Here is a 72,089-nt window from a genome sequence, read left to right as displayed (position 1 = left end):
ATAGTTCAATAAACAAGTAGAACTCCTCAGAGTAGTTGACAGTTCCAACAGTAGCACTCAGCAATGATCAACAGGTGCAAATAGCAGTCTCATAACATTTCATCAGCGGTATTTAAACAGCTTTAACAGTGGCACCCAAAAATGGCAAGCAGGCGCAGACACCAACAAGTGACATTATCTCAGTAGAAGCAGTCCATTAGTGGCACCCAGTAATGTTGAACAGGTGCAGACACCAACTAGTGACATCATTTCAGCAGAAGCTGTCCATCAGTGGCACCCAGTAATGTTGAGCAGGTGCAGACACCAACAGGTGATATCATTTCAGTAAAAGCAGTCCATCAGTGGCACCCAGTAATGTTGAACAGGTGCAGACACCAACAAGTGACATTATCTCAGTAGAAGCAGTCCATCAGTGGCACCCAGTAATGTTGAACAGGTGCAGACACCAACAAGTGACATCATTTCAGCAGAAGCAGTCCATCAGTGGCACCCAGTAATGTTGAGCAGGTGCAGACACCAACAAGTGACATTATTTCAGTAGAAGCAGTCCATCAGTGGCACCCAGCAAAGTCGAAGAGGTGCAAGCACGAACAACAGTTTGAATGCACACACAATTGCTTTTACAAAATTATCATCAATGCTCTTATACTAAACATACAAATTATAATAAACACACAAATGATATCAGATAATTGTCATATTAAATATTACAAATACACAAATATCAGTAAACCTATAATATTTATGGGTGTCAGTGCAAGCCACAACAAACAAGTAAATTAATATTTAGGAGATAGGTCGGTACCAATTATTTAGGATCAGGAAAGGAAAACACCCAAGACACACTCACTCATCTTTCATCCACATTAAGTGCTACTGTGTAATTGAATAGTGTTAACTGTGTAACTGCAATTCTGTCAAAGATTTGGTGTTCGGCATGTGTATCAAGTAGTAGTGGCAGCAATGTATAACAGTCGATAATAGTTAGTCAACGTCATAGTCATCATGTCAAGACCAATGTTTGCCAAGCCAAATCAAATGTACGGTTGCTGAACAACTGTCAGTGTGCCAAGATATGCAAATACTTCCTCTCTCCAAAAAAAAAAGTATATACTGCTTAGTGATTTAACAAAGTGTGTGTGTAGACAATCTTCCTTCTACCTGAGTGTTCTAGTCTGCCATCTTCATCCTCCTTGTTCCATATAAACCAACAAAAAAAATATGCTCCCCACTTACTTTACCTCTTATCCACCAAACTCCAATAATCATCAGCATCACACAATCTTAATACTTCAATAATACCTCTTACGTCGATACATAGAGGGTGTTTCAAAAATGACCGGTATATTTGAAACGGCAATACAAACTAAACGAGCAGCGATAGAAATACACCGTTTGTTGCAATATGCTTGGGACAACAGTACATTTTCAGGCAGACAAACTTTCGAAATTACAGTAGTTACAATTGTCAACAACAGATGGCGCTGCGGTCTGGGAAACTCTATAGTACAATATTTTCCACATATCCACCATGCGTAGCAATAATATGGCGTAGTCTCTGAATCAAATTACCCGAAACCTTTGACAACGTGTCTGGCGGAATGGCTTCACATGCAGATGAGATGTACTGCTTCAGCTGTTCAATTGTTTCTGGATTCTGGCGGTACACCTGGTCTTTCACGTGTCCCCACAGAAAGAAGTCACAGGGCTTCATGTCTGGCGAATAGGGAGGCCAATCCACGCCGCCTCCTGTATGTTTCGGATAGCCCAAAGCAATCACACGATCATCGAAATATTCATTCAGGAAATTAAAGACGTCGGCCGTGCGATGTGGCCGGGCACCATCTTGCATAAACCACGAGGTGTTCGCAGTGTCGTCTAAGGCAGTTTGTACCGCCACAAATTCACGAAGAATGTCCAGATAGCGAGATGCAGTAATCGTTTCGGGTCTGAAAAATGGGCCAATGATTCGTTTGGAAGAAATGGCGGCCCAGACCAGTACTTTTTGAGGATGCAGGGACGATGGGACTGCAACATGGGGCTTTTCGGTTCCCCATATGCGCCAGTTCTGTTTATTGACGAAGCCGTCCAGGTAAAAATAAGCTTCGTCAGTAAACCAAATGCTGCCCACATGCATATCGCCGTCATCAATCCTGTGCACTATATCGTTTGCGAATGTCTCTCGTGCAGCAATGGTAGTGGCGCTGAAGGGTTGCCGCGTTTGAATTTTGTATGGATAGAGGTGTAAACTCTGGCGCATGAGATGATACGTGGACGTTGGCGTCATTTGGACCGCAGCTGCAATACGGCGAACGGAAACCGGAGGCCGCTGTTGGATCACCTGCTGCACTAGCTGCGCGTTGCCCTCTGTGGTTGCCGTACGCAGTCGCCCTACCTTTCCAGCACGTTCATCCGTCACGTTCCAGTCCGTTGAAATGTTTCAAACAGATCCTTTATTGTATCGCTTCTCGGTCCTTTGGTTACATTAAACCTCCGTTGAAAACTTCGTCTTGTTGCAACAACACTGTGTTCTAGGCGGTGGAATTCCAACACCAGAAAAATCCTCTGTTCTAAGGAATAAACCATGTTGTCCACAGCACACTTGCACATTGTGAACAGCACACGCTTACAGCAGAAAGACGACGTACAGAATGGCGCACCCACAGACTGCGTTGTCGTCTATATCTTTCACATCACTTGCAGCGCCATCTGCTGTTCAAAATTGTAACTACTGTAATTTCGAAAGTTTGTCCGCCTGAAAATGTACTGTTGTCCCAAGCATATTGCAACAAACGGTGTATTTCTATCGCTGCTCGTTTAGTTTTTATTGCCGTTTCAAATATACCGGTCATTTTTGAAACACCCTGTATAAACCTTATCATCAATATCAGTTACCTTACCTCTTGTCCACCAAAACTCCAATAATCATCAACTTCACACATTCTCAATACCTCAATAATACCTCTTCAATACGTCGACACATATAAACCTTATCGCCAATATCATTTCACTTCCATAACAACTCTTTCCTCTAGTCAGTCTCCTCGAACAAGTACAGATAAAATCCTAGTGCAAACTTCAGTTCATCATCCCATACAATCCGAAGACACAATGTCCACACACAACCTCTGTGTAATCCATCTGACCCAAATCTTCTACTCATTATAAATCATAAAATAAATTTTGGTTGCCTTGTCCATCATTAAATAAAAGAAATACCTACATGACCTCTAACAGCCTTTAGTTTGAATAACTTTCTGTAAGTAAGTACGAGTACGTAGTATGAAAGATCACATAAGACTTTGAATGAATAAATCGTAATATTTCACAGTGTGTACACCACTTCAAGAATCATGGCAAAACAGAAGCAAACATGTGGAGTATTTCCTGTGTCAAGTGTCACTTACTATTTCAGTTGCTCACGAAGAATGCAGTGTAATAACTGTCAATGGTCTAAACCTAGTGTTGGTGTGTCATGTCGTTAGCTTCCTTCCTAGTAACATAAATTTATACAGCTTCCATAAAACCTCCAGCTCATGTGACTTCGATGAAGTTTCTTGTACCAATGTCGTTCGTAGCATTATAGTAGTTCATTTTCTGATCTTAAAATATAAGGCACTGAGCGTAAGCAAAACATGCAATAGCGAGTAAATATACCAGTAGAGAACAGTGTCAACAAGTGGATGCAGCACAATTCTTACAACGAGGCTCTGCCAAGCGAACAGTCTATAATTAATACCATAGTGTGACCTAGACTCCATGTTCGCATACATTATCAGCATTTCTATATACCAAATTAAAGAGTAGTTATGACAACAAACAGAAATGTGTAAATATGCAATCCATACGCAAGCAGCAATTATGTATCTTACATAATAAACAGGTCATTAGCATCATATCAGAATAAGCAAATAAATGTTCATATGTAATCTTAATAAGCAAACATGAAGGCGCAAGCAGAGAAATCACAAAGTATAACTTACATACATAACCGTATCGGCACAACTAATCAGGTTACAATTATAATTTAAATAAATAAGCACAACAGGCACATGATAAAAAAAATGTGACATCAGTGAAAAAGCATAGCAGCCAAGCGATGCATAATATACACAAGTAACAACCCTGTTCATTAATCAATCATTGTTAATATCAGTTAACACGAAGTAAGAATCACGTAATCGCGAGCAGCAAATTACGTCTAAAGTACGTACCAAGTGGAAATATGTTACCTGAAAAATAAACTCAATTAATAGTTACCTTTTTAGTTTATTAGTTTCTTCTTCGAAATTACATTCTTCCTGAAAATTTCTCGATAGCAAGTCCTCTTAACGTCGGACACACACAGAATTTACCTGAAGTTCTTAAATATTTTATACAACCGTATCCTGAAAAATACTGAACGTTAATAACATAATTTATCAAGTCAATATAGCTTTATACTGAATTTAATCGGAGAAATTAGACTGTGTATTTGTTTACGGCTGTCAGTGCATTCGCACTGAGCGCTCGATCAGCTGTAGGTACGCGTGACGTAGGAAGTAATTGTTTGCGGTCAACGACTGCCTTGTGTGGCGCGCAGACTTGACTGTTGCTTTGAGTATGTGCCGCCGCCGGAACACGGCGCGGTATCCTTGTACTCTCCGTGTATTTACGTATAACTGTTAGTTTCTCAAAAGTATGTCATTCCACAAAAATTTTAACGTTCGATATATGATGTATTCCTTTGGAGCGCCGAGATTTAAGAGTTTCTACTTCGACAGTGTTATCATGAATAATTTTGCGAACCCTATATGGACCGTTATAAAACAGAAAAAATTTGCGACACAAGCCTTTTCCTTTGTGAGACAAACGATGAGACTTAATTAACACCTTTTGACCAACTGACAAGGTTTTTAAACGACCAGGACGATTAGCTGATTTCTCTCTTCTAGCAGCCGCAGATGCAGTATTTTGCAGAGCCAGGTTCACAACTTCAGAATGCCGCAGTTTCCGTGTAGGTGGAAAAGGAATGATTTCAGAAATGCGATTTGTCGGTGCTTTATTTTTTAATATCAATATAGGCGGTAAAGAAGTTGAATCATTAGAGAGTTCATTCAGAATGTTTTGAAAAATCTGAAGATACTGATCCCACGTTCTGGGATTCTGATGACAATAAAGTCGACACAATTTATTGATTTCCTTCATCCATCTCTCTGAAGCGTTAGATTGAGGGTGAAAAAGTGAAACGAAAATTGGTTTAATTTTACGACGCCGTAGAGTACAAAGCCAAATTTTGGAACGAAACTGTGATCCATTATCTGATATAACCTTATCAACATGACCCACTTCTTTAAGAAAATGTTAGATGAAAGCATTAGATACTGAACAAGCTGTTGCTTTGCGTAAAGGTGTAAAACACACATATTTTGATGACAATTCCACTGCTACCAAAATGTACGTAAAACCATTAGTAGATCGAACCACTGGACCGAACAAATCGATTGCAGCCATATCCTTTAATTTCGCTGGAATGATAGGAAACAACGGTGCTCTGTGAGAAATAGTTGGCGGCTTAGCCTTTTGACATAATTTGCATTTGGCAAGAACAGATCGAACACGTTTTTCCATATTACTGAACTAGCAATTTTCTCGTAATTTATGAAAGCATTTTCTGGGACCAAAGTGTGCATAACTGAAATGTGTGTACCAAATCAATTTATTGACCCACTCATCAGGAATACAAACTAACCAGAGTTGTCGACCGATTTTCGTTTAAAAAGAATATCATTTCGAACTAAATAATACTGTCTAATCGCTACGCTTTCCTTTCTCCTCCACTTCTCCTTAACGTCCTTCCAGATTGGATCCTTATTTTGCTCCTTAGCGATGTCCTGGAGCGAAGACGAAATAAAATTCTCAAACGCAACACCTTGAATATACATCAAACAATAATTGTTTTCTTTGCAGTCCTCCTCAGCACTTTGTTTCAAACCTATAGGTGCACGTGATAAAGCATCAGCAATAATATTTGAAGAACCCTGTATGTAAACAATACTAAAATCAAATTCCTGTAGATACAGCGCCCATCGTGACAATCTTCCATGTGTTAATTTTGCTGACATAAGAAATTCCAGAGCTCGATGATCGGTGTAAACCTTAGTATGTCTGCCATACAAAAAGATGCGAAATTTTGTGAAAGCCCATACAACAGCCCAAGCCTCAAGTTCCGTAATTGAATAATTCTTTTCTGATGTAGAGAGAACACGACTTCCAAATGCAATAGTTTTCTGTACTACAACGCCGTTTTCTTCTATCTCTTGAAATAAGTGTGCACCTAGGCCCTTGTATGACGAGTCCGTCGCCAAACAAAAATCTTTAGATAATTCCGGGTGTGAAAGAAGTGGAGCAGCAACTAAAGCATCACGAAGTTGTTCAAATTCTGGTTGAGCTTCCTCATCCCAACACCAATTAGATTTCTTTCCAGATAGTTCACATAAACGAGGTGTGGTCAAATCTTCCAATTTAACAAAGCGTCTAAGAAAATTACAGACACCAAGGAAACTACGAACATCACGTTTTGTAGTAGGAACAGCATAATTACGAATAGCGTCTAGTTTTTCTGGATCAGGAAGAATACCTTCTGTAGAAATAATATGACCAAGAAATTTCACCTGAGAACGACCAAATTCAAATTTTTCCAAGTTCACTGTAATGCCAACTCTTGCAAAAAACATAATAATGAATCCAAAATTTTGTTGTGCTCACTCCAAGAACGTTTAACCATAAGAATATCGTCAACATATGAAGTAATATTGTCACAAAGATAAACAGGTAAAATTTCGTTTAAACTACGAATGAATGCTGCTGAAGATACAGTAAGTCCAAATGGTAATTTCCGAAATCACTTTTGGGTAACATAGTCATATCTGGTTATTCTTTACCGACTCTCTAGATAGATTGATAGTTGACGAGTTGTTTTGATAGATACAAAGAATAGTAGAAGAGTAGGCAGCGGTGCAGAAAACTAAAAGGGAAATAGCACCACTACAGCTCGGGGCCCCGTGCACGCTATGGCACATATTCACTTAGTGTAGTGAATCCCCTGAGGACTTTAATAGCCGCACATAAATCCCAGTTTGTGACTTAATGGCCAATTTGGTGGAAGTGCGTACATAAATTGATCTAACCATGAACATGGATGTATGTCATTCATACAATTGCGAACGATCTTAAATTTCCGAACAGTTAAAAAGTGTTTATAATCAAAGTTTTCGCCTCGTGGCGACAAAGACCTACCGCGTCTGTCCCAGTCCCAATGTCGATTATTGTCAAGTTCGCGCGCCTGGCGCTCTCTTGTTGCATCTCGTAAATGAAACAAATTACTTTCTTCAAACCCCTCTGCTATCTGTGATTCTAAATTTCTTCTGCTGTCTTTTCCTACGATTTCGCCTTCAATTTGTTTGACTTGCTTCCGTAACGCCTCAAATTCCCTTTTAACGCGTTCATTAAATTTTCCCTGATTTTCAACATGTTTATTAATACTCTGGTACTCTTCGGTTTCTGCAAATGGCAATGGAGCTGTATCATCTGAATCTCTGTCCCCATTTAAACTACAACTTGTCAGTTTATCTGAAATCTCCTAAACTCTTTCCGATAAGTCACCTATTTTTTCTTTCTGTTTATTTACGTCTTCCGTAAGTGTCGCGACTCGGGTTTCGGTATTGACACATTTAGTAGTTAATTGTTCATACTGTTGTGTTAGGTTATTTATTCTGTCATTTGGTACAGATTCCTCGATTCTTTCAAATATTTCTTCCTTATCGTGTGCACGTTGTAAATTTAACTCTGAAAATTTTTGTGCTATCACGCGATCTCTATCTTCCTGTTCTCTATCCTGTTCCTTTTGTCTGATTTCTATTGAAATTAATCTATTATTGTGAGCGTTCAAAATCGGTTGCACTTCTTCTCTAATTTCTTTCTTTAATTCATCTTTCATGTTTTTGAAACGTGTCCCTATTCGTGAGTCTAACCGTGTTTCCATTGTTCCCATATCAGTTTCTAACCGTGTTGCCAAATTTCCCATCTCTGTTTTTAATTCAGATCGTAGCTGTGATCCCACTGTTTTTAATTCAGATCTTAACTATGTTTCCATTGTTCCCATATCAGTTTTAATTGTTCCTATTTGTGATCCCAAATTTAATATTGCACTCATTAACTGCTCCATATTAACTGGTTCGAAATTTTTCGCACCTAACATTTCCCGTAAAACTAACTTCCTTCGACATAGCCGTAAAGCTATCTGTGTTCGATACTATTCCAGAATCTTCTGTCGTCAATCTCGAATTCTGAAAATTTTTTGATTGTGAAAAATTTTGAACTGGTTCCGGACTATTTTCCCGACTTATTAAATTGTTTTCTACTTCATTATTCATCATACTATTCTCATGTGTTGGCGAGTTCGCCATGTTAACAATTCCGTCATTCTCACTATCCATCATTTTTGCCTTTTTCATCGATCGCGTAATCATTTACAAAACATACAAAACTCGGCACTATACGAAAATTACCCACAATGACGCTTTATCTCCAACAATACCATTCACACGAAATGTTTCCCAACAAACACGTCTAACGAACAATTAAACCCTTCACAATTGCACAAAATTGTCAGACCTATATACAAGACATCAAAAATTAAATTCTGTCAAAATATCATTAAAAGAATGACAAGACAACTACAAATGTTCAGTTACCAAATCTACACATGCAATATAGACTACAATTACTAAACTACAAATTACTTCAACAATACTACTGTCCGCTATTTTTACTATCAGAAGATTCCAAGGGACGATCCGAAGCAGCGGTCGCCACGTGCATGGGGGCTTAATTAAATAAAATGCAAATATTTTTAATTTTAGTCGCTGAATGTCCGGCTACGAAGTCTCGTAACCGGTTGGCCCTGATTAGTATTAGTACGCAATCTGACTGCATAGAATAACAACAAAGAATGAAAGAAAACTTCCGTTAACACAATTAATTAATTAAGTCCCCAGCAACTATAAAACCTACGAAACAACAAAACACAAGTGTAACTGTTCTGTGTGTGGAAGTGTGATTCAATGTACACATCTGGCACGGTTCTTCCTCAATAAAACAAGGTAATTTAAGCACCATTTACACTGAAGTAATTAAAAAAAACAGAAATACTATAATTGCACATAGAAACCAGAATTACACTCTAATACATGAACACAAGCCAGATGCTTAGTTGACTGAACCTGTGACCAAGAGGCATTATTGTTTAAGACATTTGAAATAAAAATAAAAAAAATTATTACCTTCATATATATTGACGAAACATACACTCTGATTATTACAACATCCGCAATCGAACAGCATCGGCTGTCTAGCCCATCAGAACAAGTGCATACAACATGCTCACAACTAGTCACGGCTACATCGGAACTCCTACTGCCCACTTCTCAATATGCACTCTCCACGACGACTTCTCGACAAGCACTCTCCACCACCACATCTCAACAAGCACTGCCAGTGGAGGCGGCTGAATAATACTCTTTGGCGCAATCTCTGGCGCTGTGACTCAGTGTAGCCACCTTTCAACAGGCTTCTTCATTCGAGGTCTGTGCGTCATGGAGAGATGTTCAGTTATGTTATAAGCAAATTAACGATAAATCTGTAATTGAAAGGCTTGCAAATGGTAAGAATGACATTGAAAATTACCTAACGATTTATTATTATTAACAATTTCTATCTGCCCATTTTTTTTTACATACGATGTAAGGGAAATGGAGACTATCAGCAGCAGAAGAACATAAACCATACACACAAATAGATGCGGTAGTTACATGCACTCGTAGTGTGCACACAATTTCTATACGCACACGTAGTCTGCAGTCTTGCATTCATAATTACACACGCACAACTATGACAAGTAGCTCATCCAAGTATTCTACACATACATCCAGTATTCAGAAATAAGTCAATAAGCCACACACTTAATCACTCAGTGAGTAGTGTGAGCATGGGAAGGTCCTAATCCTGTGCCCACAGATGAACTCTTTGTTACCATGATCCGACAGCCCCACTTTCAGCTGCAATGCACTATGTACTTCAAGGCTTCTCGACAGAACGTTTACTTGGCGGACCATATGAGAAGCAGTGCCAACTATTGAAATACTCTATGAGGCAGCACGATAGACACCCTCAGCCCACCGCTGGCTGACACCCGTATCTATGCAGTATGCCTGTATTTTCGACCAGAGCCCCTACAAACTCCACAATTTGTGAACTGTTCACCTCGTCATTCATCAGGCATATACCTTTCTTGTTTTGTGGTATTATGCCAAAAGCATTATCGGCCACTTATACAGTAGTGTCGAATCCTTCGTGATTTTACCTAATTACTTCATACTGATCGCTGCCTTTCCCCCATTAGACGAAACACTCTATATCCTTATAAAGTAACTTGGGATTGGTCAATTTTGGATTCTCTATCTGTAGTAGAATCGGTACATGTGGGGTTTGGGGAGGTCTGGAAAACACATACCGATATAGACAGGCTTCCTGAAGTGCTCTAAAACCTTGGCGATTTCCACAGCGAGTAGTCATTTATTGAAGATTGTGGCTCGCTTGAAATTTTGCCTCGCAATGTGATCTCTTACACTATAACGCTCACCACAGCAGTAAACTGACTAAATTTCGCAATATTATCTGATATTTCCATTCTTTTAGCCAAAATTGATTTATTCATTGACTTATAAAAATTTTTTTCATAGCCATACTTCGCGAAAGCTCTCTGTTGTGTGTTTACATCAGTGCACTCCTTCAGTCAGCAGTGCCGCTTGCAGGAAATACTGCAGGTGATCCTAGCAAGTTCCACCCTCAACCTGAGAGTTGATGGAGGTTTCTGTAGTGCAGAAAATATCGCAGCTTGTCCTCCACTGCCGTCAACAGCTTTAGGATAGAAGCATTTCAAGGGACCAGATGTGTTTAGGGTCACCCAGGTTATACCAGAAGCCCTTATCAGTGACCCTGAGACAAGATCATTATCTCGCCTAGAATCCTCCTTGATTGCCAACTTCTTTTCACTGGAAGTGTGTCCCTTTAAACCACAAATAAGGGGGTACGGATTTTGTATCCTTGGCTGAGGACCTTCGTTGATATTTGTCAGGACTGTGCAGACATTGGGTGCGCGAGGTACAGAAATACGTGTGCCGCGCGGGATTAGCCGAGCGGACTGGGGCACTGCAGTCATGGACTGTGCGGCTGGTCCCGGCGGAGGTTCGAGTCCTCCCTCGGGCATGGGTGTGTGTGTTTGTCCTTAGGATAATTTAGGTTAAGTAGTGTGTAAGCTTAGGGACTGATGACCTTAGCAGTTAAGTCCCACAAGATTTCACACACACAGAAATACGTTGATCTTCACCACCGTATTTCTAAAAGAACATTTATCATAACTCGTTCGCTATGCCAATCGTCAAACTATATCTGGCGTCCTAGCTCTAGATATAATGGATTTGTCAATACTCCATTTGAGCTGGAAAAAAGTTTGTTCCGCGTCGAAATTACGTGAGCTGGAACAGCTATTCTCCGCGCACGCAGCGAGCGACGCTACTGCCACAGCTACGACTGTGGAGGCGCTGTGCCAGAAGCGTGTAGTGACACCGTAATAGTCAGCATTCCGAGATAACGCCAGCTCGCTCGTGTACTCGCATGAGACGCCTGCATTAAGGCCTGTAAAATTACGTCACGTTCCCCAAGGAAGATGAGCTACCAAACGTGGCTCAAAACGACCACCTGAGTGTCATGAATTTGGCCAGTTATGGCATCAGAAGACATTGCAATGTTTATCTCATTTGCGGGCACAGAGGAATTGTGGAGAATAAATTTCGCCAAAGAAAAAGAAGAGCAACTGATGAATGAAATGAAACTAACATTTTAGCAGCAGTAACACACAATGTAAACGTCACTAAGAAGCATCTGAAGTACGAGAGACATCAACTAAACGAGGGTTCTGCGAACACTACATTCCATAGCAATTCATTCTTTTCACATATCGCTGCATCCACAGCTTCATGACAGTGGCTGCCAAAATTGGTTATGGATCTTCGCATGTTATCTACGAAACGTGCAAAGTGATGCGACATATGTATGCAAAATTTTGTTTAAGGAAGATACATCGTTTAAAAACCATAGGCAAGTCAATCTTCGCAATACGCATTAATCATCAGTTGAAAATCTGCAGTGATTCAAAGACGTAATTAAGGACATCTCTTTGGACATATGGCAATCAGTGCGCTACCAGCATGACGAATGTCCCTCCTATTCCGCAAATGCAGTGACAGACCCTCGTAAGAGAGGATTTGGGGAGCACTGGAACTGACGTTCAGGAAACGCAAAACAATCTGCATACTTACTAAACTTAACACTTATATACTTTTATCTATCTATTGCTTGTGCCTGTGTCCCGCATTGTGCGTGGGGTCGGTGTGGTTAAAACGGATTTGGCATGTTAATTTGAAGGGGTGGCGGGATGCCCTTCCTGCCGCCACCCTGTACTCTCCGGGACGGAATCAGGGTACCCCATCTGTCTGCGTCTAGCGTAAATCATGGAAAAGTGCGGATGTGTTTCAGATGTCTGTGAGTCGTGTAACTGAGGCGGGACGTGGGGACCAGCACGGTATTCACCTAGAGGGATGTGGAAAACCGCCTAAAAAACCACATCCAGGCTGGCCGGCACACCGGCCCTCGTTAATCGTCGTTAATCCGGTGGGCGGATTCGATCCGGGACCGGCGCGCCTACCCGAGTCCAGGAAGCAGCGAATTAGCGCTCTCGGCTAACCTGGCGGGTACTTCTGTACTTATCTGTGGTGAAAATTAGAGCAAAAGGTCTATCAGGAAACACCCAGGATTCCAGAAGACATGAAATGCCTTATAACACGGGCCTGTGGTGCCTTTAACTCCAGATGAAATTCAACGTGTAGTATTGTTTCTCAGAATAACTTTATTAGCGTGTAGCATTACTCAGGGTAAACGCTTTGAACACTTGATATGACAGTCGTGATAATAAACACGCGAATCGTACCTGCGTTACATACTTGCTTGTATTTGGTATGAAAGGGCAGACGTTTGTAGAACCTTTTATCCTGACTGCAGGAAAGTGGTTAGCGGCTTTGTTATCTTGATACTGTTTGATCATCTTCCATATTTGTTATGTCGTTGAAGTTCTCTTAGAAGCTTCTTTCGAATGCCAAAGAAAAAAGTGTCAAATTATGTTAGAAAACACAAAGTCGATGTAGTAATGCGGCGACTATAAACGATAAAAATGATTTTGGAACGTCAGGAAGTTTGCCATACTCTCCGCTATAACTTGGCGAAAACCTCGATAATTTATTCATTCTGGATGTGTTTGGGGTGGCCTGTCTTAGCTGCCTCACCCTGAATACCGGGTGGTTAAATTAAACTTTCCCTATTTAACACATTATAACACAGAAACTAGTTACCGTACGAGTACCAAACTTGGTATCATTAATGTCAAGGACATGGGGAACAGAAATAATGCAGAATCAATTCAATTGAAACACTTTTAATGTGCTGCTACGGTACATCATACCATTACAAACCGGTGCCATTAATGCTACAAAAGAGGCTCAATATAGTGCCCATCAGTGTCCAGATGAGTCTGAAAGCGCAGGATTGCATTTTGCACATCAGAACGAAGCATGTCCGTAGGTATGGTGGCTACCTCTCTTGATATGCTGCGCTTCAGATAACACATGTATGAATGTTCCCCTGGTAACCCCTGTCCTTCAGGTAGCCCCACAACCAGAAATCACAGGGAGAGAGATCAGGTGATCGTGGCGGCCAAGCATTTGGAAACGATCAGCTGATAATTCGTTCGTTTTCAAATGTGTTTCGAAAAAGCAGGTGAACTTCACGAGCGATATGCGGTGGAGCCCTATCTCGCATGAAAACTGTTGAGTTCAATGCCCCTCTGTCCATGAGGGCGGGTACGACACGCTGGCGAGCATATCGCAGTAACGCTGGCCAATCACATTGCACATCTTTGGTCTTTCAGCGCCAACCTGTTCAAAAAAGAATGTGCCAATGACGAACGTAGCTGTGAAGCCATACCACACGATGACACGTTCACCATACAGAGGACCTTCCTGCACTGTGAGTGGAGGTGAACATCCCCACACTCGGCAATTCTGTATGTTCACCTCGCTCGTCAAAGAAAAATCAGCTTCGTCTGTCCATAGGATGGTCCGGAGCCAGCCCTCGTCAACTTCAATCCTTGCGAAAAAGTGGAGAGAGAAGCCAACATGTCGTCGTGCGTCCTGTGGTATACGATTCCTAATACGGATACCATTTGAGAATGGTTCGAAGCACCTTCCGTGCACTAGGCCACAGTATGTTCAAGTGTCGTGACACAACACGTGCACTACTTGATGATTGGGAATTGTTCGCAGCGTTGTCTGCCATAGCAACCGCTATTTCGTCAACCACCTGTGGTGCACGCGGCGTCGGCCTCTTTCCGGAGCGACCCCCAGTTCTCCAGCTGATTCCAACTTCTTCGTCATGGTATGCACAGCAGGTGGAGAAAGAGGATCCTTCGGTGATCCTTTCAGCCGGCGATATTCTCGAAGTGCAGCTGCAGCATTACTGTTGTTCTGATAACAGAGCTTCACCAATAATGCCCTGCTCCTTTTGTCCAAGCTCGTGTTGACATGTCAACAAGTGCACTGCGAATGGTCAGGTGTGTGAGACTATGAATCACGATGACTAATCACGGCACCTGGTAGCCATAGTTGGAACTGGACGGTGGAGCTGTGACGCATGGAAATCATGCACCCCATGTGCTGGACATTAATGCTACGGTAATTAGTTTCCGTGTTATAACATGTTAAATAGGGAAAGTTTAATTATAACCATCCGGTACTTCCCTTAGCCCATCACCTCCCGGCAACGCCTCAGGCGGCATACATTCTTGAGGTATTATTGTTTTGACTAATAAGTGTATAATCTAAGTAATTGCAGATCGACGCCCAAAAAGTCTGTCATTTGTTTAACTTTGACCCTAACAATGCTCAACACCCGGATATTGCGGAAGAAGGAAGTTCAGATGCACTTGTCAGTTTTGGATTGCAACAGACAGTGCCGGCGTTATTCGTCACTACGCATGCGAGACAGTGCCTACAAAGACGCTCTTCGCTGACGTCTGAGCGGCTTTGCCAGAAGGGGAAAGCGATCATCGTTTCCCGGGAATGCGTGCACGCGTCACAACGCCACGTGGCCACAGATATCAAAGCGTGCGGCTACTGATCAAAGGGGGCCAGAACCCTGCTGCAGCAGCCCATCTTTAGACAACGCTCGTCAAAGATAACAAACCGCTCTCATCCTTATTGAATTCTCGTGTTATCCACGTACACAGCATCCATTCTCAATTCTGTTTCTTCAGCATCGGGCACTTGGTATCGTTTCGTGTAGTAGGTGACGAAGAACTTCGCTCTGCCACTGCGAATTGTGCATTTAGAGCACGAGGAATAAGTTTTACTTTTCTCATCCAATCTGGGAGCTAAGCACTTCCACTGTGGTTAAACGGCAATTTTTTTTGTGTAGTAATTACAACCGATATCTTTCTAATATTTCGAAGCCAGCCGTTGTGGCCGAGCGGTTCTAGGCGCTTCAGTCCGGAACCGCGCTGCTGCTGCGGTCGCAGGTTCGAATCCTCCCTCGGGCATGGATGTGTGTGATGTCCTTAGGTTAGTTGGGTTTACGTAGTTCTAAGTCTAGGGGACTGATGACCTACGATGTTAAGTCCCATAGTGCTTAGAGCCATTGCAACCATTAATATTTCGAAACTCCTTAATGTCCCATTATGCAGATGAAGAACGACTGTAGGCTCATCGTGAGATGGTGGATGTTTACAGGAACTTTACATTGTGTACCATGTCCAGCTTGCCACAAGGGTTGTGATGCCGGTGAGAATAGCTGGATTTATATTCTACCAAATTATACATGACAATAAAAGGTAGGATTGTTGTTTGGTTACTTACATGTTATATAAATCGCAAGGTTGTCAGAACAGCACTTTAAAAGGATACGTTATACACAAGCATGGAAATACTGTTTTTAGATTCACAGCGAACAAAAAATTCAAGAGTAGCAACGTATGAGATATTATTCTTTCTCACCTCGCGAGCTTCGACATTCGGTGAGGTCTGCGGAGAGTTACTGCATACAGGGTGTTAAAAAAAGAGGTCATATATTCCTACAAGAGGCAGTATTGATCAAAGCTAGAAGAAAAGTTCGTATAATGATACGTCCGGAAACCAATACCTGTTGAAATTACAATTAAATCAATACCATTAGCTGCTGACGGGCGTTGATATACATCAACGGGGACAGTTGAAAATGTGTGCCCCGACCGAGACTCGAACCCGGTAGGTATCTCCTACTTACATGGCAGACGCTCTATCCTTCTGAGCCACCGAGGGCACAGAGGATAGTGCGATTGCAGGGATTTATCGCCGGCACGCTCCCCGTGAGACCTAAATTCTCAACTTACAGTCCACACACTATATTCGTAGTGCCTCTGCCATTATACCCATTAATCGCGGCAGACAATCCACCGAGTACCGTAAGAGTTCACGCAAATCGTGTGCATCCGCACTGAAGAAGGTCATCAGCCGGTTAGCCTTAAACGATATGAAGATGGCATCTGTTCTTTCGGACATGTCAGAGAGAGCAGATGCCATCTTCATATCAATACCTGTTGAGGTATGGGCCAGCTTGTCCTCTCATTTCCATCCCTCTGTTATGTAGAAGGAGACATCAGAAGTAATGCTGCATGTGGTTAGCACGCATCTTGACACGTCCCTCAGCCCTTCTTCGCAGTGAATAACGCGATGTTTCAATTACACCTGGTTGCACTGTAATTGCGTCACGTGCATTGGTCACACGCTCCTATAACGTCTGCATATTGTCGATGGGTTGGGCATACACTAATGCCTTTAACGTCCCCTCAGCCAGAAACCCAAAGCATTAAGGTCTGGTGATGGGGAGGCCATGGCACCAAATCTTTTCGACCATTCCATCGCCCAAGAAACGTCACGGCGAGGTACTGTCGCACGATCAGTAGAAAATGGGCAGCTGTCTCGTTGTTCGTAAACCACAGTAGTTGTTTTTCTATAAGGCTAACGTTCTCCATTCGCGTTGGTGATTCATCGCGTAGAAATCTGAGATTCGCAACACCATCTATCTGCTTCGTTGTGTGGTCCTATGAGTCTGTCACGGCCAATTCCTGCCCGTATCTTGATAATATAATAATCCTGATGCCTCACCTCAATCATTGCTCGACGATTTGCATCTGACCACAGGTGCGTATTGTGGTAATTTACTGTGCCATCTCCTGTGAATCCTGTCTAATCTATAAACGAAATGCAGGCTGCCCATCTTCAATGACCCATATCTCAACACGAATTGGTTTCCGGACATATCATGATAGAAAATTACCTTCTTGTCTTTACGAGTATTATGAATACGTGACACTTTTTTGGAAACATTTCGTATAGCTGCACCATCAGCTCATACGCGCAAAGATGAAACTGGCAATTGACCCTCGGCATAAGTAAATAGTTTCTGGACATACTATACGAACTTCTAACTTTGACCAATACTACCTCCTGTAGGAATTCTTTTCTAAACACCCTGTATGTAATAACTCTCGGCAGACCTCACCGAGTGTCGAAGCTCGCGAGTTGAGGAAAAATAATATCTCATATGTTGCAACTTTGGAATTTTTTGTTCGCTATACGTCGAACCGCATATTGTACATGAACAGGCAGAGCAGCATTACTGTTCCGTTACTCTATTTAAAATCAATCGCTGGGAAAGTGACAGCCATAAAATATCTGGAGTGACATACTGTGGAATGACGGCTTGAAAAAGTTGTAGGAAAAGCAGATATCACACTGAGGTCCGCAGGTAAAATCTACGGATATGTGGTCCATCCGAGGAAGAAGTGATCTCCAAAATACCGGTTCGAACAGACAAGCGGCGCGTTTCCTCACGGGTTCGCTGAGCGTTACAGAGCGCTGCAAAAATGTTCATCATATTTCAGTAGCAGACAGCACAGCAGATGCGTTGAGCATCACGGAGAATATTGCTGTTAAAATTCCGTGAGCGTAGGTTTTAAACACAGATGGGCAACATATTACTTCTTTCCGTATACATCTCGCGAAATGAGAAAATCAGAGAAATTAAAGCGCATACGGTGGCTTCCTGGTCGCTGTTCCGAAATGGGATAGGAAAAGTGTGTGTGTGTGTGGGGGGGGGGGGGAGGGGGTATACCATATTACCCTCTTACACACGTAGAAGTGACAAGCGGAGTGGAGATGTAGAGGTGCGAATAATAGCGAAAGGTCTGGTATTTAGGAAGAGTACTGCGTGTCCTCACGTGACCAGCCGAATTCTAGCAAGTAAAAAGTCTTCCACATTCTAAATTAGAACTCCCTCCAACTTAGCTGCTAGCTATTGCACTACCGCGATGTAAATTCCGAGAGTCTGAAGGCGGAAGGTCCACTATCACTCCAAGTACATCTACTTTACTGCAACTGGAACAACAGCACGCCCTCTATTCGCGTTCAGTTCATTGCGAATTATGCCCTACCGCCCTCCTATTCGCGTTCAGTTCATTGCGAATTATGTCCTAACGCCTTCGTAACCTATCGTGTGCAAATCACACATACAGAATATCGTGTCTTTGTTCACATTCGATTTAGTTCATAACACATGGTGACATGTTTCGGAAAGTGCGTTACCTGTTTTGATTTGCTGTTTATCCATCGCCAATCTGGTAAAAGCTACATGGTCTCTCTGTTGGAAAAGTATATTATTGATCTCTTGCACTAACATCTCGTGGATTCATTAATTTACACATCTTCACAGTATTATAAATTTCAATCGCGTGAATTCGCATCTATATTGGAATTTCAAGCACTTTCATTGCGTGGTATGCTTCTCACTTATACTTCACTTTGTGTGCATAGTTACATTGCACTTGCGTTCCCTGTTACACTTTTATTTGATGAACATTTTTCAGCAAACAAATTAAGTCGTCACCATGTACGCCTGGGCCTATAAGGTGTGGTTCCCACATTTGTAAGTAGTGTCGTAGGTTGTTAATAATTTCATGCACGTGTCCAATGTTCGGTTGTGTTGATTTAGAGTAACCTCCACCTCCTTTTAGTTGTGCTTTGCTTCAGTTCACTTCCATCACAAATAAAAAGGTGATCCTGTTATCCACGGGTAAAACTCACTTTCTGGGAATAGATATCAGGGAATAAAATGTCTACAACACCTGGCACGAATACTTCTAATTTCATTAGATAGATGGACAGCTTATTTGATAATTACTCTTCCGAAATGTCTGTTCACTCAAAAGAAGCAAAGGGACGTGCACGGCTTGCCGAAAAAGCGATAGTGTGTCGTTCTATCTGGTGGCCCCTTAGCTTTCTGCAAATTACTTCATACATTTACACTGAATGTGAGAACAGTTCCTCCAATTAGATCATATGCGTCACCCAGTGTACGAGACTACGGCGGAAGGCTGCTTTGTCCGCGTCTTCCTCTACATACACTGCCGGCAAAAAAGCCACACCCTCAAGGGATGCGTTCAGTAGCCTCAGGGTATAATATATGCATACGGAGGCACTGCAGTGTTAGCGATTTATTTTTCACGGCCATCAACGATCTGATGGCTTTCTGGAGACCGTCTGTGCGTCCTCTGTTTTGACTCTGACTGTGCTGAATTTAGAAAAAAATGGTTCAAATGGATCTTAGCACTATGGGACTTAACGTCTGAGGCCATCAGTCCGCTAGACTTAGAACTTCTTAAACCTAACTAACATAAGGACATCACACACATCCATGCCCGAGGCAGGATTCTAACCTACGACCGCAGCAGCAGCGCGGTTCCGGACTAAAGCGCCTAGAACCGCTCGGCTACAGTAGTCGGCTGCTGAATTTAGAGGTGAATGAGATGTGCAGCATTTTTTCTTAGGTATAACCATGCCCCGACGACGAATAAGCACTCCCGCTCTACAGCTTCAGCCATTTGAACGGGGTCGCATTTTGGGCCTTCAGGAAGCTGGATGGACGTATCGATGGTTGCTGCACATGTTGGGCACAATGTATCGGCGCTGTTTTCAGTAGTCTTCTATGGAACATTCTCAGACTCCTACAGCAAATTCTGGATTTCCACATAGTACAGACGCGAGAACGACGCATTGTGAGAGCTGCAGTGGCCGACCGAAGGAATTTGGGCATATGTTGTACCTGACGTATCACCAAGGACCGTTGAGAACCGTCTGCTTGCAGCAGGACTAAGTCAGCGTGTGTCTCTGGCTAGGTTACCACTGACACCACGACACCGCCAAGCATGGCTACTCTGGTGTCGTGGGAAGGTAGACTGGAGAGCGGTCTGGCACTCTGTTGTCCTTAATGAATCAATAACGATCTAATGATAGGTCTTTACTGGTATCTACAGTACTTCCTACCATTTCTTAGGGTGCATGTTTTGGATTGAGACCGCGAGCGGTCAAGGAATTCCTGCATATGTTGAAACGTGTTAAGATATAGGAAATGGAGGGTCACGGTCGGGGATCTATTTTGGAGTGTTGATTGCGCTCTGCAGACATTTTCAGCCTCTTGCTTCTCCCATGGCGCTCTTAGGCGAAATGCTTGCAGCCATACACGGTGATAGATGATACTGCCTTATGGCTGCCTATCGTAATTGGGCGTGTGTAGAATACCGATTACCCCCACCCCCCATTGACCTGTGCATAAAAACTTCCTTTTTGAAATTAGTAGCCGGCCGGAGTGGCCGAGCGGTTCTAGGCGCTTCAGTCTGGAACCGCGCGACCGCTACGGTCGCAAGTTCGAATCCTGCCTCGGGCATGGATGTGTTTGATGTCCTTGGGTTAGTTAGGTTTAAGTAGTTCTAAGTTCTAGGGGACTGATGACCTCAGCTGTTAAGTCCCATAGTGCTCAGAGCCATTTCAACCGTTTTTTGAAATTAGTAGCCGGCCGCGATGGCCGAGCGGTTCTAGGCGCTTCAGTCCGGAGGCGCGCGACTGGTACGGTCACAGGTTCGAATCCTGCCTCGGGCATGGATGTGTGTCATGTCTTTTAGTTAGGTTTAAGTAGTTCTAAGTTATAGGGGTCTGATGACCTTAGATGTTAAGTCCCATAGTGCTCAGAGCCATTTTATTGAAATTAGTAGAAACAATAAACATAACAGGTCGGATATAACAAATAATTATAAAATTGGACAAAAGGCTTTTACTTTTTGTACTAAAATTGCATCCTCTTGGCAAGACCATTATTTTGTTGAAAGGTTGTATCCATTACCAAGAAAACAATCATCACCCAAGAGCTAACGTGTTGCCCAAGTATGGATTCATAATCAAATCAGCGAAGACTGCCTTCCACGTGCATCAGTTTGCGCGGAGGACAACGCAAAACTCCTCCTGACATTAACACCGTCTCCATCAGTTTTTGATCATACAGGATTGATTGCATAATGTTTATTTCTCAGCGGACAAACAGAAGATCATGCGTCGTATGAACCAAAGGACACGAATCATCATAGAATACTATCTGATGTCAATCAGTGGCCCAAATAATACTTGGAACAGAGCGAATATCTACAAAGTTCTAAAATTTGTATATTATTTACACCAGTGGAACAATTCTAAACACATGAGAGGACAGAAAATGAAAAATCTAAGAGCTTGTCATTTTCCCCTTTTTCCGGCCGGTGTGGCCGAGCGGTTCTAGGCGCTTCAGTCTGGAACCGAGCGACCGCTACGGTCGCAGGTTCGAATCCTGCCTCGGGCATGGATGTGTGTGATGTCCTTAGGTTAGTTAGGCTTAAGTAGTTCTAAGTTCTACGGGACTCATGATCTCAGATGTTAAGTCCCATAGTGCTCAGAGCCATTTGAACCATTTTTTTCATTTCCCCCTTTTCCTGTTACATTCGTGAATGGTGTGCGGGAAGGATGAATTCGTTTAGAAAGACATACATTTTTGGAACTGATATGTTTCTTGATTCTTTTTGAGATGCATATTATATGCATTATAACAGTAAATCTATCCATCTCGATCGTCTCTCTTAAACCTTGATATGTGTCCTTTTGGTGCGAAACACTGTCCATGTTACGTATTTACGAGTGCTACTATAATCACTTCTCAGCCTCAGTGACCCAGAGCTAGCTGTCTTTGTGCTAGTGCTGTACATCTCTTGGTGAAAATTGCAAGGTATAACTTCATGGGACGTTCAAGCTTCGATTACAGCTGGTCAATATGAACGCTAGGCGGAAGAATTGGTTTTGGGAGGCCTCGTCGCCAGCCGACAAAGATACTCTGCTTCCTTCCCTCCTGCTGCTACGAATGGACGTGGCGAGTTTCCTCGTTGTATAAATGCTTTGTCTTGCAATAAAGGGAAGGGCAAACTGGAGCGACTTCTTCAGGGACTGTGATGAGACTGTTGGTGGTTTGCACATCTGTTCTGCGTTTATGTGATTACGAATTAAGTGACCATCGGATCAAGGAGAATTAGATTTCTGTCCGCGATACTTTTTGCAGTCTTATTTAACGTAGGGACTGTCAGGTCTTTGTTGGCACTTTTAACTTCCTTATAGCAAGAGGGAATCAATATCCATTTTTACAGGGTGACCCAAAATTCCATTAACGTCTGAAAACTCAATTCTCACGGTAAATGACTCGGGGTTTTATTGAAAACAAATAAAAGTGCACAAAATGACCGACAGATGGCGCTATATAAGACTCAAAAGTAGTAATTAGCACAAAGACTGACTTTTAGCAAAGACGATGTTCCTTATAACAAATGTTTAACATGGCGGCCGTCATTCATCAACATTACCCGTAGTCGAGGGACAATGTTGTGAGCAGCACCTTACAGCATATCAGTAGGTATGGTGAGAACTTTCCGTCAGGTGTTGTCGTTTTGCATCCCTAGTTATGATTGACGATTGCTGTAGACTTGCGACTTCGGGTAACCTCACAACCAACAATCACACGGATTGAAGTCTGGGGATCTGGGAAACCATGCATGACGGAAGTGGCAACTTAGCATACGATTCTCATCAAACTATGTGCGCAAGAGATAGTTCACATCTGTAGCAATATGGGGTGGAGCGACATGCAGCGTAAAAGTCGTACTTTCCAGCAGGTGTTTATCGGCCAGGCTAAGGCTGATGCTATTATGTAATGTATCGGCGTACCTCGCACTCGTTACGTTGACGGTCAGAAAATCAGTTCTCCCCCCCCCCCCCCCCCCTCCCCGCATTTCCTCGAAGCAAAAGGGTCCAATAACGATTGATGTTGTAAATCCACACAGCACTGTGACTTCCTCGTCATGCAATGGGGTTTCCATGACAGCTCTAGGCCGGCCGAGCGGTTCTAGGCGCTACAGTCTGGAACCGCGCGACCGCTACGATCGCAGGATCGAATCCTGCCTCGGGCATGGATGTGTGTGATGTCCTTAGGTTAGTTAGGTTTAAGTAGTTCTAAGTTCTAGGGGACTGATAACCTCAGTAGTTAAGTCCCATAGTGCTCAGAGCCATTTTTTTGACAGCTCTAGGACTTTCGGCAGCCCAGATTCTGCAGTTTGGGTGTTAGCAGGCCCTGCAGTGTGAAACGGGCTTCAGCGGTCCACAACACGTTAGACAACTTATCGTCATCTTCCCCAATTTTAAGTGTTCCCACCGCATATGCTAACCGCGTCACGAAATCTGTGGCTAACATTTCCTGATGACGGTGGATTTTGTACAGCTAACATTGGAGTGCTCTCCAAACACTACTGCGGGGAATGCCAGTGCGACGTTCGACTTCACGAGTGCTGACTTCACCACGCGGAAATGAACACGCTGAAGTCTCCATTTCTCCATTATCTGTCCGAGCAGCAGTAGCACTTCTGCTTGGTCGCCCACGACGGGGTTGTTCGTGTAAACAACCCGTGGCTACGAACTTCATAATCATTTTGTTCACAGCGGCGCTTGCCCCCGTACCTTTGCCCGTCCGAATATCGTTCTTATGACGGTAGCATCGTAAAGTTGCAGTAGCGGTTTCTCCGTTCTGATAGTAAAGCTTCGCTTACAGCGCCTGCTCTGGTAAACTCAACATGCCGCGATTTCCGGCTCCCCCCCCCCCCCCCCCTCTCTCTCTCTCTCTCTCTTTTTATTTGTGTAAGTTTGTGTGTGGTGGTGCTGAAGGCTGATCAGCTTTGTTGATTTATACTTCTATAGGTAATGGGAAGGGTCAAAATTTGCGCTTTATGTACTTATTCTTCTATCAGCTTTAGTTTGGGCACACAGAGGGGTCCTTTAACTTGCTGCTTTTGGTGTGTGTTTGAAAACAGAGAGTAGAAGTGCCAAAAGACTTTATGTCCGTAAATTATGTAGAATTACGTAGGGATAACATTTACGGGGGCTCAAATACTATCGCCTTCGGTACTTTATATTTGTGGTTGCTTGAGGGTTCTACCGTACCTACTATGGTGAGTTGTGGTGTACTGTCGCGTATAATGTCCAACTTCCGAAATAAGGTTCGTGCCTTCTCCTTGACCTTGTCTGAGAGGTAAGATTCGCTTAAGGCTCGATGAATATCATGATTCCGGATTCACCATTGGCCTCCAGTGATCCATCGTAGGCAGGCGTCTTCTTCTCCATAATGTGATTACTATACAGCAGTTTGGCGTCCAGATGCTCTTCAAGGTATTTCACAGTTGTTGCCCAGGGGAGTGGCTGGTCTGATATCCGTAGGCGCTCATTGACAATGGGACTCCGACGTGGGAAGACAATAACTTTGGTTTCCTCTGCATTGAGCGTTATTTTGTTCCTGTGGGTCCAGTGGTCCACTAAATCTAATTGGCGCTGCATCCGTGTGACGAGGTGGTCCATTCTGGTTCCTGCAGTCAGGAGCGCTGTGTCGTCGGCATAGAAACTGGCAGTAACATGTGGCACCGTCGGGAGGTCGTTAATATATAAATTAAACAGCAGTGGAGATATGACCGATCCTTGTGGAAGTCCTTCAACGACAGGCCGTGTTGAATTATTGTCATCAATGTGGACATGTAATCTGCGATCCTGGAGGAAATTGTCGAGAAGTTTTAAATAGCAGTCCGGCAGGGGAGTGGTACGTCGGAGCTTGACGATCAAGTTGCGTCGCCATACTTTATCGTAAGCCTTCTCTACACCGAGAAAGACTGCAATGGTATGTTTTTTCTTGTTGAAATTGTCTTGGATAGATTCAGTGATGCGTAGTAGTTGTAACTCAGCCGATAGCTTCGCCTGGAAGCCAAACTGCTCCGGTCGGATGATGATGTGTGCCACAATGATGTCCATCATGCGTTTCAGTAGGACACGTTCCAGTACCTTTCCCAGCGTCGGCAGTAAGCTTATGGGTCTGTAGCCGTCAGGGTGTGAGAGATATTTGCCCAGTTTTGGTATTGGCACTATTCTGGCAGGCCCCCTCTCTCACTACAGCTCATTGCATACACGATTCTCATACGGCGTCTCTGATGTCTTGCTGTCCAGCGCAATCTGTTGCCCAGTTTTTCACTCGTTTTTGGTTTCAATAAGGAACCATGTCATTTCAGGCAGGTGTGTCACGTTTTACCGCTTTATTATATTATTCGGTGAATTAGCGCACTTGCAAATGTTGATGGATTTTTGGTTCGACCTGTACTTAACACATCCAAGGTTTCCAGTAATTTAGCTCAATGTTCTTCCACTAGTAAGAAAATATTTCAGGAATTAATAATAACATAATGTGATTTTCTTTTATCCGTTGTATCTGATGGAAACGTTAAGGCATATGGTCCGTTGAACTGTATTTACACATGAAGTATGTTGTCCTGCACATGCACATTGCTCATTATATTACATTCAGATGTAGTTGGCATATTGTGAATTCATTATCTTCGTCCATGGTATTTGTTTAGTGAATCTTTCCATGGGCTCCATACCCTCACATGTGTTCCCTCAAGAACAACATTCTCGAAATGTAGCCCCTTCATATTAACTCTATTCAAAGCTGGGGTGAAGTAATCTGGCAATAAGCAGTATTTACAAATACATTTAATGAGAATTTCAGCTATACAGGTAAGTCTGTGTCTCTGTGAAACTCCGAGAGACGTGTCAGAGGAGACGGAGTCATTGAGACAATTTCTGCTGCCACGCAATCTCAGGGTTTTTCACATTATTAGGTAGCGAAGGCGCAGGTGGCAAAAATATTTGAATTTCGGAAATTGTATCTATACATACAGTATACTTCCATGTACAGTTAATAGAAAGGTTTGCAATTTCAGTTTTGTTTTTAACTGTGCTTAACCCCCTTTTTTATTTCGTTGCGCTTCGCGAAGGTCCTTGACACTCTGGGAAAAAAAAGGCTCTAAACACTATGGGACTTAACATCTGAGGTCATCATTCCCCTAGACTTAGAACTACTTCAACATAACTAACCTAAGGTCCACACACACATCCATGCCCGAGGCAGGATTCGAACCTGCGACCGTAGAGGTCACGCGGTTCCAGACTGTAGCGCCTAGAACCGCTCGGCCACCCCGGCCGGCTACTGTCGAATGTTTGACTTTGTCGACAGAGTCATAACCTCACCTCTGCTTGTACCGCCTCATCACTATCAATGTGAAGTCCTCGAAGCTATTCTCCATGTTTTGGGAAAAGACGAAAATCAGATGGGGCCAGATCGAGACTGTATAGGATAATCTATGACAGTGAACCCATCACGTCGAATTGTGGCAGATATAGCAGCGCTCGTGTGTTGTCTGACTTTGTCTGCTGAAGGAGAGGGTATTTCATGGGTGGACGAAAACTTCGAATTCGAAACTCGATTACAGCACGTTGTTTCTCAAGCACCGACATGGTTACGTTACACAGCAGCACGTTACACGCTACAATTCGGAACCCTCTAGCGGCAAAGGGCTGAAAATATGCAGACATGAAGAATAAAGACGTAGAATGTTAATAACGTTTGTTTTATTTAAAAAGCTTTAAGAGCTTTCTCATGAAAATTTCGGTGGCATTAATTTTCAGTACGCCCTCGTAGAAAACACTCGTTCGTGGATTCCATTTCAGTTCTGCAAGTGAATTTCAGTCTACTATCCGGTTTACCAACAACTAGTTTTATGTGAGCCTTTCACATTATGCGCCCCAGACGCGAACCTCTATATATTTAACAGTTATGACTCTCTACAGTGATAGAATGTTAATCGTGAAATCGACCAGTAATGAGTCCTTCTGCCAAGTAATTCGCAGCACATTCAGGTTTGTTTATGTTAAGAATGAATTGCCAGTTACTAAAATAAGCATCGATCCTCTACACGTCTTGCTGCATTTCACTACAATTTTCTCACTTTCCCGATTTCTTGTATACAACAGCATAATCCGTGAACACGTTCGCGGAGATCCCGACGTTATTCACAAACTATTTATACATGGAAAAGCCAAAGAAGTAGGTACAACAGCCTAATACGATGCAGGGGCCCCGCGAGCACGCAGAAGTGCCGCAACACGACGTGGCATGGACTCGAATAATGTCAGGGAACTGACGCCATGAATCCTGCAGGGCTATTCATAAATCCGTAAGACTATGAGGGGGTGGATTTCTCTTTTGAACAGCACGTTGCAAGGCATTCCAAATATGCTCAATAACGTTCATGTCTGGGAGTTTGGTGGCCAGCGGAAGTGTTTAAATTCAGAAGAGTGGTCCTGGAGTCACTCTGTAGCAATTCAGGACGTGTGGGGTGTAGCATTGTCCTGCTGGAATTCCCCAAGTCCTTCGGAATGTCCAATTGACATGAAAGGATGCAGGTGATCAGACACGATGATCATGTACGTGTCACCTGACAGAGTCGTATCTAGACGTATCAGAGGTCCCATATCACTCCAACTGCACACGCCCCACACCATTACACCTCCACCAGCTTGAACAGTCCCCAGCTGACATGCAGAGTCCATCGATTCATGCTGTTGTCTCCAGACCCGTACACGTCCATCCGCACGCCACAATTTGAAACGTGACTCGTCCGACCAGGCAACATGTTTACGCCCAGGCGAGGCGTAAAGCTTTTTGTCGTGCAGTCATCAAGGGTACACGAATGGGCTGTCGGCTCCGAAAGCCCATATCGATGATGTATGGTTCGCACGCTGACATTTCTTGATGGCCCAGCACTGAAATAACAAGCAGTTTGCGGAGGGGTTGAACTGCTGTCACGATGAACGATTCTCTTCAGTCGTCGTTGATCCCGTGCTTGCAGCATCTTTTTCCGGACGCAGCGATGTCGGAGAGTTGATGTTTAACAGTATTCCTGATATTCTCGGTACACTCGTACGGGAAGATCCCTACTTCATCGCTACCTCGGAGATGCTGTGTCCCATCGCTCGTGCGATAACTATAACACCACGTTCAAACTCACTTAAATCTTGATAACCTGTCATTGTAGCAGCAGTAACCGATCTAATAACTGCGCCAGACACCTGTCTTATATAGGCGTTGCCGACCGCAGCGCCGTATTCTGCCTGTTTACAAATCTCTGTATTTGAATACACATGCCTATACCAGTTTCTTTGGCGCTTCAGTGTGTAAGGAGCAGTGGCGCACTGTGGATTTCTGTCACCCGGTTAGTGTGTATATATACACACGAAGATCAACTTTAACGAATCCAGTGGGCCGGGATGAAAAAAATATTTCTTTATGTTGTAGCTATGAAATCCCGTAGATCCACGCACTCGAATTTAAACACTTCTCTGTCAATATCTTGACGAGCTTGGTCGGAGTTGCATTCCTCATCGTCGACGCCCAATATTATTTCTGGCAAGGCATCTGGAACTGCTGAAGCCTTTCTCGAATTTCTGCAATTACTCTATCTACTGGAGAGAACATTTTTCGTTTTAAATCGTCTTCATGCGATAAGTTGGGCTCTCTACTTCCGTGGCCAGAAATGTGCATAGTAATCCGTCTTGGAGGTTCAATAGAAATGCCCAAGTTTTCAGCATCTAAAAATTCCTCTCGTTCGTCTTGGAATACTGCCTCTAAGGCCTACGTTCTGAACACACTGGTGTACGTTAAGTCCCTCCGCGTGTACATACACTACTGGCCGTTAAAATTGCTACACCACGAAGATGACGTGCTACAAACGCGAAATTTGACCGACAGGAAGAAGGTGCTATGATATGCAAATGATTAGCTTTTCACAGCATTCACACAAAGTTGGCGCCGGTGGTGACACATTCAACGTGCTGACATCAGGAAAGTTTCCAACCGATTTCTCATACACAAACAGCAGTTGATCGGTGTTGGCTGATGAAATGTTCTTGTGAAGCCTCGTGTAAGGAGGAGAAATGAGTGCTATCACGTTTCCGATAAAGGTCGGATTGTAGGCTATTACGATAGCGGTTTATCGTATCGCGACATTGCTGCTCGCATTGGTCGAGATCCAATGACTGTTAGCAGAATATGGAATCGGTGGCTTCAGGAGGGTAATACGGAACGCCGTGCTGGATCCCAACGGTCTCGTATCACTAGCAGTCGAGATGACAGGCATCTTATCCGCATGGCTGTAACGGATCGTGCAGCCACGTCTCGATCCCTGAGTCAACAGATGGGGACATTTGCAAGACAACAACAAGCTGCACGAACAGTTCGACGACGTTTGCAGCAGCAGGGACTATTAGCTCGGAGACCATCGCTGCGGTTACCTTTGACGCTGCATCACAGACAGGAGCGCCTGCGATGGTGTACTGAACGACGAACCTGGGTGCACGAATGGCAAAACGTCATTTTTTCGGATGAATCCAGGTTCTGTTTGCAGCATCATGATGGTCACATCCGTGTTTGGTGACATCGCGGTGAACGCACATTGGAAGTGTGTATTCGTCATCGCCATAGTGTATCACCCGGCGTGATGGTATGGGGTGCCATTGGTTACACGTCTCGGTCACCTCTTGTTGGCATTGACGACACTTTGAACAGTGGACGTTACATTTTAGATGTGTTACGACCCGTGGCTCCACCCTTCATTCGATCCCTGCGAAACCCTACATTTCAGCAGGATAATGCACGACCGCATGTTGCAGGTCCTGTACGGGTCTTTCTGGATACAGAAAACGTTCGACTCATGCCCTGGCCAGCACATTCTCCAGATCTCTCATCAGATGAAAACGTCTGGTCAATGGTGGCCGAGCAACTGGCTCGTCACAATACGCCAGTCACTACTCTTGATGAACTGTGGTATCGTGTTGAAGTTGCGTGGACAGCTGTACCTGTACACGCCATCCAAGCTATGTTTGACTCAATGCGCAGGCGTATCAAGGCCGTTTTAACGGCCAGAGGTGGTTGTTCTGGGTTCTGATTTTTCGGGATCTATGCTCCCAAATTGCGAGAAAACGTAATCACATGTCAGTTCCAGTATAATATATTTGTCCAATGAATATCCGTTTACCATCTGCATTTCTTCTCGGTGTAGCAATTTTAATGGCCAGTAGTGTAATATCAGGAATCTTTCATTTTATTTAATACGAATTTATTCAGCAACAGATATTACAAAACTTTTACATTGTCTTCAAACACAACATGTAATTAACATGTATAAATGGTAAGAACTTTCCTCTTTTCTGTTTATTGTTGAGGACTTCTTGTTTTCCGTACTTCATATGTTGTTTCAAGTCATACATAGACTGTCCTCCTTCGCTGATATCCCGGCCCGGTGAGTTTGAAAGCCCGCCGGAAGGCGTGGGCGTTGATGGCAGGTGCTATACGACAGTGTTGCAATCTCCGGCTGCCGTCCCCTCTGCCAGCGCCGCCTCGGGGACACGCCTGCTGTGCCGGCTTATCAGCGCTCGCGGCGGCCCTTTAAAGCGCAGAGTAACATATATCTTTGCCTGTGTTTAAAGCCGGCGACCCAGCACCTCGGCAGTCAGTCGTCATTTCTCTGCGCTGCTGTACAGGAACCGCTACTCGTCGTAGGCTTGGTTCCGAACTCGCTGTGTCTCAGATTTCGATCTTGGTTTACTTGCTGGACCTGTTATTCTGTCGTGCCGTCTCCGTTAATTGTCATTCTCTAGTTGTTGTTGTCAACCTGTTTACTCTCAGGCAACTCTCTGTGACGCCCTCGACCAATCGGCCTCTTGCACGGGCTCTCGATTTATTCCCAGTTTTATCGGATTCTGGTCACAGTAGATGTCGTTTGTAAAACAACACGTGGACCACTTGAGTGTTCTTGTCTCGGTTGCTGGAAATGCTTTGACGTCCATATACGCTATTTTCTTGCTGTTTATCTCGTTAACAGTTCACTCCATGCAGCGCCGGTTGCCGGAGTCGCAGGAGACACAGAAAAGAAAATGACTGCATCGCGAGGAACGAAGTTCCTGTTCCTGTTCGTATATTGAAACTTTCGTTTATTTCTGTTAGCTTCTCTAGCAATGTCAAAATTTCACTGTAATGATTTTGTGCCGCGTGGGGTAACCGCGGGGTCTAAGGTGTCCTGTCACGGTTCGCTCTGCTCCTCCCGTCGGAGGTTCGAGTCCTCCCTCTGGCATAGGTGTGGTTCAAATGGCTCTGAACACTATGGGACTTAACTTCTGAGGCCATCAGTCCCCTAGAACTTAGAACTACTTAAACCTAACTAACCTAAGGACATCACAAACATCCATGCCCGAGGCAGGATTCGAACCTGCGACCGTAGCGGTCGCGCAGTTGCAGACTAGCACCTAGAACCGCTCGGCCACCCCGGCCGGCATAGGTGTGTGTGTTGTCCTTAGTGTAAGTTAGATTAAGTAATGCGTAAGCCTAGGGGCCGATGACCTCAGCAGTTTGGGCCCATAATCCATACCACAAAATGATTTTGTGTCATGTTTACTGCATCGCCTCTTGCGCTCCAGCGAGTGTCCTGAACCCTCCTCAAACTCTTGCCTGAAGTAGCAATCACAACTTCCAGTCCGTATGTGGACATAGAGAAGAAAGCATAACAACATTCCAATGTGCCGAAGAAAGTCACTGTATTCACCTCCACGGAAGCAGCATGGAAACAAATTAGACTCAATGAGTGGTTTGAGCAGGACACAAATTAGGCATTAGGATTGATACGTTTTATTCCTTGCTGCAAACTCGTTGCTACTCGTACTTCCCAGCTCTCAATTATCGCGTATCGTAATGTTTGGCTTGTTTGATCTGTGTGGGAAATATCTGAGGTATTGTCAAATATTGTGGAATAATATTTGGCCTCTTCAACCTGACCTATAACTTTTTGGCGAACCTTATTCTCAAAAATTTCAACAAAATTGTTTCTGGTGTCCTAACTTCCATCTATCTCTTTTAGCTTCTCTGACACTGTCAAAATTTCTTTGTAATATTTGTTGTCATCTTTACTGAGCAAGTGAAATTTTATGGCCCATTTTTATTCTTGCAAAATGTCTAGGAGAAAGGGATCGTTGCTTTGCTAGTAGATGCACCGCTTGCAAAACGTTGCCTCTACTGGCATTCCTGTCATTTGCCCCCTGGCCTCCTAATGACAGTTTTTGTTTTGTCAAGTATCTTATTATACACTGATGTGCTAAACTTAAAAGCAAAAGTAACTGACGAGTCACTGCCAAGTGACATAGGTCGACGAACCTTGGATCATACGAGGGGCGTTTGAAAAGTCCGTGCAAAGACCGAGAGATGCCACCACCGGAGCGTATCGAGGTCATGTTTAGTTAGTAGCATCTTTGGAAAGAACGCACACCAAGTCTCAGCCATATTGGTCTATTTCTTTGTGTTTGGCATTCGTGTGAATCAAGGAAGTCGAGTGATTGTCAAAAAATGAAGGAAAAAGAATATCTGCATCTACATCCATACTCCGCAAGCCACCTGACGGTGTGTGGCGGAGGGTACCTTGAGTACCTCTATCGGTTATCCCTTCTATTCCAGCCTCGTATTGTTCGTGGAAAGAAGGATTGTCGGTATGCTTCTGTGTGGACTCTAATCTCTCTGATTTTATCCTCATGGTCTCTTCGCGAGATATACGTAGGAGGGAGCAATATACTGCTTGACTCTTCGGTGAAGGTATGTTCTCGACACTTCAACAAAAGCCCGTACCGGGCTACTGATCGTCTCTCCTGCAGAGTCTTCCACTGGAGTTTATCTATCATCTCCGTAACGCTTTCGCGATTGTTAAGTGATCCTGTAACGAAACGCGCTGCTATCCGTTGGATCTTCTCTATCTCTTCTGTCAACCCTATCTGGTAAGGATCCCACACTGGTGAGCAGTATTCAAGCAGTGGGCGAACAAGCGTACTGTAACCTACTTCCTTTGTTTTCGGATTGCATTTCCTTAGGATTCTTCCAATGAATCTCAGTCTGGCATCTGCTTTACCAACGATCAACTTTATACGATCATTCCATTTTCAATCACTCCTAATGCGTACTCCTAGATAATTTATGGAATTAACTGCTTCCAGTTGCTGACCTGCTATTTTGTAGCTAAATGATAAGGGATCTATCTTTCTATGTTTTCGCAGCACATTACACTTGTCTACACTGAGATTCAATTGCCATTCCCTGCACCATGCGTCAATTCGCTGCAGATCCTCCTGCATTTCAGTACAATTTTCCATTGTTACAACCTCTCGATACACCACAGCATCATCCACAAAAAGCCTCAGTGAACTTCCGATGTCATCCACCAGGTCATTTATGTATATTGTGAATAGCAACGGTCCTACGACACTCCCCTGCGGCACACCTGAAATCACTCTTACTTCGGAAGACTTCTCTCCATTGAGAATGACATGCTGCATTCTGTTATCTAGGAATTCTTCAATCCAATCACACAATTGGTCTGATAGTCCACATGCTCTTACTTTGTTCATTAAACGACTGTGGGGAACTGTATCGAACGCCTTGCGGAAGTTAAGAAACACGGCATCTACCTGTGAACCCGTGTCTATGGCCCTCTGAGTCTCGTGGACGAATAGCTCGAGCTGGGTTTCACACGACCGTCTTTTTCGAAACCCATGCTGATTCCTACAGAGTAGATTTCTAGTCTCCAGAAAAGTCATTATACTCGAACATAATACGTGTTCCAAAATTCTACAACTGATCGACGTTAGAGATATAGGTCTATAGTTCTGCACGTCTGTTCGACGTGCCTTCTTGAAAGCGGGGATGACCTGTGGCCTTTTCCAATCCTTTGGAACGCTACGCTCTTCTAGAGACCTACGGTACACCGCTGCAAGAAGGGGGCAAGTTCCTTCGCGTACTCTGTGTAATTACGGTCCAATAACGATGAATAATATGCACCTGTAATACTTTTACGCATTGAGATGAACAGAAATGACACATTCATTCAAAGATAACAATTACGCTAAAGTCATCGTGATTCCTGGTAGTCGCCTGCACATTAAAAAAAAAGCGGTATATAGTTTTTATTAGGGTGTATGATCACCACGGTTGGCAGTGCGTGCTGTGCAACGTACTGCCATGCTGGCTACGAGGTTGGTAAGGAGTTGGGCGTTCCATTCCTGCATCTGCTCGGTTTCCAACTGGTGGACAGTCGTTCGTGCATGCGGGCGTGGTGTAACACGTATCCCCAACGCACTTCACACTTGCTACGTGGGATTTAAATCAGGGGACCAGGAAGTTCGGTCCATTCACTGAATACCCTCTCGTTCTATCAAATTGTCATAAACAAAAGTGAAGTCTGGACGAGTGCACCGCTGAAAGGACGCATATGGGGAATGAGTGCAGTGTCGCAACAACATTGGCAGGTAAATGTACCGTGCCCGCCTGGTTAGCTGTGCGGTCTAACGAACTGCTTTCCGAGCGGGAAGGCGTGCCGGTTCCCGGAACGAATCCGCCCAGCGGATTAGTGTCGAGGTCTGGCAAAATGTGAATGTTGTGTGACTAGGGCCTCCCGTCGGATAGACCGTTCGCCGGGTGCGTCTTTCGGTTTGACGCCACTTCAGCGACTTGTGCGTCGATGGGGATGAAATAGTGATGATTAGGACAACACAACACACAGTCCCTGAGCGGAGAAAATCTCCGACCCAGACGGGAATCGAACCCGGGCTCTTAGGTTTGACAGTCTGTCGCTCTGCAGGCCAGTTTGTGGGTGGCTTTTAAGGAGGTTTTCCATCAGCCTCGGCGAATGCGTGCTGGTTTCCCTTATCTCGCCTCAGTTACACTATGTCGGCGATTGCTGCGTCAACACTTTCTCCACGAACGCATTCACCATAATTACTCTACCACAAAAACAATGGGGTTCCACTCGTCTGGTGTGAGACGTCCCCAGGGGGCCCACTGGGGGCCGAACCACACAATAACACTAGGTTCAGTGTGGAGCGGAGGTGAGGTGAATGGACTGCCGTAGCCTGTCGTGGGTTTGTGAACCACTGAGGGCTACGGCTGGGACGAAGCCTCTCCGTCGTTCCTAGGTCCCTAGTTCCATACAATACAATACAAGTGTACCGTTTTCAAAGATATGGAGGTCAGTACGCCGGTGCAAGATTATGCATCCCCACACCATAACACCTGGACTTCTAAAACAATCGCCGGCCGGTGTGGCCGTGCGGTTCTAGGCGCTTCAGTCTGGAACCTCGTGACCGCTACGGTCGCAGGTTCGAATCCTGCCTCGGGCATGGATGTGTGTGATGTCCTTAGGTTAGTTAGGTTTAAGTAGTTCTAAGTTCTAGGGGACTGATGACCATAGATGTTATGTCCCATAGTGCTCAGTGCCATTTGAACCATCCAAAACAATCACGTTTGATAATGCTGGACGTGCCCTAGTATAGCAAGAGGTGGGAAAGCGTTATATGCCAAATAAATTATTTCGCTCCACAACAATGTGAACTAACAAATCTGTCCATACTAAAGACACTGCTGCTACCTATTACAAAATCGTAGTCCTAACATTCCAATCAGTAACGGTAGCCTCTGAAAACTGACCGATTTTTTTTTCCTTTTTGGGCTCAACATAATCCTCAGAGGTCAGGTAACTCTAATTGACGGCATGTGTCTTTAAGTGAAATCATGCGAGTCCGGCAAGTCAAAAAAGAGAGGGTGGAGAGAGTGAAATACACGTCCGTTTGATAGACCCCTTCCCTGGAAAATTTCTCTCCTTCGTATCTCCTCTCTATTACCATAGATGCTGTGTCACTGATCTGATTTGTACTAATACTACAGTACACGCGAGGTACCTATTTGCTTCCACCGCCCTTAGTGGAATGCATAAGTTCTAAATAATATTCACCAACCTGCAGTCTTCTATAGTTGATGTCCCCTGCGCAGAAAACAGTAAGTAGGTAGTGAATCCGTTACCTTCAGGCTGTAATAAACTCTTAGCGAGCAACTGATACTTAAGAAATAATTAAATATCCAATTAGTTTTTTTATACGGGATGCCACTTGCTTTTTATTAGTAGAATACGAGAAACTCCAAAATTATATTCCACTTTATGAGTCAAAGTAATCTCCAACCTTCACACTTTCTTAAAAACAAAACAATGAATTGCGCATTTGAGTAATTACTATGAAATTGTTCTCAATTACATGTCCACATAACCAGAAATTGCTAATAAAGTCTTAACTGACACCGACCACGGCGGACAACGTGTCTGTCCTCCGACGGTCTCGCGGTTCTAGGCGCGCAGTCCGGAACCGTGCGACTGCTACGGTCGCACGTTCGAATCCTGCCTCGGGCATGGATGTGTGTGATGTCCTTATGTTAGTTAGGTTTAAGTAGTTCTACGTTCTAGGGGACTGATGGCCACAGCTGTTAAGTCCCATAGTGCTCAGAGCCATTTTTGTCCTCCGAGACTCCCAAACCCGCTCTGATCTTACAGCAGAACCACTTCGCCCGCCATCCAAGTTAGGCGCGGCCCGAAGATCTCCGAAGTGCTTCGTCTGCCTTTTCATTTATTAACTATTTGGTATTCCGCTGGTAATTAACACTTTTGAAATAATAGAATGATAGCCTGCTCCCGCGTCCGGCCATCCTGATTTAGGTTTTCCGTGATTTCCCTAAATCGCTCCAGGCAAATGCCGGGATGGTTCCTTTGAAAGGGCACGGCCGACTTCCTTCCCCGTCCTTCCCTAATCCGATGAGACCGATGACCTCGCTGTCTGGTCTCCTTCCCCAAAACAACCCAACCCAATGATAGCCTGCTATTGAGAGATGCTTTTACATGAAATGCAAGTAAATAATCAATTTAGTTTTTCTAATATTCATAACAGAAGATTATCATTTTGGCATGCAACTTCTGAGTGCAGCAGCCAATCGCGGAGAAGGACCACACTTTAGGCGATCTTTCTCACGATGCCCGTACCGAACAAATCGTCTGTCATCCGTACCTCACACCACTTTACCTCATCTTGCCGCTGCTGTGTTCTCAACTGCTCTAAGAAGAGCTTCTTGTAGATGTAAAGCCAAAAATTTTACACAACACTGTTTTGAACTACTTCCACTTGTTTAATTGCCTTGAAATTCGGCATAGCCGGCCGCTGTGGTCGATGAATTCTAGGCGCTTCAGTCCGGAACCACGCGGCTGCTACTGTCGCAGGTCGAATCCTGCCTCGGGCATGGATGTGTGCGATGTCCTTAGGTTAGTTAGGTTTAAGTAGTTCTAAGTCTAGGGGACTGATGACCTCAGATATTAAGTTCCATAGTGCTTAGGGCCATCTGAACCACTTTTGAAACTCGGCATAAAAACCTATGTAGTCCCGATGACAATACAGTTATGTTATCTAATGACCGTGGCCTGATGCTGTAGAAAGGATTTCTACACACATGTGTGCCCCCTCTTCCCCCCCCCCCCTCTCCCCGGGGCCATGCACCCTATCCCGCCCCCCTCCCCCTTCCCTACGCCACTGAAGAAAGAGATCAAGAACTTTATATTTGAGGGTGTTGCTACTGCGTATATGCATCGTAGCGCGACTTCGACGTTCGGAAATTGCCGCTGCACACTTCTAGGACTTGTAGAGTGGAGTGAATAGATAATATTTTGGGTAGGAATCTATTTCCGGAAACGAATTGCTTCCTTTCTACGACTGTTTCAGTCCAGATGTTTCACTCATCCACTTCTGCTTGAGGAACTTAATTAGGCGTGATGCAGTACAGTTATTAGGTAATAATTCGAAAGAAAACATAACGAAACAGTCATTTATCACTTGAGCACATTTGTTCTATTAGCATTTAAATATTAGGTGTTTATATTATTCCAAAACGAAAATGACTCTAGTAAATGTACGTGCAGAACAGTAGTGGTGCCTTAACAACCGCGGCTCGATGTGGCGACCACCAACGTTGCTCCAGACATTGAACGTATGAAGCATGATAGCGTACGCACTCTCCTTCCCACGTGGTGTTTCTTCAGTTTCTGGTGCAGCTGACAAAACTCGTGCCAGTAGATCTGCATCGGAGACGCCCAGGCACTGAGCAGGTCTCGCAAAAGGCACACGTTCAGTGACATTAGGTCTGACGTAGTACTCGTCACCCTATCTACCCTATTACTGTACTGGCCATTAAAATTGCTACACCACGAAGATGACATGCTACAGACGCAAAATCTAACCAACAGGAAGAAGATGCTGTGACATACAAATGATTAGCTTTTCAGAGCATTAATACAAGGTTAGTGCCGGAGGCGACACCTACAACGTGCTGACATGAGGAAAGTTTCCAACCGATTTCTCATACACAAACAGCAGTTGACCGGCGTTGCCTGGTGAAACGTTGTTGTGATGCCTCGTGTAAGGAGGAGATATGCGTACCATCACGTTTCCGACTTTGATAGATTGTAGCCTATCGCGATTGCGGTTTATCGTATCGCGACATTGCTGCTCGCGTTGGTCGAGATCCAATGACTGTTAGCAGAATATCGAATCGGTATGTTCAGGAGGATAATACGGAACGTCCGCAGCTCGTGGTCGTGCGGTAGCGTTCTTGCTTCCCACGCCCGGGTTCGCGGGTTCGATTCCCGGCGGGGTCAGGAATTTTCTCTGCCTCGTGATGACTGGGTGGTGTGTGATGTTCTTAGGTTAGTTAGGTTTAAGTAGTTCTAAGTTCTAGGGGACTGATGACCATAGATGTTAAGTCCCATAGTGCTCAGAGCCATTTGAACCATTTTTGGCAATACGGAAAGCCGTGCTGGATCCCAATGGCCTCATATCACTAGCAGCCGATGGTGTTCTCAGTGACGAACCTGGGTGCACGAATGGCAAAACGTCATTTTTTCGGATGAATCCAAGTTCTGTTTACAGCATCATGATGGTCACATCCGTGTTTGGCGACATCGCGGGGAACGCACATTGGAAGCATGTATTCGTCATCGCCATACTGGCGTATCACCCGGCGTGATGGTATGGCGTGCCACCTGTTACACGTCTCGGTCACCTCTTGTTGGCTTTGACGGCACCTTGAACAGTGGACGTTACATTTCAGATGTGTTACGACCCGTTGTTCTAACCTTCATTCGATCCCTGCGAAACCCTACATTTTAGCAGGATAATGTACGACCGCATGTTGCAGGTCCTGTACGGGCGTTTCTGGATACAGAAAATGTTCGACTGCTGCCCTGGCCAGCACATTCTCCAGATCTCTCACCAATTGAAAAAGTTTGATCAATGGTGGCCGAGAAACTGGTTCGTCCCAATACGCCAGTCACTACTCCTGATGAACTGTGGTATCGTGTTGAAGCTGCATGGGCAGTTGTACCTGTACACGCCATCCAAGCTCTGTTTGACTCAATGCCCAGGGGTATCAAGGCCGTTATTACGGCCAAAGGTGGTTGTTCTTGGGACTGATTTCTCAGGATCTATGCACCCAAATTGCGTGAAAATGTAATCACATGTCAGTTCTAGTATAATAAATTTGTCCAATGAATACCCGTTTATCATCTCCATTTCTTCTTGGTGTAGCAATTTTAATGGCCAGTAGCGTACTTACCAGCACAAGCAGCTCTGAGTCCTTTCTCATTCCCTGAGTAGACGTTGATGCGTTACACATCTGAGTTGAAACTGTTGTAGAACAGAAACGGTACGTTTCCGGAGACGGGTTCCTATTCAAAGTATTATGTATTCACTACCCTCAAAACCTAGACGTTTGTAACGGGAATTTCCGAGCAGCCCGTGTAAGTACCGACATGTAGGTTAGGGATTAGTGTAGCATTCGTGTCTTTCCAACGTGGTGCGGTAAATGGGGGAACGTGGACTATGGCGACGTTGTTACCAAATGTGGCAAAACAGGACTATCGTGCTATTGTTCTTTACCTGGCTGCCGAAACACTGACACCGGTGGACATCCACCGGAGAATGAAAAATGAGTATGGCGTAGCCCTGATTTTCCCCTCCCCCACCGCCGACCGCCCACTGCCTGTATGCTACTGCCTCACCTTCGGTCCCTTAGAAATGGCCCAGAAAAGTAGACGATTCTTGTAGGACGAGGGTGTGCAGCAGGCGGTTACGGACTTGGTCACGCAGTAGGACACTATGTTTTACCAAACGGGTATCTTCAACATGTTGCTTCGGAGGGATTATTATCTTAAATCTCACGGTGATTTTGCCTGATTGGCAACCCGATTCTGGACAGGGAACCTTTCTCATCACCACTTATACATATAGCGGACTTGGGCTATGACCAGACAAAAGATTAGATACCCCCAGGAAGCATCCTGTAAAATCACCTCTAGCCTTGATAACAGCCTCAGTTCAACGATGAAAAGAGTCCACCATATTCTTCAGGTATTCCATAGGCCGCTAAACCATTCGTTGATGATTAGAACCAGTGGACTTAAATTGCGGGCATTTTGAATGAGATGTTTCATCAACTGTTACTAATAGTCCCAGACGTATTCTGTGGGATTAAGATCTGGTGATTTAGATGACCAGTAGAGGAGTGATTGGCCACTCGAATATTCGTCAAATCAGGAACGTATTCGTGTACATCACAGAAACACCTCTGGGTTGAAATACACTCTCCATATACCTGTGAGTTAAATGCCTCTCTGGGTCGTCGAAGAACTCGACATCTTGTATAATTTGAAAAGGAACGAAATCGCGACTCATCTGATCATATTACACGTCTTGAGGCAGCTGCTGTCCAGTTTATATGTTGTTTAGCCCACTGGTGACATGCATCTTGACGTGCCACTAGAAAACTGTTTGAGATGGACCTACATTCACTGTCAGCAGCAATTCCCGTCGCTTTTGAAACCGGTTGCCACTGACAAGATGCGATACTCGCCTCCCTTCCCTATCGGTTAGGATACTTTTGCAGCCACTGTTCTTAGGCTAGGCGCAAATTGAGACGCGTATAGCACGTGTGACGTGACACGACTCTACACCGCGACACGCACGCGCCGCACGGGTCGCGCGGGTGCAGCGCATATTGCGACGCGTACGCCATACTACGCACGCGCCGACTGGCGACGCTCTGCGCTCACAGAGCCGAAGCGCGCGCAACCTGTTATCTTTCTCAAACGATTTTACAGAAACTATTCACTGAAAATATATGATTTTTGCCTTACTTGTAGTGTTATATGTCAGATTCGTGGCGAAGTGCCCATCAGCTCGCTAATGACCATTCTCATTGTGATGTTCACAATTTAGTAAGGCACTACGCAAAACTCAAAAAGTTTGCAGCGAAAATAAGGGGTCGCTTTGATTTTGCGTTTGGTGCGTATTACAAAATATGTTGCTGCGTATGAAATTTAGCTAACATGCTGAATTTTTGTTTATATTTGGGAGGAGGTCTCTATCTGCCTCCGATCTCGAGAAAATGGACCTCATGTAGCGCGCTCACTTCCGATCTCACGCCCGCGAGAATGAAATACTCGCAACATCACTCATATCTCCTAAACCGCTCGAGACATCGAAAAGTAAGTTTGGCGAATGATCGCACACAAGGAGGTGAGTGTTTTGTCAATTCTTAAACACACAGAACCTTCTTATCTATGGTAATATATCAGTACTTATACTTCCCCTTTTATTTATTTCACTCCAGTGACTGTAATTTTTTAAGATTTATTGACAGCTAGCGAAATAAGAGCTTTCTAGTATGAAAATAAATAGAAAATTTCTTATTTTATGTTACTGCAAACCGACACTATGAGGTTTTTCGTAAGCTTTGGAACTCTGTGATTGTCAATTACTTGTTTAATGAGGCACTCCGTTTCGGAATTCTGTCTCAATAGCTGCTGTGAGATGAGTTTGACAAATTACACTGTGACAAAGGAAGTACAATTAAACCAGTGACCAAGAGAAATGTGGCCGTTACTCACAAACGGTGATGCTTCTTCGAATGAGAAAAGGTTAACAACTCACACAAAATAGATTGCCAATTCTGTTGGAATTTTGGTGGAATCCCCGTAACCCATCATATTTTTAACACTGAGCGACTGGAATGGAAACTTACCAAAGCAGTTTTAAAATTATGACGAGCGTTCCCTCAGATGGAATGACAGGCACTTGCCAGATACTGGCTGCTCACCTACGGCTTGCCAAACTGACAATGTGCGATCGCGAATAAAATATTTGTTATTAAGAAAATTAAACAATTGATGTGTCGCACAACATAATGGTCAGTGTATTGTCAGCAGCGGAGGATAATGCGCGTGAGAGGAATGCACAAGTTAGCCGTGTGTGACTTGTGAGCTGGAATTCGAAAAATATTGTCATGAAAGTAGATCTGCCTTTGTCATCTGTACATTTCAACAAATTAAATATATCTAATCACCACACTCTTTTAGGATATTCCTACTTTCGTAAGAATACCGATCATTTTCTTCATTTGTGTAGCCTGTTGTATAATTAGTTTATTAATGCTGATAATGTGCATGCAACAATTGAAATGCTTTTTCTCATCACGGCGAACCAATTAAAACATTGTTATTTGTGATTGCTTTTCAACTGCTTCTAGCTTGCAGTGGAAATGTGATATTCACATGCATGTAGTACAGTGTGTCGTATTACATTATTACATCCATATACAAGTAATCACAGTGAGACTTCTTTACTTCTTGGACGCTTTTTTCCAGGAGCCACAAAGGGATTACAACTGTGGAGATTATGCCTTTCTAAATTTTTGTAACAGATCATACAGATACGCCAGTATACTAGGCAGCAAGAAGATAACCTTGTTTTACTTTTCTGCCTTGATTCTTAATCACATGATTTTATAATATTCCTTGCTTCCTCATTCACTACCCTCTGTCCCTTCTTACGATCTGAAAACATCGCGGAGGCATATGATACAATTCCAGCGGCCAATGGCTCATCAGTTACTGAAGTATGCATTTTTCTAGACAGACGAATAACAAAACAGAACAGAATTATGCAGATATAAATAACAGAAAAGCATAATGTACTAACGAAGAAAGCTGGAGTGTTTAAATGGCGAAAAACGAAACACTACCCAAAGGCAATAAAATTTAGTACACAGTAAGGCAAAATTTATCGTATGGGCAATACTAAAACTGCTCATATGCGCCGTTCTGGTGTGAGCATATGGCCGGGCTACTTTTCCGCACCCCACCTCAAATTTCCACGGCGCTAGAGATACACGCGCGACGCGCAGCGCGAGAAACTGTGCCTCAACCACAACGGTACCGAGCGAGGTGGCGCAGTGGTTAGACACTGGACTCGCATTCGGGAGGACGACGGTTCAATACCGCGTCCGGCCATCCTGATTTAGGTTTTCCGTGATTTCCCTAAATCACTCCAGGCCAATGCCGGGATGGTTCCTCTGAAAGGGCACGGCCGACTTCCTTCCCCATCCTTCCCTAATCCTATGAGACCGATGACCACGCTGTCTGGTGTCCTTCTCCAAACCAACCAACCAACCACAACGCCGCGCGACCTGGCGCAGGCGCATGTAGCGTCCCAGTCGCGTCGGGTCACAATTTGCCCGGTCCCATTTGAACCTGTGAAGTTACAAAAACGCGCGCTGCGCTGCGTCGCGCCACCCGCGCCATACGCGTCTCAATTTGCGCTTATTTAGTAGAGATGGGCAAACTGAAACACTTAACTGTTTCGAAACAAATGAAACAGTACAAGTAATGTTTCGATAAGCTGTTTCGAAACAGTGAAACAGTTTGTGTTTTGTAATCTAATAAACCTACACATTTTATCATCTTGAATGTCTACTGTATAAGTGTGTCCATATAAACACAAATGAGGTGCGAGAGCGCTAATCATTTCACAGAAAGTATTAAATTATCACTTGGGCGTCTTGGTAGTTTCGTATTTCCTGCAGCAAATGCGCTGCTTTCGTGTTGTGTGACTTACATACTTTTCAATTGGCTGAGGACAGCCATTGCTGAAGACAGAAGAACCACCACGAACGGAACTGGAGGTAGGAGCAAACTACAGAAACAACGGATAAGCTACTGGGATTCCCACATTCCGTTAGTATGGGTAATATACCCATCCTGCTAATTTCCATGCACACAAAGGGAATCATTGTGGATAATACGCACAGTGACTATAGACTCACAAATAACGCCAAATAATTCGAATAAAAAACAAAATATAACAAAAAAAATTTTGTCTTTCAAGGTGTTTCGAACCGTTACTTATAAAGTCACCATGTTTCCCAGCCCTTCCTGTTCACCTCTACACTATCAGTGATATGTTAAACAGATTGCTTGCAATTATACCTAGATCAAGTTCATGTATATGTCTAATAATTGTCACTCTACGCCTTTTTGTATTCAAAATGTTGTAGGCTTACTTGCGTTTCTTAATACGAATACTGTACATGAAAAGAGAAGCGTATGTTATAAAAAAAATGTAATTTAATCGAATGATTTTCACATATTTACTATTTTGAATGTGAATAGTATGCGTTGTTTTATTGTTCGGTTAGTGTTTATAAAGCAGATGTTACGCCATTTCGTAATAGGACAGTCAGATAGAAACGAAGCTTTATTTTCGGATATCTTAAGCTTCATTCTATTGCTTGTCAAAAATATTTCGCCACTATTGAAAGTGTTTCATTAAGTGTTATGTTGTGTTTCAGTATCTGTGCCAAGCCCGAATCTCGTACGACACAGAGCGGAATGAAACATCACTGTTTCGATACAATTAGTCCGTTCCAAGCGCAGGTGGACTGAAACAGCCTTATTTTGAAACAACAATACAGTTTCTGTGTCTGGCTCGAGATCGAATCTGATGCGGTTATCCGAGACAGGGGCGGAATGAAACACCACTGTTTCGAAACAGTGAACCACAGCCGTTCCGAAACACTGAAACAGTTCCACGTATCGATACACTGTATCGAAACATAGAAACAGTGGCCAAGTCTAGCGCCTAGCCTTACGCCGTGTTACCTGGCTGTGAATGTACACCATTCCTTGTAGACACAATGGACAGGTCCGCGTTGATACATCATTGAATCGGGAGACTTCATTCACGGTGCGGACATGGGCACGTCCAATCACTATAGCTCCTTTCTGCCATTTTGTCACACCTCTGAGTAGACCCATCTTACTGAGCTGACGCCATACAACCGACTGGCAGATACACAGTACGTAGCTATGCACGCTACTTATCTTCCACGAGTACCGTCAGTGGTGGATGGTTATGTGACTGCCTGATACCAGTTCTACGCCAAAGGCCATGTCTCGTTGAATACACCAGATCACGGAAGTTAAGCAACTTCGAATCAGGCCAGTCACTGCACGGGTTACCGCCTGTGTATGCCACGTGCTGTTGGTTGCTTTTTCTTTGAGCTTATGGTAAAGGAGGGAAGAGGTGGTGGCTTTAAGTTCCTGACCACCAGACATTGCGCCGACGTTCTGGATTAAATTCCAAATTTCTCCGCAATGTCATGCTGTGAGGGCATGTGGTGCTTTTGGTGGTGAACCGCCCATTGGATGACGTTAAGCTCGGCGGCGCACTTCGTGCAAACTGAGAGGAGTAGGCGCTATAGCAGCTCCGGGTTTCACCCTCTTCCTTCTCTCACCATCATCCAGCACTAAAATGAAACACACCTATTACAGTCACCTACACTTCTCAGACACACACTTCAACACACAACTCCCACACTTCGTGAAGGAAAGATGCCAGTGTGGGCGAAGGGCTGAAAAACCTTTGCAATTAGGTGGCTAAACTCGCTCTTGCGGCTAACTGTTTCATACGACTTTACCTTTTTTCCCAGTTCTTCACCTTCTACAGTGCTGTGAGCGACCAATGCGCTCTCAGAAGCGGTGAGTATCATTCTGTCCGGTTAGCTTACTGCCACATACGAATATTCCTCCACGTTATTTAGGACGCAGTTAGTTCGTTGTGCTAGGAGGTGTAAGGTGGCTATAATTTCACACCTTACAAGCACTCACCCACATACTTTGCCGTGAACTACAACAACAATTAGGTTGTACATCGTATATATGAATATTTAAAGGAGACTGACATTGTCACGTACACCTTGTAAATAATTGCTAACGCTTATTGCATGGATGGTGACGGAGTGTCTTTATTATAAAAATGGCGTAATGAATGATTGCCTATACTAGTAGAGGCTGGAACGCCAGCGGAAAAAGGTGTGTTGGTCCTGCTTAAGCACAGGAAGTAGCAAGACGGACGTCGTAGCAGCTAAGCGCTGGAGCACAATAGAGTCGCGACCGGCCGGGTGGTAACCGAACCGGAAGGATTATACTTCGGAAACTACGAAAATCTTGGACGCAGGTGAGAGGAACGAAGTAGCGGCACCTCGGAAACGACACAGGCTGGGTTATTTACAAGGATTTTTACTCAGAAGCGTACCATTGTACGAGTATAAGACGGACTTGATGTCTTTGCTCTCAGGAGAGTTAATAGTTAGACACTGTAGTGTTGCGAACCTATACGATTCTGAAGGTCACCTTCGGGTTGGAAGTCGTCGTTGAGTACGCAGCGTTCAGTAATTGAGAGCACTTCCTCTGCCTATACTTACGTTGAGACGTTATCTGAACTCTGTTCTTGTGGCCTCGGGCATGGATGTGTGTGATGTCCCTAGGTTAGTTAGGTTTAATTAGTTCTAAGTTCTAGGCGACTGATGACCTCAGATGTTAAGTCGCATAGTGCTCAGAGCCATTTGAACCATTCGTTCTTGTGGCTGGGAGTTCGCGTTTCTCGTCTGTAGAACACAGAGAGGAGAAGACAGTATTAGAGTATATTAGTCAGAGGACCGCCTTCTGCCGTCCTATGGTTTGAAAGAGTTTATTTGTGGCTGAAGTTCTTCTATCGTCGTCAGCACATACGGTGATATGGCAAACTGCTTCAGCTTATTAGGGCTATTAAGGCTAAACAGCTGTGGTCACGTCAGTTTATTTCCACTGAGGTTTCACAACACCGTAGATCATTTTTCAAAGTAGTGTCTTCTAGTGTTCGGTACCTAGATGATGTCAGTCACTTCGCGTTACTGATTTTAGACCTCGCAGTCATAATACGGGGCAGAGTTGGGCAATTGACTAGTAATTTCACTTAGGAAATATGAACTTTGTAATATAAAGTTTTTTTCAATCTACAATCAATATATAAGCGGGAACAATGTTTATCATTTAGTAGGATTAGTTGCCTTCATCATTCATTTATGTTTAGATTGTAATTTATAGAATTAAGAGATCCTAAGATCTGCTTATGGGTAGTCATACAGGGCCAAATCTTCATTTTAGCGTTTATGATTTTCCGTTGCGCACATTCATTTTACACTCTCCTGGAGTAGCATCTTGGAGAGCACACAAAGATGGTCCGACGTATCGTAACCTCAGTGACACGGCGACAAGTAGGGGCTGTTTCGAGCGCCCTTCGGAGGTTAAGGAATACGACATGAACCTGAGAGGCGACTGCTAATTTCTGGATCTCAGAGACTAGCGGAGGGAGTTGAGTATTACGACATAGCTGTTGGCGAATTTTATGTTGATTCCTACGGAGGAGAGTTTTGGGAAGTGGTCATTATATGCGAACATTAGTCGTTTTCTATAATTCCAAAACAGATTTACATCAGCGATCAAGATTTACAGTTATCTGACTTCTACGGGTGAGCTTTTTCTAAAAACGGAAACATCGTTTAGTAACTGGCAGCCCAGCGTGGCGACAGAAAAAGGCGCCACACGAGGTTCCCTGCACGCGGCGCCTTTCCGGCAAGTGACAGCTAACAGCGGCGTCGCCTGATTGGGCGGGTGACAGCTGTGCCTGAGGGGGCCGCTGCGCCGCCAGTGCGTGCTGCGTGCGGCTATATTTGTCCCCCATACCACGCACCCCACGGCCGCCAGCAAGCTCCCCAAACAAATGTGTCGCCGCTCCCATCTCTTTACAAAGTGCTGAAATCTCTTCCCCATATAATCCAATACCTGACAATACAACGTAGGGCACCAAAATGAATTGATCGGATGTCAATGCAACTTCGTACACGTACACACCATCGACGGATCTGTCAATGATTAGAGTTGCAATTATGTATGACAGGCATAACGGCCACCGGGGATTTGTGTCACTTGTGTTTAGTGTATAGTGTTTTTACCAGGCCGGGTAGGGTATACAGAGTGGTCCATTGATAGTGACCGGGCAAAATATCTCACGAAATAACCATCAAACGAAAAAACTACAAAGAACGAAACCAGATGGCGCTATGGTTGGCCCGCTAGAAAGCGCTCCCGTAGGTCAAACGGATATCAACTGCGTTTATTTAAATAGGAACCCCCATTTTTATTACATATTCGTGTAGTACGTAAAGAAATATGAATGTTTTAGTTGGACCACTTTTTCGCTTTGTGATAGATGGCGCTGTAATAGTCACAAACGTATAACTACGTGGCATCACGTAACACTCCTCCAGTGCGGACGGTATTTCCTTCGTGGTATATTATCTGTGTTAAAATCGACCGTTTACCAATTGCGGAAAAGGTCGATATCGTGTTGATGTATGGCTATTGTGATCAAAATGCCCAACGGGCGTGTGCTATGTATGCTGCTCGGTATCCTGGACGACATCAGCCAAGTGTACGGACTGTTCACCCGATAGTTACGTTATTTAAGGAAACACGAAGTGTTCAGCCACATGTGAAACGTCAACCACGACCTGCAACAAATGATGATGCCCAAGTAGGTGTTTTAGCTGCGGTCGCGGCTAATACGCACGTCAGTAACAGACAAATTGCGCGATAATCGGGAATCTCAAAAATGTCGGTGTTGAGAATGCTACATCAACATCGATTGCACCCGTACCATATTTCTATGCACCAGGAATTGCATGGCGACGACTTTGAACGTCGTGTACAGTTCTTCCACTGGGCACAAGAGAAATTACTGGACGATGACAGATTTTTTGCACGCGTTTAGCGAGGAAGCGTCATTCACCAACAGCGGTAGGGTAAACCGGCATAATATGCATTATTGCGCAGCGGAAAATCCACGATGGCTGCGACAAGTGGAACATCAGCGACCTTGGCGGGTTAATGTATGGTGCGGCATTATGGGAGGAAAGCCGGCCGAAGTGGCCGTGCGGTTAAAGGCGCTGCAGTCTGGAACCGCGAGACCGCTACGGTCGCAGGTTCGAATCCTGCCTCGGGCATGGATGTTTGTGATGTCCTTAGGTTAGTTAGGTTTAACTAGTTCTAAGTTCTAGGGGACTAATGACCTCAGCAGTTGCGTCCCATAGCGCTCAGAGCCATTTGAACCATTATGGGAGGAAGGATAATTGGCCCCCATTTTATCGATGACAATCTAAATGGTGCAATGTATGCTGATTTCCTACGTAATGTTCTACCGATGTTACTACAAGATGTTTCACTGCATGACAGAATGGCGATGTACTTCCAACATGATGGATGTCCGGCACATAGCTCGCGTGCGGTTGAAGCGGTATTGAATAGCATATTTCATGACAGGCGGATTGGTCGTCGAAGCACCACACCATGGCCCGCACGTTCACCGGATCTGACGTCCCCGGATTTCTTTCTGTGGGGAAAGTTGAAGGATATTTGCTATCGCGATCCACCGACAACGCCTGACAACATGCGTCGGCGCATTGTCAATGCATGTGCGAACATTACGGAAGGGGAAGTACTCGCTGTTGAGACGAATTGCCAAATGCATTGAGGTTGACGGACATCATTTTGAGCATTTATTGCATTAATGTGGTATTTACAGGTAATCACTGTGTAACAGCATGCGTTCTCAGAAATCATAAGTTCACAAAGGTACATGTATCACATTGGAACAACCGAAATAAAATGTTCAAACGTACCTACGTTCTGTATTTTAATTTAAAAAACTTACCTGTTAGTAACTGTTCATCTAAAATTGTAAGCCATATGTTTGTGACTTTTACAGCGCCATCTAGCGGGCCAACTATAGCGCAATCTGGTTTCCCCCTACAAGCTAGACAAGTTTCGTTTTTTGTAGTTTTTTCGTTTGACGCTTATTTCGTGAGATATTTGGCCCGGTCACGATCAATGGACCACCCTGTATAAGGAGCGCGAACAGCGACAGATGTTATGAGATAACTGTGAAGGACATGGGGGTGCCGCATGGTCGTATAAGGCAGTGTGAGTCTGAGTCTTCAATTGCCCGGCTAGTGGAATTGTTCAATGGTTCAAATGTTGTGAGTTCTTAAGGGAGCAAACTGCTTAGGTCGTTGGTCTCTAGATCTACACACTACTTAAACTAACTTATGCTAAGAACAACACACACACTCACACCCATGCCCGAGGGAGAACTCGAACCTCCGGCGAAGGGGCCGCGCAGTCCGTGACATGACGCCTCAAACCGCGAGGCCACCCCGCGCCGCTAGTGGAATTGTGCAATACACAGACTTATGGGGCATTCGGATGTAACACTGGCCCAATGTTGAATTGAATAGGAACTTGAGTGCAGGCACATTCGCAGTCAAGGTTCCGGCAGTCTTCGTCGTACCAACAAAAGGAAAGGTCGTTCTATCTACATCTGCATCTATATCTACATTTATACTCCGCAAGCCACCCAACGGTGTGTGGCGGAGGGCACTTTACGTGCCACTGTCATTACCTCCCTTTTCCGTTCCAGTCGCGTATGGTTCGCGGGAAGAACGACTGCCGGAAAGCCTCCGTGAGCGCTCGAATCTCTCTAATTTTACATTCGTGATCTCCTCGGGAGGTATAAGTAGGGGGAAGCAATACTTTCGATACCTCATTCAGAAACGCACCCTCTCGAAACCTGGACAGCAAGCTACACCGCGATGCAGAGCGCCTCTCTTGCAGAGTCTGCCACTTGAGTTTGCTAAACTTCTCCGTAACGCTATCACGCTTACCAAATAACCCTGTGACGAAACGCGCCGCTCTTCTTTGGATCTTCTCTATCTCCTCCGTCAACCCGATGTGGTGCGGATCCCACACTGATGAGCAATACTGTCGAACTAGTGTTTCGTGAGCCACCTCCTTTGTTGATGGACTACATTTTCTAAGGACTCTCCCAATGAATCTCAACCTGGTACCCGCCTTACCAACAATTAATTTTGTACGATCATTCCACTTCAGATCGTTCCGCACGCGTACTCCCAGACATTTTACAGAAGTAACTGCTACCAGTGTTTGTTCCGCTATCATATAATCATACAATAAAGGATCCTTTTCTCTATGTATTCGCAATACATTACATTTGTCTGTGTTAAGGGTCAGTTGCCACTCCCTGCACCAAGTGCCTATCCGTTGCAGATCTTCCTGCATTTCGCTACAATTTTCTAATGCTGCAACTTCTCTGTATACTACAGCATCATCCGCGAAAAGCCGCAAGGAACTTCCGACACTACCTACTAGGTCATTTACATATATTGTGAAAAGTAGTGGTCCCATAACACTCCACTGTGGCACACCAGAGGTTACTTTAACGTCTGTAGACGTCTCTCCATTGAGAACAACATGCTGTATTCTGTTTGCTAAAAACTCTTCAATCCAGCCACACAGTTGGTCTGATATTCCGTAGGCTCTTACTTTGTTTATCAGGCGACAGTGCGGAACTGTATCGAACGCCTTCTGGAAGTCAAGGAAAATGGCATCTACCTGGGAGCTTGTATCTAATATTTTCTGAGTCTCATGAACAAATAAAGCGAGTTGGGTCTCACACGATCGCTGTTTCAGGAATCCATGTTGATTCCTACAGAGTAGATTCTGGGTTTCCAGGAACGACACGATACGCGAGCAAAAAACATGTTCTAAAATTCTACAACAGATCGACGTCAGATATCGTGCACCAAGCATATCGTAACCACTTCGTATTTGTGCCTACTACCCGACTACGGGTAATGGACTCTCTGGAACAATGTGTGTCATCCCACACCATTGAAGGAGTCTAGCAGCAGCCGGACTAGGCAATTACCATCTTACGCATTGGCTGCCGTCAACACCACGACGAAGAGGTCGTATTCAGAGTGGTGCAGAGATCAGGATGCGTGAACTGCTGGTGAATGGTGTCGCATTCTAGCGATGAATCGCGGTTCTACAATAGACTGGATGACTATCGTCGGCGAGTCTGGTGCCAACGTGTGGAGAGATCCCATTTTGCCAAAGTTTTAGCCGCGTGGGGTAGCCGTGCAGTCTGAGGCACCTTGCCAAGGTTCGCGTGGCTTTCCCCGTCGGAGGGTCGAGTCCTCCCTCTGGCATTGGTGTATGTGTTGTCCCTAGCGTAAGTTAGTTTAGGTTAGATTAAGTAGTGTGTAAGCCTAGGGACCGATGACCTCAGCAGTTTGGTCCCATAGGAACTTACCACAAATTTCCAATTTCCAAAGTTTTAGAGAGGTACACTGGTTTTACTGCTGGTGACATGATGTGGGGAGCTGTCCGGTATCACTTCAGATCACGGCTGGTTATAATTGACGAAATACTGAGGGCACTGCGGTATGTCACAGAAATTCTGTGTCCTCATGAGTTACCTCTCACACGACAGAATCGTCGTCTCATTTTTCAACAGAACAAGGCACAGCAGTGTTACTGCTCGCGTGATGGTGTAGAGAGCCATCGACTATGACTTCAGGTCACGGCTGGTAGTGCTTGAATTAACTATAATGACATATCGGTACATCACGGCTATCCTAGGTTCTCATGTTTTACTTCTCATTCAGTGGTATCATGGTGTCATTTTTCAACACGACACATGGCACGTGTCTCTATGATCTGTATGCATGATGTTGAGGTACTCCCGTACTCGGCAACTGTGGGCAATTTTGCTTCAGGAGAGGATACAATAGGTTTTTGACATCCTTCCCATCCGAATTAATGCATGCATCCTGGCCAGAGGGATTGCAACATCATGTTGATAAATAGTGTCACACTACGAAGATCTTTGTAAATGTGACTGAAGTTTATTGTCAGTGAAATAACGTCACATTCATAAAAAAGTGGTTGTTTGCTTTATTTCTTAATACAACATCACATACCCTGTCAAGCTGTGAAGTTTCATTTCGTTTCCTCCTCCCTTTCTAGATGCTCCGCTGTTTCTGGCAGGTAGTTTATTTGTGTATCTGCATCTCTACTCCACAAAACACATTACGGTGTTTTGTGGAGGGAACCTAGTGTATTAGTGTACCACTCTCACTTCCCTATCCCCATCTCGAGCCCCTCCCCCCTTCATTTTCCTCTTCCTGTCGCGAATGGAGTGCAGGAAGAATGACTGTTGCTAAGTCCACATGATCTCGAAGTTCTCCGAATTTCTCGAATTCTACCTCATGTTCTAGGAGGAAATATTATGTTACTTGAACACATGTTCTTGGAATTTCAACAGTAAACCACATCACACTGTGATGCGTAACCCCTCTCTTGTAGCCTCTGCCACTGGAGTTGGCTGAGCATCTTTTCGGTACTTACTAAATGAACCTGCGACGGAATGCATACCTATTATTTCTATCTTCTACATTACATCTGTCAACCCTAGTTGTCCCTTGGTCGGGGGGGGGGGGGGGGGGATGTTCGCGGGTTCGTTTCCCTGCCGGGACAGAGATTTTCTTCGTCAGGGGACTGAGTGTTAGCGTCATCCTAGTAATTTCATCTCATCTTCACAACAAATACGCGCAAATCACCAAGTGACGCCAAATGGAAAGACTTGTACCAGACTGCTGAACAATCTCAAACTGGGTTTCCCAGCCAGTAATGCTTTACGATCGTTTTAGTCCACCCACACCAAAGAGCGATACTCAAGTATAGGCCAGACGAATGTCTTGAGTTGACTCATTCCTGGACGAACTACGGCTCCTGAATATTCTTCCAATGAATCCTTCCTCTAATGTATGTCTGCCTTACGATTACCTATATATGCGGTCGTTCCACTAGCAGTAGCTGTGTATGCAAACTCCTGGATACGTGGCTACTTCTGGTGAATGTTCTGCAATCGACATTATCAATGTGCTACAAGTTTCATTCGTTTATATTGAGAGTAAACTGCAAGTATATTCAGCAAGCATCGATCCTCGTTAGTAAATGTCCTACAGCACTCATCTGGATAAGCCTGAAGTCAACTTCACGCAGAACGTTCCATTAAGAACGACATGCTGTGTTCTATTTACCAGGAACTCTTCAGTTCAATGACACAGCTGTTCAGATATTCCATCAGTTTGTGTTTTGCTCATTAGGCAACAATGAGGAACAGTATCGAAAGCCTTCTGAAAATGAGAAACACGTCATCACCTGGGCGCCGGTATCACCTATCTTATGGGTCTCGTGGGTGAACAGAGCCAACAGAATTTCACAGTATCCTTGTTTACGGTAGCCATATTGATTCCTACAGAGGTAATTTTCGGGCTCCAGAAATATCAGAATACGTGAGCATATAATGTGTTCCAAAACTGTATAACAGATTGAAGTTAGCGATATGAGCCCGTAGTTGCGTTACATGCTCAACTCCACTGTTTACATTCTGATTTCCAATGGCGGTATTCTGGCGCACCTACGCCGACAAACCTTATGAACCGCACAAGTGCTCACCGTACTCTCTCCCAACGCAAATCCAGCCTTCTCCCTCTACCAGCTGATGCTACCAGCCCCGAACTCTCTTCTCCCCCTGTCCTAAGCCCTCCCCTCTCCCCTTCCCTTTTCCCTACTGGCCCCTCCACGGTCTCCTGCTCCTTTCTTTCCACCCCTCCTTTCTCTTCCACCTACCCCCATTCACACCAGCACGCTTTGTTTAAATCCACAACCTAAAGTGCAGTACCTCGTTTTAAGACCTTCTACCATTCTATGCTATTTTTTTGCTTTAGTTTAATTTAAAAACGGAAACGTCTACAGATACATTTTTTAAATTTAGGTAATGGAAATAATCTTTTTATTTATTCTGAAAGACCATCTAAATATTTCATCTTTTTAATTACATTGTATCATTTTATGTATTTTAAGATATTAGGCTGCAGAGAGGAAAGTCTAAACCGCTGACAGCACCACACCTTCCCCTCCAACACATCCCCCTCTCCCCACAGCCATGGAGTGTGGGGGGTGAAACAACGATAAAAATGTAGTGCGCTCCAGTACATAAAATTTCATCCCTTGCCAATTAGCCAGTGAAAACACAAAGGTAATGAGCGACTTGTTTACGAGTGGTATTTAAAATTAGCATCTCCATTTTAAACTCCCCTGGGGAGAGCGCGGAGGAACGTTGCTGGCTCCATCTTTTAGCAGCCTTCTGTCGTAATTATGCGGGGTTACGAGGTCAGAGCTGCGCGTCGATGTCGCGAATGCCCTTTGAACTTTAGCGGCAGTGTCACTCTCACGTTAACGGCAGGGAAAGGCAGCTGAGCGGATTTGTAAACTACCTGAAGGGGTCGTTGGTAGGAGAAAGTTGCTCGCTACTACCATGAACTTTCCAGTCTGGAACTACAAGAAGTGCCACTATCCAATAAATCTCGCTCCGCAAGATTCAGAAAATCTCAAATATTCGAGAGGGCGATAAGTACAGCTGATCATGGAACAGGAATCGGAGTCTCGCTGATTAAATTATTACTAACCAGCTACATATGCTAGTACAGTATGGTGAAACACTTTACGAAGGAAATCGCAAAATAATAATCAACAAATGAATAGCCTGAAGCGAATATACCTTGGGTGTGGTGTCATGTAAGTAATTCTGTTTATGAGAAATTAACAAGGGCAATTATAAAGGTGAAAAGTCACTGCAGTTCTACAAATATACACAGAAAATACTTAATATGTTAATCAAACTGTAAGCTTTTTTCTTGTGTAACACACAACGATTTTAAAGAAAGATCAAAACGCTAACCCACAGATGAAATTTAAGAATAAAAAGCATAAAATACTGATTGACTGCAGGTTTTTACAGTTTCCGCGAATCGGGTAACCGTTTGGATAACTGCTGTATGACAACAGATAAGCTGGCCTGTGTGACCGAGCGATTCTAGGCGCTTCAGACTGGAACCGCGCGACCGCTACGATCGCAGGTTCGAATACTGCCTCGAGCATGGATGTGTGCGATGTCCTTAGGTTAGTTAGGTTTAAGTAGTTCTAAGTTCTAGGGGACTGATGACCTCACAGGTTAAGTCCCATGGTGCTCAGAGCCATTTGAAACATTTTTGAACCATCAACAAGTGTCAGCGTGCGAACCATCCAACGAAACATAATCGATATGGGTTTTCGTAACCGAAGGCCTACTCATGTACCCTTGATGACTACACGACACAAAGCTTTACGCCTTGCCTGGACCCATCAACACCTACATTGGACTGTTGATGACTGGAAACATGCTGCCTGGTCAGATGAGTCTCTTTTCAAATCGTATCGTGTACGCGTATGGAGACAACCTCACGAATCCATGGACCCTGCATGTCAACAGGGGACTGTCCAAGTTCGTGGAGGCTCTGTAATGGAGTGTGGCGTGTGCAGTCGGAGTGATAGGGGCCCACTGATATGTCTAGATGCGACTCAGATAGGTGACACGTACGTAAGAATCCTGTCTGATCACCTGCATCCATTCATGTCCATAGTGCTCAGAGCCATTTGAAGCATTTTTTGACAACAGATAGAAAGTCATTGTACACTATTACTGTTAAAAGAAAAATAAGTAAGCGGAGTAGAGACGAATGGGAAATCGTTCTAGCGAGGATGCGGGGTGCAAATTGTAAAATCCACTAACTTTGAGAGAAGGCAGATTGTTATGGCCCGGCGCCTGGGAACGACCGTCTCAGAAACGGCGATGCTAGTCGGCAGTTCGCATGCTACTGTCGTCAGTGCCTATGTAGAGTGGATACAGGACGATGGAACCACGAGTAAGCGAGAAAGTGTCGGTCGTTCAAGCCTCGTCAGAGCACGCAAAGGTCGGAAGCTGCCTGGTCTCCGAACCGGGATAGGCGGCGATCTGAAGCGGATCTGAAGACAGAATACACAGAGATGACAAAAGTCATCGGATAGCAATATGCACGTATACAGATGCCGGTAGTATCACGTACACACGGTATGAAAGGGCAGTGCATTGGTGGAGCTGTCATCTGTACTCAGGTAGCTCATGTGGAAAGGTTTCTGACGTGATTTTAAAGCACGAAGGGAATTAACAGACTTTGAACGCGGAATGGTGGCTGGAGCTAGATGCATGGGACATTCCATTTGGGAAATCGTTAGGGTATTCAATATTCCGGGATCCATGTGTGCCGAGAATACCAAATTTCAGGCATTACCTCTCACCACGGACAACGCAGTGACCGACTGCCTTCACTTAGCCAGTCCTAATAGACAAGCAACACTATGTCAGATCATCGCAAAAATCAATGTGGGACGTACGACGAACGTATCCGTTGGGATAGTGCTGCGAAATCTGGAGTTAATGGGTTATGACAGCAGACGACCGACTGCCTTTGCTAACAGCGCGATATCGCCTGCAGCACCTCTCCTGGGCTCGTGACCATATTGGTTGGACCATAGACGACTTGAAAACCGTGGTCTGGTCATATGAGTCCCGATTTCAGCTGATGAGAGCTGATGGCAGGATTCGAGGGTGCCGCAAACACCACGAAGCCATGGACCCAAGTTGTCAACAAGGCACTGTGCAAGCTGGTGGTGCCCATAGTGGTGTTGGCCGTGTCTACATGGAATGAACTGAGTCCTCTGGTCCAACTGAACCGATCATTGACTAGAAATGGTTATGTTCGGCTACTTGGAGACCATGGGCCTCATATTCCAAAGAACGATGTAACTTTTATGGATGACAGAGCGCCATGTCACCAGGTCACAGTTGTTCGCGATTGGTTTGAGGAACAATTTTAACTAATGATTTGGTAACCAGATTGCCCGACATGGGTCCCATCGGACATTTATGGGACGTAATCTAGAGTTCAGTTAACCCGCCAGGTTAGTCGAGAGCGCTAATGCGCTGCTTCCTGGACTCTGGTAGGTGAGCCGGCCGCAGATCGAATCTGCCTGGCGGATTAACGACTAGGGCCGGTGTGCTGGCCAGCCTGGATGTGGTTTTTAGGCGGTTTTCCACATCCCATTAGGTGAATACTGGGCTGGTCCCCACGTCCTGCCTCAGTTACACTACTCGCAGACATTTGAAAACGTTCGCACTATTTCATGGATTACACTAGACAGATGGGGTACACTAATTCCGTCCTGGGGGCTCTGGAGTGGCGACAGGAAGAGCATCCGGCCACCCCTTAAAATCAACCAGGCCAAATCCGACCTTAACCTTGCCGACCTTGCGAAATAATGCGGCACAAAGGCACAAGGAAAAGAAAAGAAGAGAGAATCTATAGTTCAGTCCATGCACAAAATCTTGCAGCAGCAACACTGTCGCAATTATGAATGGCTATAGAGGCCGCATGGCTCAATATTTCTGGATTGCCAAAGACTTGTTCACTCCATGCCACGTTGAGTTGCTGCACTATGTCAGGCGAAAGGAGGTCCGACTCGATATTAGGGGATATCCCATGACTTGTCACCTAAATGGACAGTGTTGCTGCAGGCACAAGTGTTCTGGAGTACAGGATACAGTACACATTTCTGAACATGGTACTCGACAGGAGACGACTCCTACGTCTTCCCATGCTGGCACAGCAACAACGACAGTTACGATTTCATTGGGTACGGGATCGCTGAGATTGGACCGTGGGTCAACAGAAATGTGTAACCTGGTTAGATGACTCACGTTTCTTGTTACACAAGGTCGATGATAGTGTCCAGATATGCAACTATCTTGGCGAAGGGCAGGTCGATACAAGCATGGGGCCACGTATGCCGGTGGCGGGAGTATTATGCCATTGGGGAGATTCGCGTGGGCTTTCATGGGATCTGCGGTAGTAAACGAAAGTACATCGATAACTGTGGACTACGTGAGCATTATTGAGGGCCACTGGCATCCCTTCGTGCTTGATGCCTTGCCCGGCGACGATGTCATCTTCCGTCAGGATAACTGTCCGTGTCACAAGGCCAGAAACGTGCTACAGTTTTTTGAGAGAACGATAATGAACTCACATTGATGTTTTCGCCACCAAATTCGTCTGATCTGAAACCGATGGAACGCATTTGGGGAGCTATTGGACGCCAGCTCCCCACCCACAAACCACGGCGCGTAGTTTACGGGAAGTACATGACATGTGCAACAACAGGTCGAAACCACGTCATGCAGTACTGCTGCTGTAGAACGTTCAAAAATTGAACCAGCTTGCTATTAAGTAGTTGGCTGTATTGTTCTGGGTTATCGGTGTATGTGTCATTGAAGTGATTGCATGTCTATAAATTTTAACAAAATGTTTCGCCGTCAAACTGAGAAGCATTAACATCGAGATGGGATTGCGCTGCCACAGGCAAGCTACTGTTGGCAGTTTTATTGGATACTGACGACGCGCTAAGCAACGATTAAATGTTTGAAGCCTTATATGATGCTTCGCGACAGGTTAGCTGAATTCTTGCTCTCTATATGATGTGCAACATCCCGTCGCTTTCATTCCCTCCCTCCTTCTCGCTCCCGCCGCTCCCTCTCTCTCTCCCTCCCTCCCTTGTGTGTGTGTGTGTGTGTGTGTGTGTGTGTGTGTGTGTGTGTGCGCGCTCGCGTGCCAGCGACAGCACAGGAAATATCACAGCCGAGTTTCGTTAAAAGGGAAAGAAAATAACGGTCCAGAGGGGAGGAAGAGAATCCGCTACAATGCGCTGCAAATATTTCGCACTGCGCTTAGCATGAGTTTTGAGCGAAAGAGCCTTTGCTGTGTTGTTAAACTCCGATGAAAACCACGAATTTGATGAGTAACATAGGAGAACGTACTACGATACTACGATTAACGTCACAAGCCCTCAGAGACGAGATACGTTAGCTTACGTCATAAAGTAAATTAAAAATGTTTGGCGCTCTCTAAGACACGTTCATCATATTCCTGTTCGAACTGTACTGGCATCTGAAATCGACGTATAAATAAAAATATAAAAATTACAGATACGTCGATTCTCTTTTTTTTTTTTTACTGAAATACACTGCTCTGCAAAACTTAAAAAGGATATAGATGAAGTAACGTAACATACTAACTACTTGGTGTTCGCCTCCATAGCTGAGTGGTCAAAGCGGCAAAGTGCCACGCGAGAGTCCTGGTTTCGATTCTCGGCCAGGTCAGAGATTTTCTCCCCTCGGGGACTGTTGTCTGCATTATCATTTCGTCCTCTTCGAAACTCAAGTCGCCGAAGTGGCGTCGAGCCGGCCGTTGTGGCCGAGCGGTTCTAGGCGCTTCAGTCCGGAACCGCGCTGCTGCTACGGTCGCAGGTTCGAATCCTGCCTCGGGCATGGATGTGTGTAATGTCCTTAGGTTAGTTAGGTTTAAGTAGTTCTAAGTCTAGGGGACTGATGACCTCAGATATTAAGTCCCATAGTGCTTAGAGCCATTTGAACCATTTCTGGCGTCAACTAAAAAGGTGACCGGTCCACCCGACGGGAGGCATTAGCAACACGCACTTATTCAGCTACTCGGTGGAAAGGGATGAAAGGTGGAGCGTGTTGCAAGAGGTCTTTAGGTCGTGCACAGAAAGACAGATGTCACATAGCGTGACCTCATCGTGATTACAGCGCTAAGTGGGGTTGATCACTCAACACAAGGCAGCTGAAGGAACGCGGAAAGACAGTGTGTGTCAATCAGCGAGCAGTTACGGTATGCTGTGGCTATTGGAGACTGGTCGTTCGCCAACTAACGGGTCCAAAGGAACGGTTCACCAAAATGAACGGAAGAAGAGAGGAACGAATTCTAAGGAACAGTCTTTCATATTTCACTTCGATTGCAGCATACCACTTATAGTTACCGGGAACGGGAAACAGTCGGTCTCGTTCTCGCAACGGCACTTCGGCCAGTCTCGCTCCAGCCTCGGTCCCGTTCCCGTCTTTGTCTCGGTCTTGGTCTCCGTCGGCCGGACTAGTCCCTTCTTCGCGTGGTCACGTCGCATTTCCATTGCCGACTGCTCCTAGTTAGTTCAGTATCGAGTTGTTTTTTGTTTCGTTCGCTGCACTCGCCCATCTGTTTCAAACATTTTTTCCACTCTGGACTTCTGGTTCTTTCCGCATTCTATTCAGCATCCAAGACCGGTAATTAAAATGTAGCCGGCCGCGGTGGTCTAGCGGTTCTAGGCGCGCAGTCCGGAACCGCGCGACTGCTATGGTCGCAGGTTCGAATCCTGCCTCGGGCATGGATGTGTGTGATGCCCTTAGGTTAGTTAGGTTTTAGTAGTTCTAAGTTCTAGGGGACTGATGACCACAGTAGTTAAGTCCCATAGTGCTCAGAGCCAACCAATTAAAATGTATATTATAATTATGTTAATTACATAAAAATTACTGATATGTAATACATACATCTTTTCAGGTAACAAATGGGCGTATCAGCTTACTTCACTATTCCGATAAACAGCACAAGACATTCTTATAAAAAGGCAAGTTATTACATGTGCAAAGGAAGTCGAGACGGCACACACACGAGTGGCCATTTTCCGTCTTTTTTTGATTCAAGGTAAAACAGCATGTTCATTGTTATCGAAGGCAGACCGACATACAACCGAATTAAGCTCATGCTTCTTAATCGAGTGTCTGGTGCCACATTGTAAGATGGCAAGAACTATGCCCCTTACATGAAGTCATTAAAGATCACCGAACTCACGTTGAGGGAACAGTAGGGCTGAACAAAAATGACTGACAAGGCACAATGCATCTTGTAGTATTGGAATAATTAATGTTGGGTGATGGTTTTAAAGTAATTCACATGACATGTAAACTTTGTGGAAACACATCGATTTACTGGAGGCCAGTTCATCCCAGGGAAGTATGCAGAGTTGACCACGACGCGTGGCTGGGGAGCGGCGAAGGGAAGTGACAATAGGCAGCTTAGGGCACCTCAAACTCTTGAGAAAGTGGCAACGGGGCGCGGCCTCCAGCTGCCTTAAGATGAGTGACAGTGAGTGGGTAGTTGACCCCATGCTGGTGTACTGGGAAGCAGACGGAGAACTTGTACGCCTCTTGATAAATGTCCGTCGTCCTGTTTTCAGTGAAACATGCGAGAAAGCCGCGCAAAGCTACGGTGGAGCGGTCAACAGAGGCCAAAATATGCGTGTTCGTGACTATAGCAACTTCACGCTAAATTCACGGTCCGCAGAGCCTGAAGTAAATCAGGTGAAGAGCGACAGAATGAAATGTGCCGGCCTCCATTGGGAACATAGGACCAAGGAATTTGAAGTACTCTCCTAGGAGTCAGAATTCCGGAAAAATTTGTGTTTTGTGCAGACGTTAACCTTGATGGGTGGCCTGGGAGGAGCTAAATAGCAGAAGTTGAGAGGAAGGGAAATTTTGTGGGAATTTGTTCACTTCCCAGAGCAGGCATTGGTCGGCGCTGGGAAGCGACGCATAATTAATGCGAGTTGCGCTGCAATTGGTGTAAGTGATTTTGCTGGAGGGGAAACGGAGGCGAAGAGCGGACTGGGAGAAGTCCCCGTAGAGGTCTTCCGTTTCCAGCTTGCCTAGAGTGCGGACGTGGCGTTCTTTACTCAGCTTGCCTGAGAGAGAGTGAGCATCTCTGCAGTTTAGGACTTAGCAAACGGAACGATTGAACTTGGAGATAGAAAGTTTTCGTTCAGCTATGTACTGAGCAAGATAGCTAGAAGTGAATAGACGAGCGCAGCCGTGCAGCACCACGAGGTCGGCCGACGTCCGCAAACGACGACGTCCGCCACGCTGAATTCGGTGATATTGCGCCCGCTCCGGCCACTGATTAATTTGTTGGATCACGTCGGCAAAGTTTCCACGAGGATTTCATGGGCCGTGTATTGTAGAATTCTGCTCGCACTTCGCATTACGCCTGGGTCAGTCGATAGGAATTACTTTTGATTTATCGCGCTTTACTCCACGTAAACGCAATTTATTACCACTGCCTGATAGGAGAGTCTTGTAATGTGATGATTGAGGGTCGGGAGTTAAAGTAAATTTGTGCTAATCGACTGCATCTGTTTTCAATCAAGTAGTTGAAATCCCAAGTCATTTTCTTAATTTATTTTATGTTCAACATTTGCATCTGGTGTTCAATAGCTGAATGTAACATCAATGTGCACCCCTTTTTAATTAAAAGTGATCAATTCTGAATCAATTAATGTCAACACTGCCACCGCAGTTTAATCAGGAGTCACAGGGCCTTATTACTTTCTTTGCGTTATGCGATATTGCGGCAGTTTTGCACTCTTTGTTGATCTGTTAGTCAATTAGCTGGGGTGAACACACGCCAAAACCAGATAAGTGACGGGTGGGGTGTTGCAACATTTTGTAAAGAGAATACGATAACTTCTACAATATTATTTCAGTGGCACAGGGTAGCTCTCGAAAAATCGGGCCCGGGTACTAGACTGCTCATTGTCGCCCAACAGTCGTCATCTATTGTTTCGAAGTTGTTGCTTGCATTAGCTTACTTGTTATTTCTTTACTGCATAATTATTACACGTTTATCTATTGTGCTCGAGGCGGTCAAAAAATCTTGTTTAATTGGCGAGCAGTCTGAACTCGGGGCCGGTTCTTCGTGCGCCACCCTATATTATTTCACTTCGATCAGCCACATAACGCTACAGTTGGCTAAACGAGAGGTTTTGCAGAATCAAGAAAAGCAATTCTACAAGTGTGTGAGAATTCTGTAATGAATAAAAACTCTCTACTCCAGGGCGAGGCAATTTCAGTTTTGCATAAGAACCATATACCGTGCACAAATTAACGGTGAACGAGTAAAAATGAACGGTTCCCAAAGAAGATCGATCTCCAGTGAACTAGTTCCGAAGGATAAACGAGTTTGCCCATCTCTAGTGGCTATGTTCTTCATTACATGATGGTCTGGGACAATATTTTGATAACTTCACACGGGGAAGAATCATCGGGAAACTGGAACAAGGACCAAGTGTGATTAGCGTAGCCCAGGAGTTTTACATTGCAGACATCGTTGTTTCACGTGGATGGGGAGCGTTTCGAACCACAGATACTGCCACCTGAAGAAGAAGAGGTGGTTGACCACAGTCAGCTACAGCAACAGGTGACAGCTGCTTTGTGTAACGGGTAAGAAAGGAGCCGCGAGGCACGGCGACTGCATAGGGGACGCCTCTTCGCTAGACGAACAGTATGTCGTGTTCTGTTGACAGCTAGCTGCATATCGGCAGCACTGTTTGCGGTTGTTTCAAGAGCGGAACTGGGCCAACGAGGAGTCGCGGGCTCTTCCAGAATGAAAAGAAACTACTCAGTCTGAGTACACGGTACATTCTCCGGTCAACGTTATTGTGCTCTTTCATGGGCTGTGCGGCTAGTCCCGGCGGAGGTTCGAGTCCTCCCTCGGGCATGGGTGTGTGTGTTTGTCCTTGGGATAATTTAGATTTGATGACCTTAGCAGTTGAGTCCCATAAGATTTCACACACTTTTTTTTTTTATTGTGCTCTTCCCACGTGCGTCTTCCACGGGTGTGTTCGGCCCTCACTTCATTTTTATGGATGATATCGAGTGGCAGCCGCATTGAACAGTGCAAGTGGAAGAGCTCTTGCAACGAGGGGATTTTCGACGAACAGACTGGTCTGCCCGTTCCGTAGACTTAAATCTCATCGCCGGCCGGTGTGGCCGAGCGGTTCTAGGCGCTTCAGTCTGGAACCGCGCGACCTCTACGGTCGCAGATTCGAATCCTGCCTGGGGCATGGATGTGTGTGATGTCCTTAGGTTTAAATAGTTCTAAGTTCTAGGGGACTTATGACCCCAGATGTTTAGTCCCATAGTGCTCAGAGCCATTTGAACCATTTAAATCTCATCGAGCACTTGTGGGATGCTTTAGGGACACGTATAGCGCCCACATGCACCCATCCGGTGGTTGTCAAACGCGCTGGTGGAGGAATGGAAAGCCCTACCACAACTCCTTACCAACCTCGTTTCCAGGATGGGAGCGCGTTACAGAGCGCGGACTGCCGTCCGTAGTAGTCATACACCCTATTCAGAACCTGTCCTGCCATTTGTAATGTCCGGGGATGGGGGCATCACATATCACCGTGACTTCAGTGTAACTATCGTCTTTGAATAAAAGTTTTATTTCTGTTCGTCTCATTGCCTACGTCTTTCAGTTACCACCTGTACTATACTGTAGCAGTCCGTTCAATGAGTGTTTAAAATTTCATCGCGCTATGTTACTTGGCACTGAAACATTGTGCTTATTTTCGTCTGTAAATTTTGGACAGTGTAGTATTTACACGCGAATTAAACCGTGTTCAAAGGTACAGGTGAAATTAAGAATATTTATCTGTTTCTACAGCTTAGTACGCTAGTCTACGAGGTAGATAGTTGAATGAGACACAGATCGGATCCGCGCTCCGAACAGCTGCAGTACAGCGGCTAGCCCGAGTGTTGTTTCCGGGCCGTTGTCATACTAGTCTAGGCTAAGACCATGCTCATTCCACACGCCCGCCTCAGTAGCACATCACCAAAGCGGTTAAAATACGAATGCACTCGGAACCCTCAACAGGTTTACATACAGATGGCTCACATTTCTTTGCTTCCCTAGAGCAACGTGATTCTCACGATAAAATGGGCATAGGGTCATAGAATAATCTAAAAATGATTTCTACATGTACATATACATCTACATCCATACTCCGCAAGCCACCTGACGGTGTGTGGCTGAGGGTACCCTGAGTACCTCTATCGGTTCTCCCTTCTATTCCAGTCTCGTATTGTTCGTGGAAAGAAGGATTGTCGGTATGCTTCTGTGTGTGCTCTAATCTCTCTGATTTTATCCTCATGGTCTCTTCGCGAGATATACGTAGGAGGGAGCAATATACTGCTTGACTCTTCGGTGAAGGTATGTTCTCGAAACATCAACAAAAGCCCGTACCGAGCTACTGAGCGTCTCTCCTGCAGAGTCTTCCACTGGAGTTTATCTATCATCTCCGTAACGCATTCGCGATTACTACATGATCCTGTAACGAAGCGCGCTGCTCTCCGTTGGATCTTCTCTATCTCTTCTAACAAACCTATTTGGTACGGATCCCACACTGCTGAGCAGTATTCAAGCAGTGGGCGAACAAGCGTACTGTACCCTACTTCCTTTGTTTTCGGATTGCATTTCCTTAAGATTCTTCCAATGAATCTCAGTCTGGTATCTGCTTCACCGACGATCAACTTTATATGATCATTCCATTTTAAATCACTCCTAATGCGTACTCCTAGATAATTTATGGAATTAACTGCTTCCAGTTGCTGACATGCTATTTTGTAGCTAAATGACACTTGTCTACATTGAGATTCAATTGCCATTCCCTGCACCATGCGTCAATTCGCTGCAGATCCTCCTGCATTTCAGTACAATTTTCCATTGTTGCAACCTCTCTATACGCCACAGCATCACCTGCAAAAAGCGTCAGTGAACTTCCGATGTCATCCACCAGGTCATTCATGTATATTGTGAACAGCAACGGTCCCATGACACTCCCCTGCGGCACACCTGAAATCACTCTTACTTCGGAAGACTTCTCTCCATTGAGAATGACATGCTGCGTTCTGTTATCTAGGAACTCCTCAATCCAATCACACAATTGGTCTGATAGTCCATATGCTCTTACTTTGTTCATTAAACGATTGTGGGGAACTGTATCGAACGCCTTGCGGAAGTCAAGAAACACGGCATCTACCCGTGTCTATGGCCCTCTGAGTCTCGTGGACGAATAGCGCGAGCTGGGTTTCACACGACCGTCTTTTTCGAAACCCATGCTGATTCCTACAGAGTAGATTTCTAGTCTCCAGAAAAGTCATTATACTCGATTTCTGTTGGATGTCATTCTTATTGGGTGCCTATCAGTAAAAGCACGTACCGGGGAGCGAAAACGTCGAAGGTAGAGACAGTTAATTTTCAGAAGGCTGGAAAAGGAAACGAACTTGAAGAAAGTGATGCAAAGTTTGATGCTTTCCCTGTGGTTGCAATTCTTACACTCTGAAAGTGTAAGATGGAGGAATCAAGGGGCTCACCAGTAGGCAGGATGGAAATTCATTTCAGCCTAATGTCACTACATTTATGTCTTCAGCCTAATGTCACTGAATTTATGTCGAGACATGGACGGTTGTTCGTCGTAGAACGCTGGACACTGTAGGATGGTTTGGTCATTACATGCATACCGCAGAATTAGAAATTGCCGTTAGTCGGAAACTTTTAACTTACCGACAACATAGAGCTTCTACTATACAGGGTGATTCCGTGATGATGTTACGAACTTGCAGGGATGTTGGAGAAGGATAAATGTAGCAATCTGGAGCAAGGGACCCTGATTCGCAGACGACCGAGTCGAAAATCCTAAGCGAAAATCGGTACTGTTGTTGCTGAGACTGTAGGGTATGCAATCTCGACGAGCACTTAGTTGTAGGTGTCGGGGTAGTAACTCAACTAATGCGCTGCAGACGGCGTACTGTGCACTAATACAAGCAGTCTTTGCGTACAATGTCTTTACTGTAGTGGATTGCTGTCTGTGTTTACAAGCTGAAGTTGAAATGGCTCTGAGCACTATGGGACTTAACATCTTAGGTCATCAGTCCCCTAGAACTTAGAACTACTTAAACCAAACTAACCTAAGGACATCACACACATCCATGCCTGAGGCAGGATTCGAACCTGCGACCGTAGCGGTCGCGCGGTTCCAGACTGAAGCGCCTAGAACCGCTCGGCCGCTTCGGCCGGCCAAGCTGAAGTACTAACGTTGATAAGCCCTAATCAAATGGAATTGTGTCCGGTGACGAAATTTGCAGAGATAATTTTCGTGTTTGGGCAAGCGAATGAAAGCATCATTGAAGCTGAAAGGGTGTACGGGACCAAACATCCGCATAGGAGGTATCTGGCTCACACAATGTTTCCAAGAGAACGAATGAGTCAACAGTGCATTTGGTACAACCGTACAAAGACCGAGGAGGACGACGAAGTACACAGGCTCCTGACTTAGACGATGCAGTGCTTCCTAGAGTGGATGAGTCGCCGGTAATCAGCGCTCGATCAGCTGTACATATAATGAGTGTTTCGCAGACTACAGAGTGGCGAATATCACAGAAAATGCAGCTACACCCACAACAAGTGCATACTTTGACTGCTGTTGACTTCGGACCTCGTGTCGTGTTCAGTCAATGGCTCTTGCTGCGTCTTACAGTCGATTCTCAATTTTCTGCGTATGTGAGTTTCATGGATGACGAATGTTTCACCAGAGATAGAATGCTAAATAGTCGCTATAGTTATATTTGGGCTGATGAGCATCCCCACGGCACAGTTCTGAAGAAACATCAGTAGGTTAGCAGGGCTGTTTCACCACCAGAGGCAAGGAGAGAAGACATCCCCCATGTCGAGTGATGTGATAACGCTGTAACTGATGACTGTGGTATCAACGTTCGATACTACACTTGTTAGGGGTTGCAGATATCGACCACGGTCCGTAATAGATATCGCTGGACTCGCGAGTCGCCGCTAGCGCCGCTCCGCCGCTTGTGACAAGTGTCTAGCGAGCTCTCGTCCACTCCTGCTCTGGACATCAACTAGGAATGTAGCATAGCCTTCAGCTGATAGGAAGCAACCTCTAACAAGGCGCTTAGTTAAGTATGGCATACGTAATGCCTCTCTAGATATGTTTGTAATTATATGTATGCAGCATATGAAGAAGCCTGTAATATAAGTTAAGTACAATATATATATATATATATATATATATATATATATATATATTTACCAACGATTATTTTAGTCGTTGCAGATACAGGCCATGCAGCCAGCTCCTTACCGAGCTGCAATATATGTTTCTATTTAGCATTGGCCACCTGTCGTCATAACAACTGACGAGGAGAATCATAACAATAACCAGTAGGTTACTAGTGGGCATTCACGCCAAGATAACGATCTTATCTAAAGGTAACTGATAAGAACTTCTGGTGTCAGGTTGCATAAATGTGCTAGGTGTAATCAAAGTCACCTTCCCCCACCCCCATCCAAAGCGAATCACTGGCAATTGATCAAGGTCAACCAGGCGAAACCCTGTTGTACCCACACACCTTAGGTAAGTGGACTAGATCATGATGCAACTAGATACCAGCCATCTGATATAAAGTTGGTGGGAAATCTCTGGACCAGTGGGAGCACACTGAAATGGCGAGAAACCGCTCCCCTGCCCCATAGACCAATAAGATTTAAGCTCCACCTTCCCCTTATCATCCTTAATAACGTGTTCACTTGTGGAGGCCTCTTTAGTAGAGGTCTGTGCACCATATAGATATGAAAAGGGGGTCACTATGCTTTCACCTACCTAGTTTAAGCTATTTTTGAGGTCACCCAACCACCAAACCAAAAGACACAGGAGCTTTTAGGATTTTTTAGGATTTTTAGTTCGGTAGAGGATATAATATCAAATATCTTGCACAGGTCACTTTGTTAATTTTTTTATATTCATTTACAAATAAAATCTGATTGATGTGGGGGGGGGGCAGGTGGGGTTTCCCATCATTTCAAAGGTTTCCATAGGTCCAGTGGTTTCCCACCAATTTTGCAGCCTGTGACCAGTGTCAAGTGACGCCATACCTAGTCCACTTTCCTATGGTGCGTGAGTAGGACAGAGGCTCTCTGGGATGATATTGATTAACTGACGATAATTCCCTGTGGGGGGGGGGGGGGCGGAGTGGCTAGTGACCTCGAGTATAACTGGCACAAGTGTTCAACCGAACACCAGAAATCGTTATCAGTGACCTTGAGATAAAATCGTTGTCTTGGCGTGAATGCCTATTGATTACCTTCTGCTTACCTGTAATAGCGTTGTCATATCGCTGGACGTACGGGTTGTCTATCCCTCTTCCCCTTGTCTTGAACTGGCCCTGTTATCCTACTGCTATCAACGTAACATGTGGGCAAGCATAGTCAATGATTACATGCTAGGCCTGTACCTTCTTCTTCCCTGCTTAATTGCACCAGTGTACACAGTGATTATTAGAGATACAATACCTAGGTTCATGGAGCATGTCTCACTTGTTATTCGTTAACAGATGTGGTTCCAACATGATGGAGCCCAGATGTGGTTCCAACTAGATGGAGCCCACCTCACTTTGGACTGGGGGTTCGAGAACATCTGGATGAGATATTCCTTGAAAAGTGGATAGGCAGAGGCCAGCAAGTTTACCTGATCTCACTTCACTTGATTTTTTCTTGTGGGGCGAAGTGAAAAAGACTTGTATGTGGAACTCTGTCAAGACTTAAGAAGATCTCCTGGTAAGAATTCTTGTTGCCTGCGACACTGCTCAAACGACACCAGGGATATTAGAACGGGTCCTGAATACATGATCGGTTGGCATAACTTGTTCAGGTGATGCTCGTATTAAGCAGGGATTGAGGTTCGAATCATAGTCTGATGAAAAATTCCAACTTTGACTATATGTTCGGTATTACTTTGTCAAGTGACATCAGACGGCACAGCTGAGTCGAAAGTTGAATAAACTGAAGCGCCAAAGAAACTAGCATAGGCATGCGCATTCAAATATAGAGATTGTAAACAGGCAGATTACGGCGGTGTGGTTATCAACGCCTATATAAGACAACATGAGTCTGGCGCAGTTGCTAGAACGGTTACTGCTGTTGCAATGGCAGGTTATTAAGATTTAAGTGAGTTTGAACATGGTGTTATATTCGGCGCACGAGCGATGGGACACAGCATCTCCGAGGTAGCAATAAGGGGAGGATTTTCCCGTACAACCATTTCATGAGTGTACCGCAAATATCAGGAATCCGGTAAAACATCAAATCTCCGACATCGCTGCGGCCACAAAAAGATCCTACAAGAACGGGACCAACGGCGACTGAAGAGAATCGCTCAACGTGACAGAAGTGCAACCCTTCCGAAAATTGCTACAGCTTTTAATGCTTACCCATCAACAAGTGTCAGCGTGCGAACCATCAACGAAACATAATCGATATGGGCTTTCGCAGCCGAAGGCCCACTCGTGTACCCTTGAGGACTGCACGACACAAAGCTTTACGCCTCGTCTGGACCCGTCAACGCCGACATTGGACTGTTGATGACTGGAAGCATGTTGACTGGTCGGATAAGTCTCATTTCAAATTGTATCGAGCAGATGGACGTGTACGCGTATGGAGACAACCTCACGAATCCATTGACCCTGCATGTCAACAGAGGACTGTTCAAGTTGGTGGAGGCTCTGTAATGGAGTGTGGCGTGTGCAGTTGGAGTGATAGGGGACCCCTGATACGTCTAGATGCGACTCAGATAGGTGACACGTACGTAAGCATCCTGTCTGATCACCTGCATCCATTCATGTCCATAGTGCATCCCGACGGACTTGGGCAATTCCAGCAGGACAATGTGATACCCCACACGTCCACAATTGCTACAGAATGGCTCAAGGAACCCTCTTATGGGTTTAAAAACTTCCGTTGACCACCAAACTCCCCCGACATGAACATTATTGAGCATATCTGGGATGGCTTGCAACGTGCTGTTCATAAGAGATCTCCACACCTCGTACTCTTACTGTTTTATGGACAGCCCCGCAGGATTCATGGTGTCAGTTCCCTCCAGCACTACT

This window comes from Schistocerca piceifrons, chromosome X (assembly GCF_021461385.2).
Source record: "Schistocerca piceifrons isolate TAMUIC-IGC-003096 chromosome X, iqSchPice1.1, whole genome shotgun sequence".
In the NCBI taxonomy this organism is placed as follows: Eukaryota; Metazoa; Arthropoda; class Insecta; order Orthoptera; family Acrididae; genus Schistocerca; species Schistocerca piceifrons.
Note: the sequence above shows the minus strand (reverse complement) of the source record.